This window comes from Salmo trutta, unplaced genomic scaffold (assembly GCF_901001165.1).
Source record: "Salmo trutta unplaced genomic scaffold, fSalTru1.1, whole genome shotgun sequence".
In the NCBI taxonomy this organism is placed as follows: Eukaryota; Metazoa; Chordata; class Actinopteri; order Salmoniformes; family Salmonidae; genus Salmo; species Salmo trutta.
This window is the reverse complement of record NW_021822784.1, coordinates 1-65,000: the sequence shown is the minus strand read 5'-3', so window position 1 is coordinate 65,000 and position 65,000 is coordinate 1. Positions and strand designations below refer to the sequence as shown.

The window sequence follows — 65,000 nt, the reverse complement described above, 5'->3', positions numbered from 1 at the left end:
ACCTTCACAATACACAGAGAAACCCTGTCCATACTGCTACACCTTCACAATACACAGAGAAACCCTGTCCCCATTCTGCTACACCTTCACAATACACAGAGAAACCCTGTCTACTGCTACACCTTCACAATACACACCCTACCTCACAATACACAGAAAACACCCACACCTTCACAATACACAGAGAAACCTGTCCCATACTGCTACCCTTCACAATACAACACAGAGAAACCCTGTCCCATACTGCTACACCTTCACAATACACAGAGAAACCCTGTCTACTGCTACACCTCACAATACACAGAGAAACCCTGTCTACCATACTGCTACACCTTCACAATACACAGAGAAACCCTGTCTACCATACTGCTACACCTTCAGCACAATACACAGAGAAACCCTGTCTACCATACTGCTACACCTTCACAATACACAGAGAAACCCTGTCTACTGCTACACCTTCACAATACACAGAGAAACCCTGTCTACTGCTACACCTTCACAATACACAGAGAAACCCTGTCCCCATACTGCTACACCTTCACAATACACAGAGAAACCCTGTCTACTGCACCCTTCACAATACACAGAGAAAACCCTGTCCCCATACTCTGCTACACCTTCACAAACACAGAGAAACCTGTCTACTGCTACACCTTCACAATACACAGAGAAACCCTGTCCCCATACTGCTACACCTTCACAATACACAGAGAAACCCTGTCTCCATACTGCTACACCTTCACAATACACAGAGAAACCCTGTCTACCATTCTGCTACACCTTCACAATACACAGAGAAACCCTGTCTACCATACTGCTACACCTTCACAATACCTAGAGAAACCCTGTCTACTGCTACACCTTCACAATACACAGAGAAACCCTGTCCCCCATACTGCTACACCTTCACAATACACAGAGAAACCCTGTCTACTGCTACACCTTCACAATACACAGAGAAACCCTGTCTACTGCTACACCTTCACAATACACAGAGAAACCCTGTCTACTGCTACACCTTCACAATACACAGAGAAACCTGTCTACCATACTGCTACACCTTCACAATACACAGAGAAACCCTGTCCCCCATACTGCTACACCTTCACAATACACAGAGAAACCTGTCCCCCATACTGCTACACCTTCACAATACACAGAGAAACCCTGTCTACCATACTGCTACACCTTCACAATACACAGAGAAACCCTGTCCCCATACTGCTACACCTTCACAATACACAGAGAAACCCTGTCTACCATACTGCTACACCTTCACAATACACAGAGAAACCCTGTCTACTGCTACACCTTCACAATACACAGAGAAACCCTGTCTACTGCTACACCTTCACAATACACAGAGAAACCCTGTCCCCCATACTGCTACACCTTCACAATACACAGAGAAACCCTGTCCCCATACTGCTACACCTTCACAATACACAGAGAAACCCTGTCTACCATACTGCTACACCTTCACAATACACAGAGAAACCCTGTCTACCATACTGCTACACCTTCACAATACACAGAGAAACCCTGTCCCCTACTGCTACACCTTCACAATACACAGAGAAACCCTGTCTACCATACTGCTACACCTTCACAATACACAGAGAAACCCTGTCTACCATACTGCTACACCTTCACAATACACAGAGAAACCCTGTCTACTGCTACACCTTCACAATACACAGAGAAACCCTGTCCCCCATACTGCTACACCTTCACAATACACAGAGAAACCCTGTCTACTGCTACACCTTCACAATACACAGAGAAACTCTGTCTACCATACTGCTACACCTTCACAATACACAGAGAAACCCTGTCCCCCATACTGCTACACCTTCACAATACACAGAGAAACCCTGTCTACTGCTACACCTTCACAATACACAGAGAAACCCTGTCCCCCATACTGCTACACCTTCACAATACACAGAGAAACCCTGTCTACTGCTACACCTTCACAATACACAGAGAAACCCTGTCCCCCATACTGCTACACCTTCACAATACACAGAGAAACCCTGTCTACCATACTGCTACACCTTCACAATACACAGAGAAACCCTGTCTACTGCTACACCTTCACAATACACAGAGAAACTCTGTCCCCATACTGCTACACCTTCACAATACACAGAGAAACCCTGTCCCCCATACTGCTACACCTTCACAATACACAGAGAAACCCTGTCCCCCATACTGCTACACCTTCACAATACACAGAGAAACCCTGTCTACTGCTACACCTTCACAATACACAGAGAAACCCTGTCTACTGCTACACCTTCACAATACACAGAGAAACCCTGTCTACTGCTACACCTTCACAATACACAGAGAAACCCTGTCCCCCATACTGCTACACCTTCACAATACACAGAGAAACCCTGTCCCCATACTGCTACACCTTCACAATACACAGAGAACCCTGTCTACATACTGCTACACCTTCACAATACACAGAGAAACCCTGTCTACCATACTGCTACACCTTCACAATACACAGAGAAACCCTGTCTACTGCTACACCTTCACAATACACAGAGAAACCCTGTCCCCCATACTGCTACACCTTCACAATACACAGAGAAACCCTGTCTACCATACTGCTACACCTTCACAATACACAGAGAAACCCTGTCTACCATACTGCTACACCTTCACAATACACAGAGAAACCCTGTCCCCATACTGCTACACCTTCACAATACACAGAGAAACCCTGTCCCCCATACTGCTACACCTTCACAATACACAGAGAAACCCCTGTCCCCCATACTGCTACACCTTCACAATACACAGAGAAACCCTGTCCCCATACTGCTACACCTTCACAATACACAGAGAAACCCTGTCCCCCATACTGCTACACCTTCACAATACACAGAGAAACCCTGTCCCCCATACTGCTACACCTTCACAATACACAGAGAAACCCTGTCCCCATACTGCTACACCTTCACAATACACAGAGAAACCCTGTCCCCATACTGCTACACCTTCACAATACACAGAGAAACCCTGTCCCCCATACTGCTACACCTTCACAATACACAGAGAAACCCTGTCTACTGCTACACCTTCACAATACACAGAGAAACCCTGTCCCCCATACTGCTACACCTTCACAATACACAGAGAAACCCTGTCTACCATACTGCTACACCTTCACAATACACAGAGAAACCCTGTCCCCCATACTGCTACACCTTCACAATACACAGAGAAACCCTGTCCCCCATACTGCTACACCTTCACAATACACAGAGAAACCCTGTCTACCATACTGCTACACCTTCACAATACACAGAGAAACCCTGTCCCCCATACTGCTACACCTTCACAATACACAGAGAAACCCTGTCCCCCATACTGCTACACCTTCACAATACACAGAGAAACCCTGTCCCCCATACTGCTACACCTTCACAATACACAGAGAAACCCTGTCCCCATACTGCTACACCTTCACAATACACAGAGAAACCCTGTCCCCATACTGCTACACCTTCACAATACACAGAGAAACCCTGTCCCCCATACTGCTACACCTTCACAATACACAGAGAAACCCTGTCTACCATACTGCTACACCTTCACAATACACAGAGAAACCCTGTCCCCATACTGCTACACCTTCACAATACACAGAGAAACCCTGTCTACTGCTACACCTTCACAATACACAGAGAAACCCTGTCTACTGCTACACCTTCACAATACACAGAGAAACCCTGTCCCCCATACTGCTACACCTTCACAATACACAGAGAAACCCTGTCCCCATACTGCTACACCTTCACAATACACAGAGAAACCCTGTCCCCTTGCTCCGAGCACGAGGGGGGGGGGGGGGGGGGTCGGTGTATGAGTCCAAATCAAAGTATGTGAAACGCATCATGGAGGCCACTTCTCAAACTCCGTTTGTACATAATTTCACGCGTTGATGCAAGTTTCAGCGGATAGTATGCAAAGAAATATGATGCACCGACGTGAAAAATGATGCAACATTATTTGAGCTGAAGTGAGAGAAAATACACCCCTGATTTCAGAATGAAATGTTGCCTGTTCACATCTTAGAAGTTGCCCGACTACAATATTTTATCTTCTTGCTACGTTGATAAATACATGCTGTGTTAATTTGGGATGTTTACCTGCCTTCGAGCTGTAGATTGCAAGCCCATAATAAGTCATTAGGGCTAACTGGCTAGCTACTAGTACTGCTAGCTAGCTAGATAGCCACTAAGAATTGTTAGCTAGCTACCCATGAAGAATTTACATCTATCTTGCATAATATTAGTTTTATGTCATTTTTGCCTGTTATACTATCTGGTTAGCTACATTATTCCGATTCACATATAGCTAGCTGATAGTTATGAAGTAAAATGGTTGCTTTGTGTATATCCTGTTTCGTCTCTATTGTCACCGTTGTCCAGGCTGGAAGAAGGTTCAGGGAATGGATAAGTCCATAGTAAGTCTATTTATTTTTTTACCTTTATTTAACTAGGCAAGTCAGTTAAGAACAAATTCTTATTTACAATGACGGCCTACAGGGGAACAGTGGGTTAACTGCCTTGTTCAGGGGCAGTACGACAGATTTTTAACTTGTCAGCTCGGGGATTCGATCTTGCAACCTTTCGGTTACTAGTCCAACGCTCTAACCACTAGGCTACACTGCCGCCGTCTGTAGGGCTAGGTGGCTAGCTAGCTACCCACAAAAATGTAAATCTACCTATTTAACCATAACCCTTGCATAACATTAGTTTTAGGTTGTTTTTGCCTGTTTAACTAGCTGGCTAGCCAGATTATTACGGTTCACATTTCCAGCTGATTATTATGCAGTAAAACGTTTACTTTGTATGTCTCTTGTTTGGTCTCTTTTGTTGCCTTTGTCGTTGCGGGAAGAAGGATCAGGGAATGGGGAGATGCAGCGTGAGATAATACCCGAGGTGGAGTGGGGTCAGGGAAGGGTCAGGGAATGGGGAGATGCAGCGTGAGATAATACCCGAGGTGGAGTGGGGTCAGGGAAGGGTCAGGGAATGGGGAGATGCAGCGTGAGATAATACCCGAGGTGGAGTGGGGTCAGGGAAGGATCAGGGAATGGGGAGATGCAGCGTGAGATAATACCCGAGGTGGAGTGGGGTCAGGGAAGGGTCAGGGAATGGGGAGATGCAGCGTGAGATAATACCCGAGGTGGAGTGGGGTCAGGGAAGGATCAGGGAATGGGGAGATGCAGCGTGAGATAATACCCAAGGTGGAGTGGGGTCAGGGAAGGATCAGGGAATGGGAGATGCAGCGTGAGATAATACACGAGGTGGAGTGCGAGAGCTTCTCAAATGTATCGTTTTATACATTCTCCACACTCTCGTCCTGACAAGAACGCACTCAAAAGAATATGGTAGGAGAATGTACTCAGAGCATCAGAATGTGGAGAACGGCAGTATGAATACTGAGAAACAACCAGAGAAACCATGTCTACCATACAGTTAGGATGAGGATACACTCTGCAATTAAAGGTTAGGGTACTCTCTATAACTAAAGGTTAGGGTTAGGGTACTCTGTAACTAAAGGTTAGGGTACTCTGTAACTAAAGGTTAGGGTACTCTCTGTAACTAAAGGTTAGGGTACTCTCTGTAACTAAAGGTTAGGGTTAGGGTACTCTGTAACTAAAGGTTAGGGTACTCTCTGTAACTAAAGGTTAGGGTACTCTCTATAACTAAAGGTTAGGGTTAGGGTACTCTCTGTAACTAAAGGTTAGGGTACTCTCTGTAACTAAAGGTTAGGGTACTCTCTATAACTAAAGGTTAGGGTACTCTCTGTAACTAAAGGTTAGGGTACTCTCTGTAACTAAAGGTTAGGGTACTCTCTGTAACTAAAGGTTAGGGTACTCTCTGTAACTAAAGGTTAGGGTACTCTCTATAACTAAAGGTTAGGGTACTCTCTGTAACTAAAGGTTAGGGTACTCTCTATAACTAAAGGTTAGGGTACTCTCTGTAACTAAAGGTTAGGGTATTCTCTATAACTAAAGGTTAGGGTACTCTCTGTAACTAAAGGTTAGGGTACTCTCTATAACTAAAGGTTAGGGTACTCTCTATAACTAAAGGTTAGGGTTAGGGTACTCTCTGTAACTAAAGGTTAGGGTACTCTCTATAACTAAAGGTTAGGGTACTCTCTATAACTAAAGGTTAGGGTACTCTCTGTAACTAAAGGTTAGGGTACTCTCTATAACTAAAGGTTAGGGTACTCTCTGTAACTAAAGGTTAGGGTTAGGGTACTCTCTGTAACTAAAGGTTAGGGTACTCTCTGTAACTAAAGGTTAGGGTTAGGGTACTCTCTGTAACTAAAGGTTAGGATACTCTCTGTAACTAAACGTTAGGGTACTCTCTATAACTAAAGGTTAGGGTTAGGGTACTCTCTGTAACTAAAGGTTAGGGTACTCTCTATAACTAAAGGTTAGGGTACTCTCTGTAACTAAAGGTTAGGGTTAGGGTACTCTCTGTAACTAAAGGTTAGGGTTCTCTCTGTAACTAAATGTTAGGGTACTCTCTGTAACTAAAGGTTAGGGTTAGGGTACTCTCTGTAACTAAAGGTTAGGGTACTCTCTATAACTAAAGGTTAGGGTACTCTCTGTAACTAAAGGTTAGGGTTAGGGTACTCTCTATAACTAAAGGTTAGGGTACTCTCTGTAACTAAAGGTTAGGGTTAGGGTACTCTCTGTAACTAAAGGTTAGGGTACTCTCTATAACTAAAGGTTAGGGTACTCTCTGTAACTAAAGGTTAGGGTACTCTCTATAACTAAAGGTTAGGGTACTCTCTGTAACTAAAGGTTAGGGTACTCTCTGTAACTAAAGGTTAGGGTTGGGGTACTCTCTGTAACTAAAGGTTAGGGTACTCTCTGTAACTAAAGGTTAGGGTTAGGGTACTCTCTGTAACTAAAGGTTAGGGTACTCTCTGTAACTAAAGGTTAGGGTACTCTCTATAACTAAAGGTTAGGGTACTCTCTGTAACTAAAGGTTAGGGTACTCTCTGTAACTAAAGGTTAGGGTACTCTCTGTAACTAAAGGTTAGGGTACTCTCTGTAACTAAAGGTTAGGGTACTCTCTGTAACTAAAGGTTAGGGTACTCTCTATAACTAAAGGTTAGGGTACTCTCTGTAACTAAAGGTTAGGGTACTCTCTATAACTAAAGGTTAGGGTACTCTCTGTAACTAAAGGTTAGGGTACTCTCTGTAACTAAAGGTTAGGGTACTCTCTGTAACTAAAGGTTAGGGTACTCTCTATAACTAAAGGTTAGGGTTAGGGTACTCTGTAACTAAAGGTTAGGGTACTCTCTATAACTAAAGGTTAGGGTACTCTCTATAACTAAAGGTTAGGGTACTCTCTATAACTAAAGGTTAGGGTACTCTCTGTAACTAAAAGTTAGGGTATTCTCTGTAACTAAAGGTTAGGGTACTCTCTGTAACTAAAGGTTAGGGTTAGGGTACTCTCTGTAACTAAAGGTTAGGGTACTCTCTGTAACTAAAGGTTAGGGTACTCTCTGTAACTAAAGGTTAGGGTTAGGGTATTCTCTATAACTAAAGGTCAGGGTACTCTCTGTAACTAAAGGTTAGGGTACTCTCTATAACTAAAGGTTAGGGTTAGGGTACTCTCTATAACTAAAGGTTAGGGTACTCTCTATAACTAAAGGTTAGGGTACTCTCTATAACTAAAGGTTAGGGTACTCTCTGTAACTAAAGGTTAGGGTTAGGGTACTCTCTGTAACTCAAGGTTAGGGTACTCTCTATAACTAAAGGTCAGGGTACTCTCTATAACTAAAGGTTAGGGTACTCTCTGTAACTAAAGGTTAGGGTACTCTCTGTAACTAAAGGTTAGGGTTAGGGTACTCTCTGTAACTAAAGGTTAGGGTACTCTCTATAACTAAAGGTTAGGGTACTCTCTATAACTAAAGGTTAGGGTACTCTCTGTAACTAAAGGTTAGGGTACTCTCTATAACTAAAGGTTAGGGTACTCTCTGTAACTAAAGGTTAGGGTACTCTCTGTAACTAAAGGTTAGGGTACTCTCTGTAACTAAAGGTTAGGGTACTCTCTGTAACTAAAGGTTAGGGTTAGGGTACTCTCTGTAACTAAAGGTTAGGGTACTCTCTGTAACTAAATGTTAGGGTACTCTGTAACTAAAGGTTAGGGTACTCTCTGTAACTAAAGGTTAGGGTACTCTCTATAACTAAAGGTTAGGGTACTCTCTATAACTAAAGGTTAGGGTACTCTCTGTAACTAAAGGTTAGGGTTAGGGTACTCTCTATAACTAAAGGTTAGGGTACTCTCTATAACTAAAGGTTAGGGTACTCTCTGTAACTAAAGGTTAGGGTACTCTCTGTAACTAAAGGTTAGGGTACTCTCTGTAACTAAAAGTTAGGGTATTCTCTGTAACTAAAAGTTAGGGTATTCTCTGTAACTAAAGGTTAGGGGAAGGAGTAGATAGAATGAGGCTCAGGGTAGGGTACCTGTGACTGGATGATGGCAGCATGACTACCGTTGAAGGGGGACTTGCGGTCCTTGTCCCTGCGGTGACGGCTGCTGCGCTTACTACGCTGGAGTTGCTGTCGTAATTTAGCAATCTGGAGGAGAGAAGAGTTACTGGGTTAGGGGGTATATTGGTAGGATGTTATCTAATTTAGCAATCTGGAGGAGAGAAGAGTTACTGGGTTAGGGAGTATATTGGTAGGATGTTATCTAAGCACGAAGATGTGGAGAGTCACTATGTTGTAACTATGTTGTAACTATGTTGTCATTATGTTGTCATTATGTTGTCACTATGTTGTCATTATGTTGTCACTATGTTGTCATTATGTTGTCATTATGTTGTCACTATGTTGTCACTATGTTGTCACTATGTTGTAACTATGTTGTTATTATGTTGTCATTATGTTGTCACTATGTTGTTATTATGTTGTCAGTATGTTGTCACTATGTTGTCAGTATGTTGTCACTATGTTGTCACTATGTTGTTATTATGTTGTCATTATGTTGTCACTATGTTGTCATTATGTTGTTACTATGTTGTCACTATGTTGTCACTATGTTGTTATTATGTTGTCATTATGTTGTCATTATGTTGTCACTATGTTGTAACTATGTTGTCACTATGTTGTTATTATGTTGTTACTATGTTGTCAGTATGTTGTAACTATGTAGTTATTATGTTGTCACTATGTTGTAACTATGTAGTTATTATGTTGTCAATATGTTGTCACTATGTTGTCACTATGTTGTCACTATGTTGTTATTATGTTGTCACTATGTTGTCACTATGTTGTCATTATGTTGTAACTATGTTGTTATTATGTTGTAACTATGTTGTCAGTATGTTGTAACTATGTTGTCAGTATGTTGTTATTATGTTGTCACTATGTTGTCACTATGTTGTTATTATGTTGTCACTATGTTGTTATTATGTTGTCATTATGTTGTCATTATGTTGTCACTATGTTGTAACTATGTTGTCACTATGTTGTAACTATGTTGTCACTATGTTGTTATTATGTTGTTACTATGTTGTCAGTATGTTGTAACTATGTAGTTATTATGTTGTCACTATGTTGTCAGTATGTTGTAACTATGTAGTTATTATGTTGTCACTATGTTGTAACTATGTAGTTATTATGTTGTCACTATGTTGTAACTATGTAGTTATTATGTTGTCACTATGTTGTCACTATGTTGTTATTATGTTGTCACTATGTTGTCACTATGTTGTCATTATGTTGTAACTATGTTGTTATTATGTTGTAACTATGTTGTCAGTATGTTGTAACTATGTTGTCAATATGTTGTTATTATGTTGTCACTATGTTGTCACTATGTTGTCACTATGTTGTTATTATGTTGTTATTATGTTGTCACTATGTTGTCATTATGTTGTAACTATGTTGTTATTATGTTGTCACTATGTTGTCACTATGTTGTCAGTATGTTGTTATTATGTTGTCACTATGTTGTTATTATGTTGTCATTATGTTGTCATTATGTTGTCACTATGTTGTAACTATGTTGTCACTATGTTGTAACTATGTTGTCACTATGTTGTTATTATGTTGTTACTATGTTGTCAGTATGTTGTAACTATGTAGTTATTATGTTGTCACTATGTTGTCAGTATGTTGTAACTATGTAGTTATTATGTTGTCACTATGTTGTAACTATGTAGTTATTATGTTGTCACTATGTTGTCACTATGTTGTCACTATGTTGTTATTATGTTGTCACTATGTTGTCACTATGTTGTCATTATGTTGTAACTATGTTGTTATTATGTTGTAACTATGTTGTCAGTATGTTGTAACTATGTTGTCAGTATGTTGTTATTATGTTGTCACTATGTTGTCACTATGTTGTCACTATGTTGTTATTATGTTGTCACTATGTTGTCACTATGTTGTCACTATGTTGTTATTATGTTGTAACTATGTTGTTATTATGTTGTCATTATGTTGTTATTATGTTGTCACTATGTTGTCACTATGTTGTCACTATGTTGTTATTATGTTGTCACTATGTTGTCACTATGTTGTCATTATGTTGTCACTATGTTGTTATTATGTTGTTATTATGTTGTCACTATGTTGTCATTATGTTGTCATTATGTTGTCACTATGTTGTCATTATGTTGTTATTATGTTGTCATTATGTTGTTATTATGTTGTCACTATGTTGTTATTATGTTGTCATTATGTTGTCACTATGTTGTCATTATGTTGTCACTATGTTGTCACTATGTTGTCATTATGTTGTCACTATGTTGTCACTATGTTGTAACTATGTTGTAACTATGTTGTCACTATGTTGTTAATATGTTGTCACTACGCTGTCACTACGCTGTCACTATCTAAAGGCAGAGGCTGAACCGTGTGACTGACCTCTTTCAGCTGGTCGGTGCTCCCGCAGGAGGCCGACCTCTTGTGGCTCCCCCGCCTCCTCTCATCCGCCCAGGCCCTGGGGGTCTGACACCACAGAGAGAGACAGGTGAGACGCACGCATACAAACACACACACACTCATACACACACTCACCTGAGTGGCCTTGTCCCTCATGCAGGGAGTGTGGTGGGCGTGGCTTCCGTCCTGAGGCCGGGGACCAATCAGGTAAGAGCCAGGGAGCGTGCCCAGTAGGGGCCACAGCTGGGAGGAGCCAGAGGATGTGGGAGGAGCTGAATCAGCTGCTCTCTGCAGAAAGACAGGAGGAGAAGAAGAGAGGGGGAATATAAGAAATACATTTCATTCTAACAAATTAGCAAAGAGTTGTTTGTAAACAGCCCTTGTGTAAGTAAACAAACATTAGCTATGTCAACAGAAAGCCTATCTACCCAGGGCCCAGAGCGACCCTATGAGCATCTGTTGGCTGGGGATAGGGTCTGGGCCAGATAGACAAATGGTTTGACCCTCTGTCTGTCTGTCCAATCCCTAACCATCCACAGGCCTATGGTAAAGCTCATTCTACTGTGAGATGCTCAGACTGAGGCAGGTGCCCCACTGATGTACACCATCAATACAATACACACTAACCATCAAACCCAGCCATATAAACCCTTAGCCATCATACAGACCATCCAATCCCAGCCATATAAACCCTTACCCATCATACAGACCATCCAGCCCAGCCATATAAACCCTTAGCCATCATACAGACCATCCAACCAGCCATATAAACCCTTAGCCATCATACAGACCATCCAACCAGCCATATAAACCCTAACCCATCATACAGACCATCCAACCCAGCCATATAAACCCTAACCCATCATACAGACCATCAAACCCAGCCATATAAACCCTTAGCCATCATACAGACCATCCAACCCAGCCATATAAACCCTTAGCCATCATACAGACCCTCCAACCCAGCCATATAAACCCTTAGCCATCATACAGACCATCCAACCAGCCATATAAACCCTTAGCCATCATACAGACCATCCAACCAGCCATATAAACCCTTAGCCATCATACAGACCATCCAACCCAGCCATATAAACCCTTAGCCATCATACAGACCATCCAACCCAGCCATATAAACCCTTAGCCATCATACAGACCCTCCAACCCAGCCATATAAACCCTTAGCCATCATACAGACCATCCAACCCAGCCATATAAACCCTTAGCCATCATACAGACCATCCAACCCAGCCATATAAACCCTTAGCCATTATACAGACCATCCAACCCAGCCATATAAACCCTTAGCCATCATACAGACCATCCAACCCAGCCATATAAACCCTTAGCCATCATACAGACCATCCAACCCAGCCATATAAACCCTTACCCATCATACAGACCATCCAACCCAGCCATATAAACCCTTAGCCATCATACAGACCATCCAACCCAGCCATATAAACCCTTAGCCATCATACAGACCATCCAACCCAGACATATAAACCCTTAGCCATCATACAGACCATCTAACCCAGCCGTATAAACCCTAACCCATCATACAGACCATCCAACCAGACATATAAACCCTTAGCCATCATACAGACCATCCAACCAGCCATATAAACCCTTAGCCATCATACAGACCATCCAAACAGCCATATAAACCCTTAGTCATCATACAGACCATCCAACCCAGCCATATAAACCCTTAGCCATCATACAGACCATCCAACCCAGCTATATAAACCCTTAGCCATCATACAGACCATCCAACCCAGCCATATAAACCCTTAGCCATCATACAGACCATCCAACCCAGCCATATAAACCCTTAGCCATCATACAGACCAAATAACCCAGCCGTATAAACCCTAACCCATCATACAGACCATCCAACCAGCCATATAAACCCTTAGCCATCATACAGACCATCCAACCCAGCCATATAAACCCTTAGCCATCATACAGATCATCCAGCCCAGCCATATAAAACCCTTAGCCATCATACAGACCATCCAACCCAGCCATATAAACCCTTAGCCATCATACAGACCATCCAACCCAGCCATATAAACCCTTAGCCATCATACAGACCCTCCAACCCAGCCATATAAACCCTTAGCCATCATACAGACCATCCAACCCAGCCATATAAACCCTTAGCCATCATACAGACCATCCAACCAGCCATATAAACCCTTAGCCATCATACAGACCATCCAACCCAGCCGTATAAACCCTAACCCATCATACAGACCATCCAACCCAGCCATATAAACCCTAACCCATCATACAGACCATCCAACCAGCCATATAAACCCTTAGCCATCATACAGACCATCCAGCCCAGCCATATAAACCCTTACCCATCATACAGACCATCCAACCCAGCCATATAAACCCTAACCCATCATACAGACCATCCAACCAGCCATATAAACCCTTAGCCATCATACAGACCATCCAGCCCAGCCATATAAACCCTTAGCCATCATACAGACCATCCAACCAGCCATATAAACCCTTAGCCATCATACAGACCATCCAACCCAGCCATATAAACCCTAACCCATCATACAGACCATCCAACCCAGCCATATAAACCCTTTGCCATCATACAGACCCTCCAACCCAGCCATATAAACCCTTAGCCATCATACAGACCATCCAACCCAGCCATATAAACCCTTAGCCATCATACAGACCATCCAACCCAGCCATATAAACCCTTAGCCATCATACAGACCATCCAACCAGCCATATAAACCCTTAGCCATCATACAGACCATCCAACCCAGCCATATAAACCCTTAGCCATCATACAGACCATCCAACCAGCCATATAAACCCTAACCCATCATACAGACCATCCAACCAGCCATATAAACCCTTAGCCATCATACAGACCATCCAACCAGCCATATAAACCCTTAGCCATCATACAGACCATCCAACCCAGCCATATTAACCCTTACCCATCATACAGACCATCCAACCCAGCCATATAAACCCTTAGCCATCATACAGACCATCCAACCCAGCCATATAAACCCTTAGCCATCATACAGACCATCCAACCCAGCCATATAAACCCTTAGCCATCATACAGACCATCCAACCCAGCCATATAAACCCTTAGCCATCATACAGACCATCCAACCAGCCATATAAACCCTAACCCATCATACAGACCATCCAACCCAGCCTCTCTACCCCCTGTCCCCAGATATCCTCCTGTCCCCAGATATCCTCCTGTCCCCAGATATCCTCCTGTCCCCAGATATCCCCCTGTCCCCAGATATCCCCCTGTCCCCAGATATCCCCCTGTCCCCAGATATCCTCCTGTCCCCAGATATCCTCCTGTCCCCAGATATCCCCCTGTCCCCAGATATCCTCCTGTCCCCAGATATCCTCCTGTCCCCAGATATCCCCCTGTCCCCAGATATCCTCCTGTCCCCAGATATCCTCCTGTCCCCAGATATCCTCCTGTCCCCAGATATCCTCCTGTCTCCTCTACCCCCTGTCCCCAGATATCCTCCTGTCCCCAGATATCCTCCTGTCCCCAGATATCCCCCTGTCCCCAGATATCTTCCTGTCTCCTCTACCCCCTGTCCCCAGATATCCCCCTGTCCCCAGATATCCTCCTGTCCCCAGATATCCTCCTGTCCCCAGATATCCTCCTGTCCCCAGATATCCCCCTGTCCCCAGATATCCTCCTGTCTCCTCTACCCCCTGTCCCCAGATATCCTCCTGTCCCCAGATATTCTCCTGTCCCCAGACCCCTCTACCCCCTGTCCCTCTACCCCCTGTCCCCTCTACCCCCTGTCTCCTCTACCCCCTGTCTCCTCTACCCCCTGTCCCCAGATATCCTTCTGTCCCTCTACCCCCTGTCCCCTCTACCCCTGTCCCCAGATATCCCCCTGTCCCCTCTACCCCCTGTCCCTCTACCCCCTGTCCCCTCTACCCCCTGTCCCTCTACCCCCTGTCCCCTCTACCCTGTTTAGATGAAGAAACAAGCTGGGTCTGCTATGATTGTCATGCTGCTCAGATGAACCCGAACACAAGAGAGAGAGAGCTGGTCCAGCAGAGAAGCTATATTTGGCAGTAGAGCCCTCCCTTTCCCTCAGAACCAAGCATCACTGTTGCTATGGGACTAGGGCACTTCATACTGCATATCTGGATCCAAACACAAACCAGATGCCAACAATGTGCTCTCTCTTTCTCTCTCTCCCCTCTTTCTCCCCCTCTCTCTCTCTGCAGGACCACACTCTTAAACATGGGACAACAACATGATACAGTAGTCATCACTATTAAGAACACACAGCCATGATCAAGAGAAGATAAATGATAAATGTATGATCAATGCCGAGCCGTGCATTCATTACCGGTAGTATTATCCGGTTGATAATCCGGTCCAGTGATTGGCTCACCTGTGAAGAGGCCTTGTGATGGAGGGTACGTGCCCAGCAGCGAGGCGAGAGATGAGACCTGCCGCTAATCTGGAGACGAGACTGGGGGGGATCAGGGGAGAGGAACCGGGAGAGGAACCGGGAGAGGGACCGGGAGAGGAACCGGGAGAGGGACCGGGAGAGGAACCGGGAGAGGGCGACAGCGGAGCAGAGATGTCGGAGACGGAGACGATAGACACAAACAAGCAGTAATGAACAGATGGCTCGTGGATGCGCATAGAGAGGTTGCTATGGGCGTTGCTGTAGCCTGCCGTCCTGAAACGCGCGGTGTTGTTGATCGATGAGCAGTCCGTTTTTGTCGTGATGGTGAAAATATATCATCCGATGAAAATGATGTAAAATATTTCAGATAGCGAGGATCCACGTTGCAGATTAGCGCGGAGAATATCAGGGAAATAACAGGGCTGGAAGATCCTTTGCTTTGCAGAGCGGAGAGAGACCGTCACAGCGGATCCCGTGCGTGGCTTTTGTCGTAGCGAGTCACCGCGCGGCTCGTGCTGATGCTGCAGTTGCTAGGGCGCGTGGTGCAGATGATCTGCACCGACCAAGGCGCGCGTGTGCGGGGCGAGATTTACCGTATAAATAACAGTGCGGTGGTTTCCATGCGGACTGGGGCTGCGTTTCAGACCGTCTATAAAACCCACCGGTCTATACGGGTTTAACAGTCACGGAAACGGATTATTTTCCGTTACAGAACAAAAACAATGCCTGAAATCAAATAGACTTTGAGGCAGTTGTCAGCAACACACAATATAACGTGTAAAGTCCATGATCCAGGGTCAGGCTCACTTGGGGAGACGATTTCTCATAGTGATGTTTTTGAAGCTCTATGTGCCTTAGAGTTGTGAAGTGTATGACAGCAGTGTAGCGATAGTAGTATGTATGTAATAACGCGTAGTTTTATCCCTCCATCGCATACATCTGTCCCATAGGGATTTCACCAGAGGACAGGAACAAAAGGAAAAACACTGTTACGTTTTAAACCAAGTTTGACGAGAGGTTGTGAAAGGTCATGAAATTACCTTTCAAATGATATATAATATAACCCGACGGTGAAAGCACCAGCTACAACGAGCCTAGTGTTTAAACATCGCCCATATTGTGCCTTTGGCATTAGAAGGTTGGAAGGTTAACCACAGAATTCCATGTAATGTGTTTGGATTGTAACTTCCGCGATAGAGGCACCACGTTAAAACAAGCACAGCTGTGTGTTTGGATTGTAACTTCCGCGATAGAGGCACCACGTTAAAACAAGCACAGCTGTGTGCTGGGATTGTAACTTCCGCGATAGAGGCACCACGTTAAAACAAGCACAGCTGTGTGTTTGGATTGTAACTTCCGCGATAGAGGCACCACGTTAAAACAAGCACAGCTGTGTGTTTGGATTGTAACTTCCGCGATAGAGGCACCACGTTAAAACAAGCACAGCTGTGTGTTTGGATTGTAACTTCCGCGATAGAGGCACCACGTTAAAACAAGCACAGCTGTGTGCTGGGATTGTAACTTCCGCGATAGAGGCACCACGTTAAAACAAGCACAGCTGTGTGTTTGGATTGTAACTTCCGCGATAGAGGCACCACGTTAAAACAAGCACAGCTGTGTGTTTGGATTGTAACTTCCGCGATAGAGGCACCACGTTAAAACAAGCACAGCTGTGTGTTTGGATTGTAACTTCCGCGATAGAGGCACCACGTTAAAACAAGCACAGCTGTGTGCTGGGATTGTAACTTCCGCGATAGAGGCACCACGTTCAAACAAGCACAGCTGTGTGTTTGGATTGTAACTTCCACGATAGAGGCACCACGTTAAAACAAGCACAGCTAGAACAGGGTTTAGATTTGCAGATACAGGGTCATCACGGAATCCACTCGTTAATGCCCAGTTCATGTGCTACTCAGAAACTAGGAACCTCCGAGTTGGAATGAATAGTTATTTGTGTAGAGCTTCCTATTGGTTAACTCTGATACTTCCCAAGTGGGAAACTGGGGATCACACTGGATATCTGTATCTACATTGTTCAGGATATCTGACGTTTGATTAGATATGAGGAATAGACAGACATGCTCCAGATACACACGTCCTTCATTTCATACGGATTACAACCCAGCTACGAGCTGTCCAGTGGCAAGAGCCTACCAGACTAGCTAAATATCAAATCAAATGTATTTATATAGCCCTTCTTACATCAGCTGATATCTCAAAGTGCTGTACAGAAACCCAGCCTAAAACCCCAAACAGCTAGCAATGCAGGTGTAGAAGCACAGTGGCTAGGAAAAACTCCCTAGAAAGGCCAGAACCTAGGAAGAAACCTAGAGAGGAACCAGGCTATGAGGGGTGGCCAGTCCTCTTCTGGCTGTGCCGGGTGGAGATTAGAAACCTAGAGAGGAACCAGGCTATGAGGGGTGGCCAGTCCTCTTCTGGCTGTGCCGGGTGGAGATTATAACAGAACATGGCCAAGATGTTCAAATGTTCATAAATGACCAGCAGGGTCAAATAATAATAATCACAGTGAACAGGTCAGGGTTCCATAGCTGGGGACACGCAGGGCCTGGGTTAGCCTCCACATCACCCGGGGAACAGAGGATGAGGGTACGGCTAAAGGCTAACAAAAGACCTGCCTTGTTGTTTGTGTTGTTAAGGCAGAGCATCGGTTTATTATAGACAGACTTCTCCCCATTTTAGCGACTACTGCATCAACATGTTTTGACCAAGACAGTTTACAATCTAGTGTTACTCCAAGCAGTTTAGTCATCTCCACTTGCTCAATAAATGAAGGAGCTGAGTTGGCTAAGGTGCCCCAAAGCTTTTCATTCTTTATATAATTAATCTTTGTTCCATAGTGGAGTCTTTTTATTTAGTTTAGTCACATGGTTTCTCAATTTGCAGTACGTTTACCAATCGGTTGTGCAGCCAGACCTATATGCCATTCCTTTTGCCTCATCCCTCTCAACCATAAAATGTTTCAATCCCTCATCAATCCACGGGGATTTAACCGTTTTTACAGTCATTTTCTTAATGGGTGCTTATTAGTAACTGGAATCAATTTCATAAATGTGTCCAGTGCAGCGTCTGGTTGCTCCTCATTACACACCACAGACCAGCACATATTCTTCACATCATCAACATATGAACTTATTGTATGACCTCTTATACACTATATTAGGCCCAGCCTTTGGAACTTTGGTTTTCCTAGATATGGCTACTATATTGTGATCACTACATCCTATGGATTTGGATACTGCTTTAAAGCAAATATCTGCAGAGTTAGTAAATATGTGATCAATACATGTTGATGATTTCATTCCTGTGCTTTTTGTAACTACCCTGGTAGGTTGACTGATATCCAGGTTGCAGGCTCTGGTTACAGTTTGAAGTGTTTTCCTGAGTGGGGCAGCTTGATGAGAGCCAGTCAATATTTAAATCACCCAGAAAATATACTTCTCTGTTGATATCACATACATTATCAAGCATTTCCAAGGGTTTAGGGCTAACCCTCCAAGGGGTTAGGATTGGGGCTAACCCTCCAAGGGGTTAGGATTGGGGCTAACCCTCCAAGGGGTTAGGATTGGGGCTAACCCTCCAAGGGGTTAGGATTGGGGCTAACCCTCCAAGGGGTTAGGATTGGGGCTAACGCTCTAAGGGGTTAGGGTTAAGGTTGGGACTAACGCTCCAAGTGGTTAGGATTAGGATTAACCGTCCAAGGGGTTAGGATTAACTCTCCAAGGGGTTAGGGTTAAGGGCTAACCCTCCAAGGGGTTAGGGCTAACCCTCCAAGGTGTTAGGATTGGGGCTAACCCTCCAAGGGGTTAGGGCTAACCTTTCAAGGTGTTAGGTTTGGGGCTAACCCTCCAAGGGGTTAAGGGCTAACCCTCCAAGGGGTTAAGGGCTAACCCTCCAAGGTGTTAGGTTAAGGGCTAACCCTCCAAGGGGTTAGGATTGGGGCTAACCCTCCAAGGGGTTAATATTGGGGCTAACCCTCCAAGGGGTTAAGGTTAAGGGCTAACCCTCCAAGGGGTTAGGGCTAACCTTTCAAGGTGTTAGATTTGGGGCTAACCCTCCAAGGGGTTAGGGCTAACCCTCCAAGGTGTTAAGTTTGGGGCTAACCCTCCAAGGGGTTAAGGTTAAGGGCTAACCCTCCAAGGTGTTAAGTTTGGGGCTAACCCTCCAAGGGGTTAAGGTTGGGGCTAACCCTCCAAGGGGTTAGGATTGGGGCTAACCCTCCAAGGGGTTAGGGCTAACCTTTCAAGGTGTTAGGTTTGGGGCTAACTCTCCAAGGGGTTAGGATTAACTCTCCAAGGAGTTAGGATTAACTCTCCAAGTGGTTAGGGTTAGGATTAACTCTCTAAGGGGTTAGGGTTAGTATTAACTCTCCAAGGGGTTAGGGTTAGGATTAACTCTCCAAGGGGTTAGGGTTAGGATTAACTCTCCAAGGGGTTAGGATTAACTCTCCAAGGAGTTAGGATTAGGATTAACTCTCCAAGGGGTTAGGGTTAGGATTAACTCTCCAAGGGGTTAGGGTTAGGATTAACTCTCCAAGGGGTTAGGATTAACTCTCCAAGGGGTTAGGGTTAGGATTAACCCTCCAAGGGGTTAGGATTAACTCTCCAAGGGGTTAGGGTTAACCTTCCAAGGAGTTAGGGTTAGGATTAACTCTCCAAGGGGTTAGGATTAACTCTCCAAGAGGTTAGGATTAACTCTCCAAGGGGTTAGGATTAACTCTCCAAGGGGTTAGGGTTAACTCTCCAAGGGGTTAGGGTTAACCTTCCAAGGAGTTAGGGTTAGGATTAACTCTCCAAGGGGTTAGGATTAACTCTCCAAGAGGTTAGGATTAACTCTCCAAGGGGTTAGGGTTAACCTTCCAAGGAGTTAGGGTTAGGATTAACTCTCCAAGGGGTTAGGATTAACTCTCCAAGAGGTTAGGATTAACTCTCCAAGGGGTTAGGATTAACTCTCCAAGGGGTTAGGGTTAACCCTCCAAGGGGTTAGGATTAACCCTCCAAGGGGTTAGGATTAACTCTCCAAGGGGTTAGGGTTAACCCTCCAAGAGGTACTATAGACACACACATCAAACGTTCAATGTATAATTTGTCCATTATGTGAGACATTCTAGTTGTGCAAATGTAATGTTCATAATGCTGTAACCGCCCTGGCTAGCTACCACCTTCTAACAGGGGAAGGGAGAGGAGATACCTAATCACCTTCTAACAGGGGAAGGGAGAGGAGATACCTAATCACCTTCTAACAGGGAAATAATTTATTTTATGATCATTTATTACCTATATAACTATAACTATACCACTATAACTATACCACTATAACTATACCACTGTGTTTATACATTTATTACCACTATAACTATACCACTATAACTATACCACTATATCTATACCACTATAACTATACCACTATAACTATACCACTATATCTATACCACTATAACTATACCACTATATCTATACCACTATAACTATATAACTATAACTATACCACTATAACTATACCACTATATCTATACCACTATAACTATACCACTATATCTATACCACTATATCTATACCACTATATCTATACCACTATAACTATACCACTATATCTATACCACTATAACTATAACTATATAACTATAACTATACCACTATAACTATACCACTATATCTATACCACTATATCTATACCACTATAACTATACCACTATATCTATACCACTATATCTATACCACTATAACTATACCACTATAACTATATAACTATAACTATACCACTATAACTATACCACTATATCTATACCACTATAACTATACCACTATAACTATACCACTATATCTATACCACTATATCTATACCACTATAACTATACCACTATAACTATACCACTATAACTATACCACTATATCTATACCACTATAACTATACCACTATAACTATACCACTGTGTTTATACATTTATTACCTATATAACTATACCACTATAACTATACCACTATAACTATACCACTATATCTATACCACTATAACTATACCACTATAACTATACCACTATAACTATACCACTATATCTATACCACTATAACTATACCACTATAACTATACCACTATATCTATACCACTATAACTATACCACTATAACTATACCACTGGGTTTATACATTTATTACCTATATAACTATTCCACTATAACTATTCCACTATAACTATACCACTATAACTATACCACTATAACTATACCACTATAACTATACCACTATTCCACTATATCTATACCACTATAACTATACCACTATATCTATACCACTATATCTATACCACTATAACTATACCACTATAACTATACCACTATAACTATACCACTATATCTATACCACTATAACTATACCACTATAACTATACCACTGTGTTTATACATTTATTACCTATATAACTATACCACTATAACTATACCACTATAACTATACCACTATATCTATACCACTATAACTATACCACTATAACTATACCACTATAACTATACCACTATATCTATACCACTATTACTATACCACTATAACTATACCACTATAACTATACCACTATAACTATACTACTATAACTATACCACTATAACTATACCACTGGGTTTATACATTTATTACCTATATAACTATACCACTATAACTATACCACTGCTATAACTATACCACCATAACTATACCACTATAACTATACCACTGGGTTTATACATTTATTACCTATATAACTATACCACTATAACTATACCACTATAACTATACCACTATAACTATATAACTATAACTATACCACTATATCTATACCACTATAACTATACCACTGTAACTATACCACTACAACTATACCACTATAACTATACCACTATAACTATACCACTATAACTATACCACTATATCTATACCACTATAACTATACCACTATAACTATACCACTATAACTATACCACTATAACTATATAACTATAACTATACCACTATACCTATACCACTATAACTATACCACTGGGTTTATACATTTATCACCTATATAACTATACCACTATAACTATACAGGGTTAGGGTTACCAGGCATTACCACTATAACTATACCACTATAACTATACCACTGGAAGTTAGGGTTACCAGGTATTGTGAGGGTTAGGGTTACCAGGTATTGTGTGGCTTAGGGTTACCAGGTATTAACTGTGAGGGTTAGGGTTACCAGGTAGTGGTTGGTGTGAGGGTTAGGGTTACCAGGTATTACCGAACCCTGAGTTCTTAATAAATACACCATTGTGTTTTGATACATTTATTAAAATGTTTTTGTTTTGTGTCAAACCTGTAGTGTTCATCATATTAACAGAGGTCAGAGTTCACCCTTACAGAGAATAGCAGAGGTCAGAGTTCACCCTTACAGAGGTCAGAGTTCACCCTTACAGAGCATAGCAGAGGTCAGAGTTCAACCTTACAGAGAATAGTAGAGGTCAGAGTTCACCCTTACAGAGAATAGTAGAGGTCAGAGTTCACCCTTACAGAGAATAGCAGAGGTCAGAGTTCACCCTTACAGAGAATAGCAGAGGTCACCCTTACAGAGGTCAGAGTTCACCCTTACAGAACACTGAAACTGACAGTCCCTGACACACACTTCAGGGCCTGCATGGCACACACACACACACACACACATCCACATGGTACAGATTCACAAGACAGGGTAAAAACAGTTCCAGCATGATTCAGAAGGTTTGCTTTAAAAGACAGAGTTGGATTCCGAGCAGACAGAATTGTGGGAATCGGAGTTTCTCTGCTGAAAGAGTGAGGTGTTCGTCCATTTCTGAACAGATCCATCCTGCTTCTTTTGATGTTGTCCCAGAATCCCAGTGTTCTCTGGCGATTAATCCCTCGGTCCTGTCTGGCGATTAATCCCCCGGTCCTGTCTGGCGATTAGTCCCCCGGTCCTGTCTGGCGATTAGTCCCTCGGTCCTGTCTGGCGATTAGTCCCTCGGTCCTGTCTGGCGATTAGTCCCTCGGTCCTGTCTGGCGATTAGTCCCTCGGTCCTGTCTGGCGATTAGTCCCTCGGTCCTGTCTGGCGATTAGTCCCTCTGTCCTGTCTGGCGATTAGTCCCCGTCCTGTCTGGTGATTGTAGTCCCCCCCAGTCCTGTCTGGTGATTGTAGTCCCCCCCAGACCTGTCTGGTGATTGTAGTCCCCCCCAGACCTGTCTGGTGATTGTAGTCCCCCCCAGTCCTGTCTGGTGATTGTAGTCCCCCCCAGTCCTGTCTGGTGATTGTAGTCCCCCCCAGTCCTGTCTGGTGATTGTAGTCCCCCCAGTCCTGTCTGGTGATTGTAGTCCCCCCAGTCCTGTCTGGTGATTGTAGTCCCCCAGTCCTGTCTGGTGATTGTAGTCCCCCCAGTCCTGTCTGGTGATTGTAGTCCCCCCAGTCCTGTCTGGTGATTGTTGTCCCCCCCAGTCCTGTCTGGTGATTGTTGTCCCCCCCAGTCCTGTCTGGTGATTGTAGTCCCCCCAGTGCTGTCTGGTGATTGTAGTCCCAGTCCTGTCTGGTGATTGTAGTCCCAGTCCTGTCTGGTGATTGTAGTCCTCCAGTCCTGTCTGGTGATTGTAGTCCCCCCAGTCCTGTCTGGTGATTGTAGTATCCCCCAGTCCTGTCTGGTGATTGTAGTCCCCCAGTCCTGTCTGGTGATTATAGTCTGTCCTGTCTGGTGATTGTAGTCCCAGTCCTGTCTGGTGATTGTAGTCGTCCCAGTCCTGTCTGGTGATTGTAGTCCCCCCCAGTCCTGTCTGGTGATTGTAGTCTCCCCAGTCCTGTCTGGTGATTGTAGTCCCCCCCAGTCCTGTCTGGTGATTGTAGTCCCCCCAGTCCTGTCTGGTGATTGTAGTCCCAGTCCTGTCTGGTGATTGTAGTCCCCCCAGTCCTGTCTGGTGATTGTAGTCCCAGTCCTGTCTGGTGATTGTAGTCCCCCCAGTCCTGTCTGGTGATTGTAGTCCCCCCAGTCCTGTCTGGTGATTGTAGTCCCCCCAGTCCTGTCTGGTGATTGTAGTCCCAGTCCTGTCTGGTGATTGTAGTATCCCCAGTCTTGTCTGGTGATTGATTTGAGGAGAGGGTTGTTGTCCGATAGATTCCTCTACTAAATAGACTGTTTACAGACTGAATAAAATATTGACTTGGTGTCCATTTATAAGTGCAACACAGAGATTATATTAAAAAATGAAACAAGAAAACAACAGAAGTGTTAAAAACATATGAAAGCACCTAAAAGCTGCATCCTATTGCACAATTTAAATCATGATACAAAAAAGGGGGGGAAACATAATCAAATACACAAACGAACAGAGAATGAAAAAAGTGGATAATTGAGTCTTTAAGACCATAGTTTCATTTCTGAAGCAAACTCCTTCTGTTGCTGAAAGACAGAAAATACAATGATTGTTTAACGTTCCCAGAGCAGCCTCCCTCATGGTCTCAGACTGGGATTAACTGGAGTAGACGACTAAACCCCAATAAACACACAGACTAATGGAACGACTAAACCCCAGTAAACACAGACAAATGGAACGACTAAACCCCAGTAAACACACAGACAAATGGAAACACGACTAAACCCCAGTAAACACACAGACAAATGGAACGACTAAACCCCAGTAAACACACAGACAAATGGAACAACTAAACCCCACTAAACACACAGACAAATGGAACGACTAAACCCCAGTAAACACACAGACAAATGGAAACACGACTAAACCCCAGTAAACACACAGACAAATGGAACGACTAAACCCAGTAAACACACAGACAAATGGAAACACGACTAAACCCCAATAAACACACAGACAAATGGAACGACTAAACCCCTGTAAACACACAGACAAATGGAACGACTAAACCCCAGTAAACACACAGACAAATGGAAACACGACTAAACCCCAGTAAACACAGACAAATGGAACGACTAAACCCCAGTAAACACACAGACAAATGGAAACACGACTAAACCCCAGTAAACACACAGACAAATGGAAACACGACTAAACCCCAGTAAACACACAGACAAATGGAACGACTAAACCCCAGTAAACACACAGACAAATAGAAGGACGACTAAACCCCAGTAAACACACAGACAAATGGAACGACTAAACCCCAGTAAACACACAGACAAATAGAAGGACGACTAAACCCCAGTAAACACACAGACAAATGGAAACACGACTAAACCCCAGTAAACACAGACAAATGGAACAACTAAACCCCAATAAACACACAGACAAATGGAACGACTAAACCCCAGTAAACACACAGACAAATGGAACGACTAAACCCCAATAAACACACAGACAAATAGAACGACTAAACCCCAGTAAACACACAGACAAATGGAACGACTAAACCCAGTAAACACACAGACAAATGGAAACACGACTAAACCCCAATAAACACACAGACAAATGGAACGACTAAACCCCTGTAAACACACAGACAAATGGAACGACTAAACCCCAGTAAACACACAGACAAATGGAAACACGACTAAACCCCAGTAAACACAGACAAATGGAACGACTAAACCCCAGTAAACACACAGACAAATGGAAACACGACTAAACCCCAGTAAACACACAGACAAATGGAAACACGACTAAACCCCAGTAAACACACAGACAAATGGAACGACTAAACCCCAGTAAACACACAGACAAATAGAAGGACGACTAAACCCCAGTAAACACACAGACAAATGGAAACACGACTAAACCCCAGTAAACACAGACAAATGGAACAACTAAACCCCAATAAACACACAGACAAATGGAACGACTAAACCCCAGTAAACACACAGACAAATGGAACGACTAAACCCCAATAAACACACAGACAAATAGAACGACTAAACCCCAGTAAACACACAGACAAATGGAACGACTAAACCCCAGTAAACACACAGACAAATAGAACGACGACTAAACCCCAGTAAACACACAGACAAATAGAACGACGACTAAACCCCAGTAAACACACAGACAAATAGAACGACGACTAAACCCCAGTAAACACACAGACAAATGGAACGAATAAACCCCAGTAAACACACAGACAAATGGAACGACGACTAAACCCCCGTAAACACACAGACAAATGGAACGACGACTAAACCCCAGTAAACACACAGACAAATGGAACGACGACTAAACCCCAGTAAACACACAGACAAATGGAACGACTAAACCCCAGTAAACACACAGACAAATGGAACGGCTAAACCCCAGTAAACACACAGACAAATGGAAACACGACTAAACCCCAGTAAACACACAGACAAATGGAACGACTAAACCCCAGTAAACACACAGACAAATGGAAACACGACTAAACCCCAGTAAACACACAGACAAATGGAACGACTAAACCCCAGTAAACACACAGACTAATGGAACCACGACTAAACACCAGTAAACACACAGACAAATGGAACGACGACTAAACCCCAGTAAACACACAGACAAATGGAACGACTAAACCCCAGTAAACACACAGACAAATGGAACCAGGAGGAAGGGACGGCTGCATAGCTGGATTCAATTTAAAGCGAATGTCATCAAAAGACGCAAAGCGAGAGACAGAAACTGGACTGGACACAACCGACTGCTGTTACAACACTCTGGATCGCTTCCTGCTGCCGTTACCCCGGAAACACTTCGCTTTCTGTTGTCATAACAACACGACTGTCTGTGTTGTCCCTCCGAAAGGTCAGAGTTCAGAGGCGGGTGTCGCTGGGTTCAGAGGTCAGATAGACAGCGGAGCTGGACTTGGGTCGGGCCTGACCTTCTCCCCTGTTGTTGTTCACCTCTGACCCCCTGGTATCCGTGGAGATGACCCAGGTGGCTGGTCGCCAGCGCTTCAGGGAGTACGGAGTCTTCACACGCTTCTTAATCTTCTCCCCTGTTCCCTGGTTCTGGACCAACACCTCCCCTGGAACACAAACACAGGGTTAAGGTCAGGCCGTGAGGGTTAAGGTCAGGCCGTGAGGGTTAGGGTCAAGCCGAGAGGGTTAGGGCGTGAGGGTTAGGGTCAGGCCGAGAGGGTTAGGGTCAGACCGTGAGGGTTAAGGTCAGGCCGTGAGGGTTAAGGTCAGGCCGAGAGGGTTAGGGTCAAGCCGAGAGGGTTAGGGTCAGGCCGTGAGGGTTAAGGTCAGGCCGTGAGGGTTAGGGTCAGGCCGAGAGGGTTAGGGTCAAGCCGAGAGGGTTAGGGTCAGACCGTGAGGGTTAGGGTCAGGCCGTGAGGGTTAGGGTCAGGCCGTGAGGGTTAGGGTCAGGCCGTGAGGGTTAGGGTCAGACCGTGAGGGTTAGGGTCAGGCCGTGAGGGTTAGGGTCAGGCCGTGAGGGTTAGGGTCAGGCCGTGAGGGTTAGGGTCAGACCGTGAGGGTTAGGGTCAGGCCGTGAGGGTTAGGGTCAGACCGTGAGGGTTAGGGTCAGACCGTGAGGGTTAGGGTCAGGCCGTGAGGGTTAGGGTCAGGCCGTGAGGGTTAGGGTCAGACCGTGAGGGTTAGGGTCAGGCCGTGAGGGTTAGGGTCAGGCCGTGAGGGTTAGGGTCAGGCCGTGAGGGTTAGGGTCAGGCCGTGAGGGTTAGGGTCAGGCCGTGAGGGTTAGGGTCAGGCCGTGAGGGTTAGGGTCAGACCGTGAGGGTTAGGGTTAGGCCGTGAGGGTTAGGGTCAGACCGTGAGGGTTAGGGTCAGACCGTGAGGGTTAGGGTCAGACCGTGAGGGTTAGGGTCAGGCCGTGAGGGTTAGGGTCAGGCCGTGAGGGTTAGGGTCAGGCCGAGAGGGTTAGGGTCAGGCCGTGAGGGTTAGGGTCAGACCGTGAGGGTTAGGGTCAGGCCGTGAGGGTTAGGGTCAGGCCGAGAGGGTGCTCTGCTCACCCAGTGAGACCAGGTCTCTGGTGGTGAAGGACAGGTCCAGGGAGTTGGGTCTCTCCGGCCGCCGGCCTCCTTTAGGCTCCCTGAGCAGGGCTTCACCTCTCATGGGGACAGGGTTGGTCTCAGGTCCAGACAAGGAACCAGACACAGAGCTCTCCCCCAGGGAGCAGGGGGTCTCTCCACTGGTACTTCCTCCTGCTCCCTCCTCCTCTTCCTCTCCTCCCCCATCACTCTCCCCCTCTCCCTCCCCCAGCACCAGTCCATTGTTGTTGTTGTTGTTGTTGTTGGGCCGTGCGTTAGAGGAGTGGACATCTGGTTGTCCCGTCTCTCTGCTCAGCAGGGGTTGGTGTTCGTCTGGGCTGGCAGTGATCAGCCCCAGCTGTCCGTCCTCAGAGCTCTGAGTTAGAGCGAGCCCCGCCGCGCCGCTGGCGCCCCCTGCTGGCGAGGACCCGGCCGCGTGCCCGTTCACGGAGAGGTCCCGTAGGACCAGCAGGTTGTTGGTAGCGCTGACCCGGTGGGGCTCGGAGACGGCGTTGGTCTTAGCTCCGCCCTCTACCTGTCGTAGGTTGGACTTGCCGTGGCGACCGAATTTAAACCTCAGAGAGGATGAGTCTTTCTTCGGCGGCTTGGTGCGGAGCAGCAGGCTGGAGGGTCGTTTGGGGAGGTTCTGCTGCTTGGGGAGAGGGAACGCGACGGGGGGAGACGCCTCGGCAGCCATCTTGATGAAGGGGAGGAGCAGGGAGGAGGAGGCGGGGCTCAGCAGGTCCGGACAACAGAACTGTTTCTGGCTGTGTTCCATCAGGTTCTCATCAGAACTCTCCTTCAGGTTCTTATCCACCTCCCTGGGGTCCAGCTTGGTGGTCTCCAGATCCTCCTGGGTCAGGGTCAGGTGGAGGTTGGGGTCATGACCCTGGCTGGACTCTGAGATGAAGGTCATGGTGGTGAGGGCAGAGGAGGTTCCAGCGGAGGGGCTGCTGGGTAGACGGGCGTGAGCCGCCTGCTGCCGCTCGTAGTTTATCGAGTTCCTGTTCTTCTCTCCCGCCACGCCTCCATCTCTCGTCCGGCCAATCAAAGCGGAGGAGGCGTCGCTCTGTGTGTTCTTAGCCGTGCCTGCCTGCTCCTCGATGTAGGACGAGGCGGGGTCAGGGCCGGACTTTGGCCCCATGCGGTTTCTGTTGGGGCCACAGACGCGTTAAAAACACAACATGTACTTACTACCAAGGAGGACTACAAGGTGGGTGTCGTTGTGGAGTGAGGTGCAGCTGGTATTAGTAGGTATGAGTGTAAGGTTAGGGGGTGTGTGTGTTTGTGTGTGTGTGTGTGTGTGTGTGTGTGTGTGTGTGTGTGGGTGTCGTTGTGCAGTGAGGTGCAGCTGGTATTAGTAGGTATGAGTGTAAGGTTAGGGTGTGTGTGTGTGTGTGTGTGTGTGTGAGGGAGTAAACAACAGGTGGAGACTAACCTATCATTATACAGTGAGGTCCAGCTGCTACCAGTAGGGCTGAGTGGAGGGTGTATAGTCTATACCTATCATTATACAGTGAGGTCCAGCTGCTACCAGTAGGGCTGAGTGGAGGGTGTATAGTCTATACCTATCATTATACAGTGAGGTCCAGCTGCTACCAGTAGGGCTGAGTGGAGGGTGTATAGTCTATACCTATCATTATACAGTGAGGTCCAGCTGCTACCAGTGGGGCTGAGTGGAGGGTGTATAGTCTATACCTATCATTATACAGTGAGGTCCAGCTGCTACCAGTGGGGCTGAGTGGAGGGTGTATAGTCTATACCTATCATTATACAGTGAGGTCCAGCTGCTACCAGTAGGGCTGAGTGGAGGGTGTATAGTCTATACCTATCATTATACAGTGAGGTCCAGCTGCTACCAGTAGGGCTGAGTGGAGGGTGTATAGTCTATACCTATCATTATACAGTGAGGTCCAGCTGCTACCAGTGGGGCTGAGTGGAGGGTGTATAGTCTATACCTATCATTATACAGTGAGGTCCAGCTGCTACCAGTAGGGCTGAGTGGAGGGTGTATAGTCTATACCTATCATTATACAGTGAGGTCCAGCTGCTACCAGTGGGGCTGAGTGGAGGGTGTATAGTCTATACCTATCATTATACAGTGAGGTACAGCTGCTACCAGTAGGGTTGACCGTGGGGCTGACGGACTTGGTCTGGTCCCAGATCAGCAGGAGTTCAGCCATTCGCTCCTCTGCACACTGAGCCGTCAGCCTGGCCTCAGCATCCTGGTCCCAACAGTCCTCCATGGTCTCCTTCAGGGAACGAACTGCCTGGGAGGTTACAGAGGTTAATATACACAACACCACAATACACCACACCACACCACAATACACCACACCACAATACACCACAATACACCACACCACAATACACCACACCACAATACACCATACCACAATACACCACAATACACCACACCACATTACACCACACCACAATACACCACACCACACTACACTACACCACACCACAATACACCATACCACAATACACCACACCACACCACAATACACCACACCACAATACACCACACCACACCACAATACACCACACCACAATACACCACACCATAATACACCACACCACAATACACCATACCACAATACACCACACCACACCACAATACACCTCACTACACTACACTACACCACACCACAATACACCACACCACACTACACCACACCATAATACACCACACCACACCACAATACACCACACCACACCTCACCACACCACACCACAATACACACCACAATACACCACACCACACCACAATACACACCACAATACACCACACCACAATACACCACAATACACCACACCACAATACACCACAATACACACCACACCACACCACAATACACACCACACCACAATACACACCACACCACAATACACACCACACCACACCACAATACACCACAACACACACCACAATACACCACACCACACCACAATACACACCACAACACACCACAATACACACCACACCACACACACCATACCACAATACACCACAATACACACCACAACACACACCACAATACACCACACCACAACACACACCACACACACCACAACACACACCATACCACAATACACCACACCACAATACACACCACAATACACCACACCACAATACACCACAATACACCACACCACAATACACCACAATACACACCACACCACAATACACACCACACCACAATACACACCACACCACAATACACCACAATACACACCACAATACACCACACCACAATACACACCACAACACACCACAATACACACCACACCACACACACCATACCACAATACACCACAATACACACCACAACACACACCACACCACAACACACACCACACACACCACACCACAACACACACCACACCACACACACACCACACCACACCACAATACACCACACCACACCACAGGTCTCACCAGGCTGTTCTCCTTCCAGGCCTCGGGGAACTTGGGTCTCTGCTTCTCTCTGGACACCAGGACCTGCATGTCCTCAAAGGAAGGATGGTTCCCTGCCTCGGCCTGGAACGCTACCTGGAAGTCTGGAACTGATTCTCCTGGAGAGGAACGAGGAACCGAAGCAGAGCGAACGTTAAGGTGGACGTTCAATACTGTGATTTGACAACGAGGAACCCAAGCAGAGAGAACATTAAGTTAGATTCCAGGCTGTATCACAGCGGTGTAAGATCGGTCTGTCACTACAGACCCTGGTTAGATTTCAGGCTGTATCACAGCGGTCTAAGATCGGTCCGTCACTACAGACCCTGGTTAGATTCCAGGCTGTATCACAGCGGTCTAAGATCGGTCTGTCACTACAGACCCTGGTTAGATTCCAGGCTGTATCACAGCGGTCTAAGATCGGTCTGTCACTACAGACCCTGGTTAGATTCCAGGCTGTATCACAGCGGTCTAAGGCACTGCATCTCAGTGCTAGAGGCATCACTACAGACCCTGGTTAGATTCCAGGCTGTATCACATCCGGACGTGACTTGGACTCCCATAGGGCGGCGCCCAGCGTCGTCCGGGTTTGGCCGGGGGAGGCCGTCATTGTAAATAAGAATTTGTTCTTAACTGACTTGACCAGTTAAATAAAGGTTCAATTAAAAAAAAAATCCAGGGAAGAGGTCAGTTCAACCTCATCTCCCAGTAGATGAGGCCCAGGGTTATTACCTGGGTTATTACCTGGGTTATTACCTGGGTTATTACCTGGGAAGAGGTCAGTACACCTCATGAAGGTCTCCCAGGATTAGAGATCAGGGTTATTACCTGGGTTATTACCTGGGTTATTACCTGGGTTATTACCTGGGAACAGGTCAGTACACCTCATGAAGGTCTCCCAGTAGATGAGGCCCAGGGAGTACATGTCCACCTGCTTCAGAGCCGACTCACAGTCCCTCAGGTTCACCGCCCCTTCCAGAACCTCTGGGGCCATGTATCGGACCGTACCCACCTGGAGAGAGACAGAACCAGGGTTATAATACTACACTAACCCTCCAGAACCATGTAGTGGACTGGACCCACCTGGAGAGAGACAGAACCAGGGTTATAACACTACACTAACCCTCCAGAACCTCTGGGGCCATGTATCGGACCGTACCCACCTGGAGAGAGACAGAACCAGGGTTACAATACTACACTAACCCTCCAGAACCTCTGGGACCATGTAGTGGACTGGACCCACCTGGAGAGAGACAGAACCAGGGTTATAATACTACACTAACCCTCCAGAACCATGTAGTGGACTGGACCCACCTGGAGAGAGACAGAACCAGTGTTATAATACTACACTAACCCTCCAGAACCATGTAGTGGACCGTACCCACCTGGAGAGAGACAGAACCAGGGTTACAATACTACACTAACCCTCCAGAACCTCTGGGACCATGTAGTGGACTGGACCCACCTGGAGAGAGACAGAACCAGGGTTATAATACTACACTAACCCTCCAGAACCATGTAGTGGGCTGTACCCACCTGGAGAGAGACAGAACCAGGGTTATAATACTACACTAACCCTCCAGAACCATGTAGTGGACTGGACCCACCTGGAGAGAGACAGAACCAGTGTTATAATACTACACTAACCCTCCAGAACCATGTAGTGGACTGGACCTACCTGGAGAGAGACAGAACCAGGGTTATAATACTACACTAACCCTCCAGAACCATGTAGTGGACTGGACCCACCTGGAGAGAGACAGAACCAGGGTTATAATACTACACTAACCCTCCAGAACCATGTAGTGGACTGGACCCACCTGGAGAGAGACAGAACCAGGGTTATAATACTACACTAACCCTCCAGAACCTCTGGGACCATGTAGTGGACTGGACCCACCTGGAGAGAGACAGAACCAGTGTTATAACACTGCACTAACCCTCCAGAACCATGTAGTGGACTGGACCCACCTGGAGAGAGACAGAACCAGGGTTATAACACTACACTAACCCTCCAGAACCATGTAGTGGACTGTACCCACCTGGAGAGAGACAGAACCAGTGTTATAATACTACACAAACCCTCCAGAACCATGTAGTGGACTGGACCCACCTGGAGAGAGACAGAACCAGGGTTATAACACTACACTAACCCTCCAGAACCATGTAGTGGACTGGACCCACCTGGAGAGAGACAGAACCAGGGTTATAATACTACACTAACCCTCCAGAACCATGTAGTGGACTGGACCCACCTGGAGAGAGACAGAACCAGTGTTATAATACTACACTAACCCTCCAGAACCTCTGGGACCATGTAGTGGACTGGACCCACCTGGAGAGAGACAGAACCAGTGTTATAATACTACACTAACCCTCCAGAACCATGTAGTGGACTGGACCCACCTGGAGAGAGACAGAACCAGGGTTATAATACTACACTAACCCTCCAGAACCATGTAGTGGACTGGACCCACCTGGAGAGAGACAGAACCAGGGTTATAATACTACACTAACCCTCCAGAACCTCTGGGACCATGTAGTGGACTGGACCCACCTGGAGAGAGACAGAACCAGGGTTATAATACTACACTAACCCTCCAGAACCATGTAGTGGACTGGACCCACCTGGAGAGAGACAGAACCAGGGTTACAATACTACACTAACCCTCCAGAACCTCTGGGCCCATGTAGTGGACTGTACCCACCTGGAGAGAGACAGAACCAGGGTTATAATACTACACTAACCCTCCAGAACCATGTAGTGGACCGTACCCACCTGGAGAGAGACAGAACCAGGGTTATAATACTACACTAACCCTCCAGAACCATGTAGTGGACTGGACCCACCTGGAGAGAGACAGAACCAGGGTTATAATACTACACTAACCCTCCAGAACCATGTAGTGGACTAGACCCACCTGGAGAGAGACAGAACCAGGGTTATAATACTACACTAACCCTCCAGAACCTCTGGGCCCATGTAGTGGACTGGACCCACCTGGAGAGAGACAGAACCAGTGTTATAATACTACACTAACCCTCCAGAACCATGTAGTGGACTGGACTCACCTGGAGAGAGACAGAACCAGTGTTATAATACTACACTAACCCTCCAGAACCATGTAGTGGACTGGACCCACCTGGAGAGAGACAGAACCAGTGTTATAATACTACACTAACCCTCCAGAACCATGTAGTGGACTGGACCCACCTGGAGAGAGACAGAACCAGGGTTATAATACTATGGTCTCACTGATGACATGGTTTCCAAAGGGTTCTATGGTCTCCCCTCACCTCACTGATGACATGGGTTCCAAAGGGTTCTATGGTCTCACCTCACTGATGACATGGGTTCAAAGGGTTCTATAGTCTCCTCACTGATGACATGGGTTCCAAAGGGTTCTATAGTCTCCCCTCACTGATGACATGAGTTCCAAAGGGTTCTATGGTCTCCCCCTCACTGATGACATGGGTTCCAAAGGGTTCTATAGTCTCCCCTCCCCTCACTGATGACATGGGTTCCAAAGGGTTCTATGGTCTCCCCTCACCTCACTGATGACATGGGTTCCAAAGGGTTCTATGGTCTTCCCTAACTGATGACGTGGGTTCCAAAGGGTTCTATAGTCTCACCTCACTGATGACATGGGTTCCAAAGGCTTCTATGGTCTCCCCTCACTGATGACATGGGTTCCAAAGGGTTCTATGGTCTCCCCTCACCTCACTGATGACATGGGTTCCAAAGGGTTCTATGGTCTCCCCTCACCTCACTGATGACATGGGTTCCAAAGGGTTCTATGGTCTCACCTAACTGATGACATGGGTTCCAAAGGGTTCTATAGTCTCACCTCACTGATGACATGGGTTCCAAAGGGTTCTATGGTCTCCCCTCCCCTCACTGATGACATGGGTTCCAAAGGGTTCTATGGTCTCCCCTCACTGATGACATGGGTTCCAAAGGGTTCTATGGTCTCCCCTCACTGATGACATGGGTTCCAAAGGGTTCTATGGTCTCCCCTCCCTGATGACATGGGTTCCAAAGGGTTCTATAGTCTCCTCACTGATGACATGGGTTCCGAAGGGTTCTATGGTCTCCCCTCACCTCACTGATGACATGGGTTCCAAAGGAATCTATGGTCTCCCCTCACTGATGACATGGGTTCCAAAGGGTTCTATAGTCTCCCCTCACTGATGACATGGGTTCAAAGGGTTCTATAGTCTCCTCACTGATGACATGGGTTCCAAAGGGTTCTATAGTCTCCCCTCACTGATGACATGGGTTCCAAAGGGTTCTATGGTCTCCCCTCACCTCACTGATGACATGGGTTCCAAAGGGTTCTATAGTCTCCGCTCACTGATGACATGGGTTCCAAAGGGTTCTATAGTCTCCGCTCACTGATGACATGGGTTCCAAAGGGTTCTATAGTCTCCTCATTGATGACATGGGTTCCAAAGGGTTCTATAGTCTCCTCACTGATGACATGGGTTCAAAGGGTTCTATGGTCTCCCCTCACTGATGACATGGGTTCCAAAGGGTTCTATAGTCTCCTCACTGATGACATGGGTTCAAAGGGTTCTATGGTCTCCCCTCACTGATGACATGGGTTCCAAAGGGTTCTATAGTCTCCCCTCACCTCACTGATGACATGGGTTCCAAAGGGTTCTATGGTCTCCCCTCACCTCACTGATGACATGGGTTCCAAAGGGTTCTATAGTCTCCCCTCACTGATGACATGGGTTCCAAATGGTTCTATGGTCTCCCCTCACCTCACTGATGACATGGGTTCGAAAGGGTTCTATAGTCTCCCCTCACTGATGACATGGGTTCCAAAGGGTTCTATGGTCTCCCCTCACCTCACTGATGACATGGGTTCCAAAGGGTTCTATAGTCTCACCTCACTGATGACATGGGTTCCAAAGGGTTCTATAGTCTCCCCTCACTGATGACATGGGTTCCAAAGGGTTCTATGGTCTCCCCTCACTGATGACATGGGTTCCAAAGGGTTCTATAGTCTCCCCTCACTGATGACATGGGTTCCAAAGGGTTCTATAGTCTCCCCTCACTGATGATATGGGTTCCAAAGGGTTCTATGGTCTCCCCTCACCTCACTGATGACATGGGTTCCAAAGGGTTCTATAGTCTCACCTCACTGATGACATGGGTTCCAAAGGGTTCTATAGTCTCCCCTCACTGATGACATGGGTTCCAAAGGGTTCTATAGTCTCACCTCACTGATGGCAGCGTTCTCCTCCTCTCCCTGCCGTACCGGCCGGTTCCCCGTCAACTTCATGGAGAGGCCAAAGTCGATGATGACACACGTTCCGTCGTTCTTCACCAGAATGTTCCGACTGTTCAGATCTCTGTGAGACACAGCTGGCTTGTAGAAGTCTGCAGGAGAAAGGGAGAGAGGAGGAGGAGGACGAGGAGGAGGAGGACGAGGAGGAGGAAGAGGAAGGGAGAGAGGAGGAGGAGGAGGAGGAGGAGAAAGGGAGAGAGGAGGAGGAGGAGGGGGGAAAGGAGGAGGAAGAGAGAGAGGAGGACGAGGAGGAGAAAGGGAGAGAGGAGGAGGACGAGGAGGAGGAGGAGGAAGGGAGAGAGGAGGAGGACGAGGAGGGGGGGAAAAGAGGAGGACGAGGAGGGGGGGAAAGAGGAGGAAGGGAGAGAGGAGAGAGGAGGAGGACGAGGAGGAGGAGGAGAAAGGGAGAGAGGAGGAGGACGAGGAGAGGGGAAAGGAGGAGGAAGGGAGAGAGGAGGAGGACAAGGAGGAGGAAGGGAGAGAGGAGGAGGAGGAGGGGGGAAAGGAGGAGGAAGGGAGAAAGAGAAGAGAGGATGATGAGGGAGAAGAGAGGAGGGGGAGGAAGAGAGGAGTGGGAGGAGGGAGAAAGAGGGAGAAAGGAGTTACCAGATAATATTTATAACCGGGGTCGTTCTAATAGATGAGGAGAACTGATCCTCTACCAGTTATTACTGACAACCAGGGCCCAGGCAGACCTCTATTGGCTTGGTGCAGTATCACAGTATCCACCAGAGGGCAGTGAGAGTCCTGGACAACAGAGATAATATTTAGAACTAGGACCAGGGTGTGGAGGTCAGGGTGTGGAGGTCAGGAGGTCAGGGTGTGGAGGTCAGGAGGTCAGCGTGTGGAGGTCAGGGTGTGGAGGTCAGGAGGTCAGCGTGTGGAGGTCAGGGTGTGGAGGACAGGAGGTCAGGGTGTGGAGGTCAGGGTGTGGAGGTCAGGAGGTCAGCGTGTGGAGGTCAGGGTGTGGAGGTCAGGGTGTGGAGGTCAGGAGGTCAGCGTGTGGAGGTCAGGGTGTGGAGGTCAGGAGGTCAGCGTGTGGAGGTCAGGGTGTGGAGGACAGGAGGTCAGGGTGTGGAGGTCAGGGTGTGGAGGTCAGGGTGTGGAGGTCAGGGTGCGGAGGTCAGGGTGTGGAGGACAGGGTGTGGAGGTCAGGGTGTGGAGGTCAGGGTGTGGAGGTCAGGGTGTGGAGGACAGGGTGTGGAGGTCAGGAGGTCAGGGTGTGGAGGTCAGGGTGTGGAGATCAGGGTGTGGAGGACAGGAGGTCAGGGTGTGGAGGTCAGGGTGTGGAGGACAGGGTGTGGAGGTCAGGAGGTCAGGGTGTGGAGGACAGGGTGTGGAGATCAGGGTGTGGAGGTCAGGAGGTCAGGGTGTGGAGGTCAGGGTGTGGAGGACAGGGTGTGGAGGTCAGGGTGTGGAGGTCAGGGTGTGGAGGTCAGGGTGTGGAGGTCAGGGTGTGGAGGTCAGGAGGTCAGGGTGTGGAGGTCAGGGTGTGGAGGTCAGGAGGTCAGGGTGTGGAGGTCAGGAGGTCAGGGTGTGGAGGTCAGGGTGTGGAGGTCAGGAGGTCAGGGTGTGGAGGTCAGGGTGTCAGGGTGTGGAGGTCAGGGTGTGGAGGTCAGGGTGTGGAGGTCAGGAGGTCAGGGTGTGGAGGACAGGTGTATGTCTCACCTCCTTTAAGCAGCTCAGTATGCAGGTAGGCCAGGCCTCTGGTGATGGAATGGGCCAGACGACAGCTACTCATCCAGTCTCCTGTCTGTAGCCCCAGGTAGCGATACAACGAGCCCTGAGAAAGAGAGATACTGTATTAATACACCATAATACACCAGGACACAGAGAAAGAGAGATACTGTATTAATACACCATAATACACCAGGACACAGAGAGAGAGAGATACTGTATTAATACATCATAATACACCAGGACACAGAGAGAGAGATATATACTGTATTAATACACCATAATACACCAGGACACAGAGAGAGAGAGATACTGTACTAATACACCATAATACACCAGGACACAGAGAGAGATACTGTATTAATACATCATAATACACCAGGACACAGAGAGAGAGAGATACTGTATTAATACACCATAATACACCAGGACACAGAGAGAGAGAGATACTGTATTAATACACCATAATACACCAGGACACAGAGAGAGAGAGATACTGTATTAATACATCATAATACACCAGGACACAGAGAGAGAGAGATACTGTATTAATACACCATAATACACCAGGACACAGAGAGAGATACTGTATTAATACATCATAATACACCAGGACACAGAGAGAGAGAGATACTGTATTAATACACCATAATACACCAGGACACAGAGAGCGAGAGATACTGTATTAATACACCATAATACACCAGGACACAGAGAGAGATACTGTATTAATACACCATAATACACCAGAACACAGAGAGAGATACTGTATTAATACATCATAATACACCAGGACACAGAGAGAGAGAGATACTGTATTAATACATCATAATACACCAGGACACAGAGAGAGAGAGATACTGTATTAATACACCATAATACACCAGGACACAGAGAGAGAGAGATACTGTATTAATACATCATAATACACCAGGATACAGAGAGAGATACTGTATTAATACACCATAATACACCAGGACACAGAGAGAGAGAGATACTGTATTAATACATCATAATACACCAGGACACAGAGAGAGATACTGTATTAATACGTCATAATACACCAGGATACAGAGAGAGATACTGTATTAATACACCATAATACACCAGGACACAGAGAGAGAGAGATACTGTATTAATACACCATAATACACCAGGACACAGAGAGAGAGAGAGAGATACTGTATTAATACACCATAATACACCAGGACACAGAGAGAGATACTGTAATAATACACCATAATACACCAGGACACAGAGAGAAAGATACTGTATTAATACATCATAATACACCAGGACACAGAGAGAGAGAAATACTGTATTAATACATCATAATACACCAGGACACAGAGAGAGATACTGTATTAATACATCATAATACACCAGGACACAGAGAGAGAGAGAGATACTGTATTAATACATCATAATACACCAGGACACAGAGAGAGAGAGAGAGAGAGATACTGTATTAATACATCATAATACACATAATACATATTCCACTCAGCCCCCAGCCATCTGGAACCAGCAGAACCCAGTAGAAGGTACTCCACTCGGCCCCCAGCCGTCTGGAACCAGCAGAACCCAGTAGAAGGTACTCCACCCAGCCCCCAGCCGTCTGGAACCAGCAGAACCCAGTAGAAGGTACTCCACTCAGCCCCCAGCCGTCTGGAACCAGCAGAACCCAGTAGAAGGTACTCCACCCAGCCCCCAGCCATCTGGAACCAGCAGAACCCAGTAGAAGGTACTCCACTCGGCCCCCAGCCGTCTGGAACCAGCAGAACCCAGTAGAAGGTACTCCACTCGGCCCCCAGCCGTCTGGAACCAGCAGAACCCAGTAGAAGGTACTCCACCCAGCCCCCAGCCGTCTGGAACCAGCAGAACCCAGTAGAAGGTACTCCACCCAGCCCCCAGCCGTCTGGAACCAGCAGAACCCAGTAGAAGGTACTCCACCCAGCCCCCAGCCGTCTGGAACCAGCAGAACCCAGTAGAAGGTACTCCACTCAGCCCCCAGCCGTCTGGTACCAGCAGAACCCAGTAGAAGGTACTCCACTCGGCCCCCAGCCATCTGGAACCAGCAGAACCCAGTAGAAGGTACTCCACTCGGCCCCCAGCCATCTGGAACCAGCAGAACCCAGTAGAAGGTACTCCACTCGGCCCCCAGCCGTCTGGAACCAGCAGAACCCAGTAGAAGGTACTCCACCCAGCCCCCAGCCGTCTGGAACCAGCAGAAGGTACTCCACTCAGCCCCCAGCCGTCTGGAACCAGCAGAACCCAGTAGAAGGTATTCCACTCGGCCCCCAGCCGTCTGGAACCAGCAGAACCCAGTAGAAGGTACTCCACTCGCACCCCAGCCATCTGGAACCAGCAGAACCCAGTAGAAGGTACTCCACCCAGCCCCCAGCCATCTGGAACCAGCAGAAGGTACTCCACTCAGCCCCCAGCCATCTGGAACCAGCAGAACCCAGTAGAAGGTACTCCACTCGGCCCCCAGCCGTCTGGAACCAGCAGAACCCAGTAGAAGGTACTCCACCCAGCCCCCAGCCGTCTGGAACCAGCAGAAGGTACTCCACCCAGCCCCCAGCCGTCTGGAACCAGCAGAACCCAGTAGAAGGTACTCCACTCAGCCCCCAGCCGTCTGGAACCAGCAGAACCCAGTAGAAGGTACTCCACCCAGCCCCCAGCCGTCTGGAACCAGCAGAACCCAGTAGAAGGTACTCCACCCAGCCCCCAGCCGTCTGGAACCAGCAGAACCCAGTAGAAGGTACTCCACTCGCACCCCAGCCATCTGGAAACAGCAGAACCCATAGAAGGTACTCCACTCAGCCCCCAGCCGTCTGGAACCAGCAGAACCCAGTAGAAGGTACTCCACTCGGCCCCCAGCCGTCTGGAACCAGCAGAACCCAGTAGAAGGTACTCCACTCAGCCCCCAGCCATCTGGAACCAGCAGAACCCATAGAAGGTACTTACGTGGGGGTAGTACTCCATGACCAGAAGGTACTCCACTCGGCCCCCAGCCGTCTGGAACCAGCAGAACCTAGTAGAAGGTACTCCACCCAGCCCCCAGCCGTCTGGAACCAGCAGAACCCAGTAGAAGGTACTTACGTGGGGGTAGTACTCCATGACCAGAAGGTACTCCACTCGGCCCTCTGCCCCCAGCCGTTCGTCGGCAGCGATGAAGTGTGCAATGTTGTCGTGCTCCAGCAGGGGGAGACAATAAATGGAACACTCGTTCAGGAAGTTCTGCCGATTGGCTGAGCTGAACACCTTCACAGCCACCTGTCGCTCGTCCAACGAACCACAGAACACCGAGCCGTACCGGCCTCGACCTATCAGCTGACAGAGAGAAAGAGGGAGAAGAAAGGTTGAGAAAAGACGACTGGATCTCAATTCCATTTTGGTCCGATTCTCTGAAACCGATTCTCTCTATGCTGTAGCAGCTGGGGTAGTTGTAGATGTGTAGTAGGTAGAATAGCCGTAGCAGCTGGGGTAGTTGTAGATGTGTAGTAGGTAGAATAGCTGTAGTAGTTGTAGATGTGTAGTAGGTAGAATAGCTGTAGCAGCTGGGGTAGTTGTAGATGTGTAGTAGGTAGAATAGCTGTAGTAGTTGTAGATGTGTAGTAGGTAGAATAGCCGTAGCAGCTGTAGTAGTTGTAGATGTGTAGTAGGTAGAATAGCTGTAGTAGCTGTAGATGTGTAGTAGGTAGAATAGCTGTAGCAGCTGTAGTAGTTGTAGATGTGTAGTAGGTAGAATAGCAGTAGCAGCTGTAGTAGTTGTAGATGTGTAGTAGGTAGAATAGCTGTAGTAGCTGTAGATGTGTAGTAGGTAGAATAGCTGTAGTAGTTGTAGATGTGTAGTAGGTAGAATAGCTGTAGCAGCTGGGGTAGTTGTAGATGTGTAGTAGGTAGAATAGCTGTAGTAGTTGTAGATGTGTAGTAGGTAGAATAGCTGTAGCAGCTGTAGTAGTTGTAGATGTGTAGTAGGTAGAATAGCTGTAGATGTGTAGTAGGTAGAATAGCTGGGGTAGTTGTAGATGTGTCGTATGTAGAATAGCCGTAGCAGCTGGGGTAGTTGTAGATGTGTAGTAGGTAGAATAGCCGTAGCAGCTGGGGTAGTTGTAGATGTGTAGTAGGTAGAATAGCTGTAGCAGCTGGGGTAGTTGTAATAACTGTAGTAGGTAGAATAGCTGTAGCAGCTGGGGTAATTGTAGATGTGTAGTAGGTAGAAAAGCTGTAGCAGCTGGGGTAGTTGTAGATGTGTAGTAGGTAGAATAACTGTAACAGCTGGGGTAGTTGTAACAGCTGTAATAACTAATAAATGTGGCAGCTGTAATAACTGTAATAGCTGTAATAACTGTAGTAGCTGTAATAACTGTAGTAGCTGTTTTAACTGTAATAGTTGTACAAACTGTAGCAGCTGTAATAACTGTAATAGCTGTAATAACTGTAGCAGCTGTAATAACTGTAATAACTGTAGCAGTTGTAATAACTGTGGTCGCTGTAATAACTGTAATAGATGTAATAACTGTAGTAGCTGTGATAACTGTGGTCGCTGTAATAACTGTAATAACTGTAGTAGCTGTAATAACTGTAGCAGCTATAATAACTATTGTAGCTGTAATAACTGTAATAACTGTAGTAGCTGTAACAGCTGTAATACCTGTAATAAATGTAATAACTGTAGCAGCTGTAATAACTGTAATAACTGTAATAACTGTAGTAGTTGTAACAGCTGTAAAAACTAATAAATGTGGCAGCTGTAATAACTGTAATAGCTGTAATAACTGTAGTAGCTGTAATAACTGTAGTAGCTGTTTTAACTGTAATAGTTGTACAAACTGTAGCAGCTGTAATAACTGTACTAACTGTAGTAGCTGTAATAACTGTAGTAGCTGTAATAACTGTAGCAGCTGTAATAACTGTAGTAGCTGTAATAACTGTAGTAGCTGTAATAATTGTAGTAGCTGCAATAACTGTAATAACTGTAACAGCTGTAATAACTGTAGCAGCTGTAATAACTGTAGCAGCTGTAATAACTGTAGCAGCTGTAATAACTGTAGCAGCTGTAATAACTGTAGTAGCTGTAATAACTGTAGCAGCTGTAATAACTGTAGCAGCTGTAATAACTGTAGCAACTGTAATAACTGTAGTAGCTCTAATAACTGTAGCAGCTGTAATAACTGTAGCAGCTGTAATAACTGTAGCAGCTGTAATAACTGTAGTAGCTGTAATAATTGTAGTAGCTGTAATAACTGTAGCAGCTGTAGCAGCTGTAATAACTGTAGTAGCTGTAATAACTGTAGCAGCTGTAATAACTGTAGTGGCTGTAATAACTGTAGCAGCTGTAATAACTGTAGTAGCTGTAATAATTGTAGTAACTGTAATAACTGTAGCAGCTGTAGCAGCTGTAATAACTGTAGTAGCTGTAATAACTGTAGCAGCTGTAATAACTGTAGCAGCTGTAATAACTGTAGTGGCTGTAATAACTGTAGCAGCTGTAATAATTGTAGTAGCTGTAATAACTTTAGCAGCTGTAATAACTGTAATAACTGTAGTAGCTGTAATAACTGTAGCAGCTGTAATAACTGTAGTGGCTGTAATAACTGTAGCAGCTGTAATAACTGTAGCAGATGTAATAACTGTAATAACTGTAGTAGCTGTAATAACTGTAGTAGTTGTAATAACTGAAATAACTGTAATAGCTGTAAAACTGTAGTAGCTGTAATAACGGTAGTAGCTGTAATAACTGTAGCAGATGAAATAACTGTAATAACTGTAGTAGCTGTAATAACTGTAATAACTGTAATAGCTGTAAAAATGTAGTAGCTGTAATAACTGTAGTAGCTGTAATAACTGTAATAACTGTAATAGCTGTAATAACTGCAACAACTGTAATAACTGTAGTAGCTGTAATAACTGTAGTAGCTGTAATAACTGTAGCAGCTGTAATAACTGTAGTAGCTGTAATAACTGTAGCAGCTGTAATAACTGTAGTAGCTGTAATAACTGTAGTAGCTCTAATAACTGTAGCAGCTGTAATAACTGTAGCAGCTGTAATAACTGTAGCAGCTGTAATAACTGTAGCAGCTGTAATAACTGTAGTAGCTGTAATAATTGTAGTAGCTGTAATAACTGTAGCAGCTGTAGCAGCTGTAATAACTGTAGTAGCTGTAATAACTGTAGCAGCTGTAATAACTGTAGTGGCTGTAATAACTGTAGCAGCTGTAATAACTGTAGTAGCTGTAATAATTGTAGTAACTGTAATAACTGTAGCAGCTGTAATAACTGTAGTAGCTGTAATAACTGTAGCAGCTGTAATAACTGTAGCAGCTGTAATAACTGTAGTGGCTGTAATAACTGTAGCAGCTGTAATAATTGTAGTAGCTGTAATAACTTTAGCAGCTGTAATAACTGTAATAACTGTAGTAGCTGTAATAACTGTAGCAGCTGTAATAACTGTAGTGGCTGTAATAACTGTAGCAGCTGTAATAACTGTAGCAGATGTAATAACTGTAATAACTGTAGTAGCTGTAATAACTGTAGTAGTTGTAATAACTGAAATAACTGTAATAGCTGTAAAACTGTAGTAGCTGTAATAACGGTAGTAGCTGTAATAACTGTAGCAGATGTAATAACTGTAATAACTGTAGTAGCTGTAATAACTGTAATAACTGTAATAGCTGTAAAAATGTAGTAGCTGTAATAACTGTAGTAGCTGTAATAACTGTAATAACTGTAATAGCTGTAATAACTGCAACAACTGTAATAACTGTAGTAGCTGTAATAACTGTAGTAGCTGTAATAACTGTAGCAGCTGTAATAACTGTAGTAGCTGTAATAACTGTAGCAGCTGTAATAACTGTAGTAGCTGTAATAACTGTAGCAGCTGTAATAACTGTAGCAGCTGTAATAACTGTAGCAGCTGTAATAACTGTCGAAGCTGTAATAACTGTAATAACTGTAATAACTGTAGCAGCTGTAATAACTGTAGCAGCTGTAATAACTGTAGTAGCTGTAATAACTGTAGTAGCTGTAATAACTGTAGTAGTTGTAATAGCTGTAATAACTGTAATAACTGTAGTAGCTGTAATAACTGTAGTAGCTGTAATAACTGTAGTAGTTGTAATAACTGTAATAGCTGTAATAACTGTAATAACTGTAGCAGCTGTAATAACTGTAGCAGCTGTAATAACTTTAGTAGATGTAATAGCTGTAATAACTGTAATACCTGTAGTAGCTGTAATAACTGTAATAACTGTAATAACTGTAGTAGCTGTAATAACTGTAATAACTGTAATAACTGTAGTAGTTGTAGCCGTCTGACCTCCAGTTGTTTGAGGTTATCCAGGTCCAGAGAGCTCTCAGAACCAGCTCCCTCCATCATGTTGAGGTTATGAAGGCCCTGTTTACCACCTCCTGAGAACACACACACAGTCAGAGACACAGTCTACAGACAGACAGAGACTTAGGGCACGGGGATAAACAGAGGCTTAGTGCACGGGGATAAACAGAGGCTTAGGGCACGGGGATAAACAGAGGCTTAGTGCACGGGGATAAACAGAGGCTTAGGGCACGGGGATAAACAGAGGCTTAGTGCACGGGGATAAACAGAGGCTTAGGGCACGGGGATAAACAGAGGCTTAGTGCACGGGGATAAACAGAGGCTTAGGGCACGGTGATAAACAGAGGCTTAGGGCACGGGGATAAACAGAGGCTTAGGGCACGAGGATAAACAGAGGCTTAGGGCACGGGGATAAACAGAGGCTTAGGGCACGGGGATAAACAGAGGCTTAGGGCACGGGGATAAACAGAGGCTTAGGGCACGGGGGATAAACATAATTATTAATTATTAATAAATAATAATTATTGTCTAGTCATCGCCATGGTTACTCACTGTGCATCATGCGGTAACCGAAGAAGGCAGCGAAGATGATGACAGCCAGGACAGAGACAACAGCCAAGGAGATGACTACGGTCTCTTCACACTGCAACTGGTGGTCTACAGCGGGACATAAACAACCTGTTAGTCTCTGTCTCTAACCTAGTAGTATTCTGGTGGTCTACAGCAGGACATAAACAACCTGTTAGTCTCTGTCTCTAACCTAGTAGTATTCTGGTGGTCTACAGCAGGACATAAACAACCTGTTAGTCTCTAACCTAGTAGTATTCTGGTGGTCTACAGCAGGACATAAACAACCTGTTAGTCTCTAACCTAGTAGTATTCTGGTGGTCTACAGCGGGACATAAACAACCTGTTAGTCTCTAACCTAGTAGTATTCTGGTGGTCTACAGCAGGACATAAACAACCCTGTTAGTCTCTGTCTCTAACCTAGTAGTATTCTGGTGGTCTACAGCAGGACATAAACAACTTGTTAGTCTCTAACCTAGGTATTCTGGTGGTCTACAGCGGGACATAACAACCTGTTAGTCTCTAACCTAGTAGTATTCTGGTGGTCTACAGCAGGACATAAACAACCTGTTAGTCTCTGTCTCTAACCTAGTACTACTAGGTTAGAGACATAAACAACCTGTTAGTCTCTGTCTCTAACCTAGTAGTATTCTGGTGGTCTACAGCAGGACATAAACAACCTGTTAGTCTCTGTCTCTAACCTAGTAGTATTCTGGTGGTCTACAGCAGGACATAAACAACCTGTTAGTCTCTAACCTAGTAGTATTCTGGTGGTCTACAGCAGGACATAAACAACCTGTTAGTCTCTGTCTCTAACCTAGTAGTATTCTGGTGGTCTACAGCAGGACATAAACAACCTGTTAGTCTCTGTCTCTAACCTAGTAGTATTCTGGTGGTCTACAGCAGGATATAAACAACCTGTTAGTCTCTGTCTCTAACCTAGTAGTATTCTGGTGGTCTACAGCAGGACATAAACAACCTGTTAGTCTCTGTCGCTAACCTAGTAGTATTCTGGTGGTCTACAGCAGGACATAAACAACCTGTTAGTCTCTAACCTAGTAGTATTACTGGTGGTCTACAGCAGGGACATAAACAACCTGTTAGTCTCTGTCTCTAACCTAGTAGTATTCTGGTGTCTACAGCAGGACATAAACAACCTGTTAGTCTCTGTCTCTACACCTAGTAGTATTTGGTGGTCTACAGCAGGACATAAACAACCTGTTAGTCTTGTCTCTCTGTCTCTACTAGTAGTATTCTGGTGGTCTACAGCAGGACATAAACAACCTGTTAGTCTCTAACCTAGTAGTATTCTGGTGGTCTACAGCGGGACATAAACAACCTGTTAGTCTCTGTCTCTAACCTAGTAGTATTCTGGTGGTCTACAGCAGGACATAAACAACCTGTTAGTCTCTAACCTAGTAGTATTCTGGTGGTCTACAGCAGGACATAAACAACCTGTTAGTCTCTGTCTCTAACCTAGTAGTATTCTGGTGGTCTACAGCAGGACATAAACAACCTGTTAGTCTCTGTCTCTAACCTAGTAGTATTCTGGTGGTCTACAGCAGGACATAAACAACCTGTTAGTCTCTGTCTCTAACCTAGTAGTTCTGGTGGTCTACAGCAGGACATAAACAACCTGTAGTCTCTGTCTCTAACCTAGGTATTCTGGTGGTCTACACCAGGACATAAACAACCTGTTAGTCTCTAACCTAGTAGTATTCTGGTGGTCTACAGCGGGACATAAACAACCTGTTAGTCTCTTCTCTAACCTAGTAGTATTCTGGTGGTCTACAGCAGGACATAAACAACCTGTTAGTCTCTGTCTCTAACCTAGTAGTTCTGATGGTCTACAGCAGGACATAAACAACCTGTTAGTCTCTGTCTCTAACCTAGTAGTATTCTGGTGTCTACAGCAGGACATAAACAACCTGTTAGTCTCTAACCTAGTAGTATTCGGTGGTCTACAGCGGGACATAAACAACCTGTTAGTCTCTAACCTAGTAGTATTCTGGTGGTCTACAGCAGGACATAAAAACCTGTTAGTCTCTAACCTAGTAGTATTCTGGTGGTCTACAGCGGGACATAAACAACCTGTTGTCTCTAACCTAGTAGTATTCTGGTGGTCTACAGCAGGACATAAACAACCTGTTAGTCTCTGCTCTAACCTAGTAGTATTCTGGTGGTCTACAGGGGACATAAACAACCTGTTAGTCTCTGTCTCTAACCTAGTAGTATTCTGGTGGTCTACAGCGGGACATAAACAACCTGTTAGTCTCTGTCTTAACCTAGTAGTATTTCGGTGGTCTACAGCAGGGACAAAAACAACCTGTTAGTCTCTGTCTCTAACCTAGTAGTATTCTGGTGGTCTACAGCAGGACTAAACAACCTGTAGTCTCTGTCTCTAACCTAGTAGTATTCTGTATTATATAATATAATGTAATAATGTAATATAATGTAATATAATATAAATATATGTCTGTCGGGGTAATGAAGGAGAGTCTGGAAATAATTGATTATATAGAGACTCACAAAGTGACTGGCTGTAGTGGGACTGGGCTGTAGTGGGACTGGGCTGTAGTGGGATGGCAGGGGGGAATGGTTCGGGTCAGAGGTTAACTTACATAGCGGCTGGGCTGTAGTGGATGGGCAGGGGGGGAACGGTTAGGGTCAGAGGTTAACTTACATAGCGCTGGGCTGTAGTGGGACGGGCAGGGGGGAACGGTTAGGGTCAGAGGTAACTTAACCTAGCGGCTGGGCTGTAGTGGGACTGGGCAGGGGGGAACGGTTAGGGTCAGAGGTTAACTTACATAGCGGCTGGGCTGTAGTGGGACTGGGCTGTAGTGGGACTGGGCTGTAGTGGGACTGGGCAGGGGGGAACGGTTAGGGTCAGAGGTTAACTTACATAGCGGCTGGGCTGTAGTGGGACTGGGCAGGGGGGAACGGTTAGGGTCAGAGGTTTACTTACATAGCGGCTGGGCTGTAGTGGGACTGGGCAGGGGGGGAACGGTTAGGGTCAGAGGTTAACTTACATAGCGGCTGGGCTGTAGTGGGACTGGGCAGGGGGGAACGGTTAGGGTCAGAGGTTAACTTACATAGCGGCTGGGCTGTAGTGGGACTGGGCAGGGGGGGAACGGTTAGGGTCAGAGGTTAACTTACATAGCGGCTGGGCTGTAGTGGGACTGGGCAGGGGGAAGTCCTCTGTGAAGTTGACGTTACACATGTCAGTACTGCAGCAGCAGAAGTGATACGTCCCATTCTGGATCTGAGGAGGCAGGTTGGTTACCACGCAACGGTCGTCACGACACTCCTGCTGGTCGCCAAGGTGAGTCCAACAACCTGGAGGTGACAGGAAGGAGGGAAGATGAAGTGCTGGGGAGAAAGAGAGGCAGTATTTCTGGGCTTCAGCGGACCTTGCTGATCCAGCAGGTAGATGTCCACTACCAGTCAAAAATCTGGACACACCTACTTATTCAAGGGGTTTTCTTTATTTTTACTATTTTCTACATTGTAGACTAGTACTCAAGACATCAGAACTATGAAATAACACATAGAATCATGTAGTAACCACAAAAAGTGTTAAACAAATCAAAATATATGTTATATTTGAGATTCTTTCAAGTAGCCACCCTTTGCCTTGATGACAGCTTTGCACACTCTTGGCATTCTCTCAACCAGCTTCATGAGGTAGTCATCTGGAATGCATTTACCACTTTTTATGGTTACCACATGATTCCATATGTGTTAGTTCGTAGTTTTGATGTCTTCACTATTATTCTACAATGTAGAAAATATAGAAAATAGTAAAAATAAAGAAAACTCTTTGAATGAGTAGGTGTTCTGAAACTTTTGACTGGTAGTGTATGATAATCAGAGTAGCAGCAGCTACATAGGGGACTATATACAGGGTCAGTAGATACAGTATGTATAGGGGTCAGGGGACTATATACAGGGTCAGTAGATACAGTATGTATAGGGGTCAGGGGACTATATACAGGGTCAGTAGATACAGTATGTATAGGGACCAGGGGACTATATACAGGGTCAGTAGATACAGTATGTATAGGGGTCAGGGGACTATATACAGGGTCAGTAGATACAGTATGTATAGGGGTCAGGGGACTATATACAGGGTCAGTAGACACAGTATGTATAGGGGCCAGGGGACTAGACAGTAGATACAGTATGTATAGGGGTAAGGGGACTATATACAGGGTCAGTAGATGCAGATTTATAGGGACCAGGGGACTATATACAGGGTCAGTAGATACAGTATGTATAGGGGTAAGGGGACTATATACAGGGTCAGTAGATGCAGATTTATAGGGACCAGGGGACTATATACAGGGTCAGTAGATACAGTATGTATAGGGACCAGGGGACTATATACAGGGTCAGTAGATACAGTATGTATAGGGACCAGGGGACTATATACAGGGTCAGTAGATACAGTATGTATAGGGACCAGGGGACTAGACAGTAGATACAGTATGTATAGGGGCCAGGGGACTAGACAGTAGATACAGTATGTATAGGGACCAGGGGACTATATACAGGGTCAGTAGATACAGTATGTATAGGGGCCAGGGGACTATATACAGGGTCAGTAGATACAGTACGTATAGGGACCAGGGGACTATATACAGGGTCAGTAGATACAGTATGTATAAGGGTCAGGGGACTATATACAGGGTCAGTAGATACAGTATGTATAGGGGTCAGGGGACTATATACAGGGTCAGTAGATACAGTATGTATAGGGGTCAGGGGACTATATACAGGGTCAGTAGATGCAGATCTATAGGGACCAGGGGACTATATACAGGGTCAGTAGATACAGTATGTATAGGGACCAGGGGACTATATACAGGGTCAGTAGATACAGTATGTATAGGGACCAGGGGACTATATACAGGGTCAGTAGATACAGTATGTATAGGGACCAGGGGACTATATACAGGGTCAGTAGATACAGTATGTATAGGGGTCAGGGGACTATATACAGGGTCAGTAGATACAGTATGTATATGGGTCAGGATACTATATACAGGGTCAGTAGATACAGTATGTATAGGGACCAGGGGACTATATACAGGGTCAGTAGATACAGTATGTATAGGGACCAGGGGACTATATACAGGCTCAGTAAATACAGTATGTATAGGGGCCAGGGGACTAGACAGTAGATACAGTATGTATAGGGACCAGGGGACTATATACAGGGTCAGTAGATACAGTATGTATAGGGGCCAGGGGACTATATACAGGGTCAGTAGATACAGTATGTATATGGGTCAGGGGACTATATACAGGGTCAGTAGATACAGTATGTATAGGGGTCAGGGGACTATATACAGGGCCAGTAGATACAGTATGTATAGGGGTCAGGGGACTATATACAGGGTCAGTAGATACAGATGTATAGGGACCAGGGGACTATATACAGGGTCAGTAGATACAGTATGTATAGGGACCAGGGGACTAGACAGTAGATACAGTATGTATAGGGACCAGGGGACTAGACAGTAGATACAGTATGTATAGGGGTCAGGGGACTATATACAGGGTCAGTAGATACAGTATGTATAGGGGTCAGGGGACTATATACATGGTCAGTAGATACAGTATGTATAGGGGTCAGGGGACTATATACAGGGTCAGTAGATACAGTATGTATAGGGACCAGGGACTATATACAGGAACCAGGGGACTATATACAGGGTCAGTAGATACAGTATGTATAGGGACCAGGGGACTAGACATTTTAGGGTTAGGAGCTAGGGTTAGTTTTAGAATTAGGAGTTAGGAGCTAGGGTTAGGAGCTAGGGTTAGTTTTAGAATTAGGAGTTAGGAGCTAGGGTTAGGAGCTAGGGTTAGGAGCTAGGGTTAGGAGCTAGGGTTAGGAGCTAGGGTTAGTTTTAGAATTAGGAGTTAGGAGCTAGGGTTAGGGTCCCCCCCACAAGGTTGGCTGTACCAGACCGTGTGGTGGTGCCGTCACCTTGTTTGACCAGCCTGACGTCTCCAGGAGGACTCTTCTCCCAGAGGCCGAAGCAGTGAGATCCTTTAGAGCAGTGGATAGTGGTGTTCTCAGGAGAAACCCGTCCTTCTCCCATCGCCACGCGCTCCATCTCCCACTGCTGCTCAGTGAAGGCACATTCCCTCTCCTTCTGCTGGTCAGCTGAGAGGAGGAAGACCAGTGGTCATTCTACATTCAGCAAACAGGGATGGATCTCAAGAAACACCAGACAGTGTGCAATCAGACCGCTACAGCCTCCCCACTACAGCCTCCCCCCTACAGCCCTCCCCGCTACAGCCTCCCCGCTACAGCCTCCCCGCTACAGCCTCCCCGCTACAGCCTCCCCGCTACAGCCTCCCCACTACAGCCGCCCCCCCCTACAGCCTCTCCACTACAGCCCCCCCTACAGCCTCCCCCGCTACAGCCTCCCCACTACAGCCTCTCCACTACAGCCTCCCCCTCTACAGCCTCTCCACTACAGCCTCCCCCCTACAGCCTCCCCCCTGACCTCACCCCTACAGCCTCCACTCTACAGCCTCCACTCTACAGCCTCCCCACTACAGCCTCCCCACTACAGCCTCCCCCCCTACAGCCCCCCCCTACAGCCTCCCCACTACAGCCTCCCACTACAGCCTCCCAGTACAGCCTCCCCACTACAGCCTCCCCACTACAGCCTCCCCACTACAGCCTCCCCCTACAGCCTCCCCACTACAGCCTCCCACTACAACCTCCCCCTACAGCCTCCCCACTACAGCCTCCCCTACAGCCTCCCCACTACAGCCTCCCCCACTACAGCCTCCCCCCCCTACAGCTTCCCCCCTACAGCCTCCCCCCTACAGCCTCCCCCCCTACAGCCTCCCCCCCTACAGCCTCCCCACTACAGCCTCCCCCCTACAGCCTCCCCACTACAGCCTCCCCCCTACAGCCTCCCCACTACAGCCTCCCCTGACCTCCCCACTACAGCCTCCCCCTACAGCCTCCCCCCCTACAGCCTCCCCACTACAGCTCCCCCCTACAGCCTCCCCCCTACAGCCTCCCCCCTACAGCCTCCCCACTACAGCCTCCCCCTACAGCCTCCCCCCTACAGCCTCCCCCCTACAGCCCTACCACCAACCACCAGGTGTTGAACCTGAAAACTGAGCAGAGTTCTCATCTCCATGTAGAGAGCTGAGATAGAGGAACACAAGCAATTAACTAATTACTACATTAACCCTGGTCTACTGTCTGTCTGTCTGTCTGTCTGTCTGTCTGTCTGTCTGTCTGTCAAGCAATTAACAGACGGCCAGACTCTCCCCCCTACAGCCTCCCCCCTACAGCCCCCCTCTACAGCCTCCCCTACAGCCTCCCCACTACAGCCTCCCACTACAACCTCCCCCTACAGCCTCCCCACTACAGGCTCCCCCCTACAGCCTCCCCCCTACAGCCTCCCCACTACAGCCTCCCCCTGACCTCCCCACTACAGCCTCCCCACTACAGCCTCCCCCCTACAGCCTCCCCCCTACAGCCTCCCCCCTACAGCCTCCCCACTACAGCCTCCCCCTGACCTCCCCACTACAGCCTCCCCACTACAGCATCCCGCCTACAGCCTCCCCCCCTACAGCCTCCCCCCCTACAGCTTCCCCACTACAGCCTCCCCCCTACAGCCTCCCCCCTACAGCCTCCCCCCCTACAGCCTCCCCCCATACAGACTCCCCCCCTACAGCCGCCCCTCTACAGCCTCCCCCTACAGCCTCCCCACTACAGCCTCCCCCTACAGCCTCCCCACTACAGCCTCCCCCCTACACCCCCACTACAGCCTCCCCCTACAGCCTCCCCACTACAGCCTCCCCTGACCTCCCACTACAGCCTCCCCACTACAGCCTCCCCCTACAGCCTCCCCTACCACCAACCCACCAGGTGTTGAACCTGAAAACTGAGCACAGAGTCCTCATCTCCATGTAGAGAGCTGAGATAGAGGAACACAAGAAATTAACTACATTAACCCTGGTTACTGTCTGTCTGTCTGTCTGTCTGTCTGTCTGTCTGTCTGTCTGTCTGTCTGTCTGTCTGTCTGTCTGTCTGTCTGCTGTCTGTCTGTCAAGCAATTAACTAACGGCCAGACTCTGTGTGTGTGTGTGTGTGTCTGTGTGTGTTGTGTGTGTGTGTGTGTGTGTGTGTGTGTGTGTCTGTGGTCTACTGTATTCCAGACCCACTACTACATTAACCCTGGTCTACTGTATTCCAGACCCACCACTACATTAACCCTGGTCCTCTATTCAAGACCCACTACTACATTAACCCTGGTCTACTGGTCTACTGGTATACTGTCTACTGTATTCCAGACCCACTACTACATTAAACTGGTCTACTGTAATCCAGACCACTACTACATTAACACTGGTCTACTGTATTTCAGACGCACTACTACATTAACCCTGGTCTACTGTATTCCAGACCCACTACTAATTAACCCTGGTCTACTGTAATCCAGACCATACTACATTAACCTGGTCTACTGTATTCCAGACCCATACTACATTAACCCTGGTCTACTGGTATACTGGTCTACTGTATTCCAGACCCACTACTACATTAACCTGGTCTACTGTATTCCAGACCCACTACTACTTAACCCTGGTCTACTGTAATCCAGACCCACTACACATTAACCCTGGTCTACTGTATTCCAGACCCACTACTACATTAACCCTGGTCTACTGTATTCCAGACGCACTACTACATTAACCCTAGTCTACTGTAATCCAGACCCACTACTACATTAACCCTGGTCTACTGTATTCCAGATCCACTACTACATTAACCCTGGTCTACTGTATCCAGACCCACTACTACATTAACCCTGGTCTACTGTAATCCAGACCCACTACTACATTAACCCTGGTCTACTGTATTCCAGACCCACTACTACATTAACCCTGGTCTACTGTATTCCAGACGCACTACTACATTAACCCTAGTCTACTGTAATCCAGACCCACTACTACATTAACCTGGTCTACTGTATCCAGATCCACTACTACATTAACCCTGGTTACTGTATTCCAGATCCACTACTACATTAACCCTGGTCTACTGTAATCCAGACCCACTACTACATCAACCCTGGTCTACTGTATTCCAGACCCACTACATCAAACCCTGGTCTACTGTATTCCAGACCCACTACTACATTAACCCGGGTCTACTGTATTCCAGACCACCACTACATTAACCCTGGTCTACTGTATTCCAGACCCACTACTACATTAACCCTGGTCTACTGTATTCCAGACCCACTACTACATCAACCCTGGTCTACTGGTCTACTGTAATCCAGACCCACTACTACATCAACCCTGGTCTACTGGTCTACTGTATTCCAGACCCACTACTACATTAACCCTGGTCTACTGGATTCCAGACCCACTACTACATTAACCCTGGTCTACTGGTCTACTGGTCTACTGTAATCCAGACCCACTACTACATTAACCCTGGTCTACTGTATTCCAGACCCACTACTACATTAACCCTGGTCTACTGGTCTACTGTATTCCAGACCCACTACTACATTAACCCTGGTCTACTGGATTCCAGACCCACTACTACATTAACCCTGGTCTACTGGTCTACTGTAATCCAGACCACTACTACATTAACCCTGGTCTACTGTATTCCAGACCCACTACTACATCAACCCTAGTCTACTGTATTCCAGACCCACCACTACATTAACCCTGGTCTACTGTATTCCAGACCCACTACTACATTAACCCTGGTCTACTGTATTCCAGACCCACTACTACATTAACCTGGTCTACTGTATTCCAGACCCACTATACATTAACCCTGGTCTACGGTATTCCAGACCCACTACTACATTAACCCTGGTCTACTGTAATCCAGACCCACTACTACAACCCTGGTCTACTGTATTCCAGACCCACTACTACATTAACCCTGGTCTACTGGTCTACTGTAATCCAGACCCCACTACTACATTAACCCTGGTCTACTGTATTCCAGACCACTACACTTAACCCTGGTCTACTGTAATCCAGACCCACTACTACATTAACCCTGGTCTACTGTATTCCAGACCCACCACTACATTAACCCTGGTCTACTGTATTCCAGACCCACTACTACATTAACCCTGGTCTACTGTATTCCAGACCCACTACTACATTAACCCTGGTCTACTGGTCTACTGTAATCCAGACCCACTACTACATTAACCCTGGTCTACTGTATTCCAGACCCACCACTACATTAACCCTGGTCTATTGTATTCCAGACCCACTACATTAACCCTGGTCTACTGTAATCCAGACCCACTACTACATTAACCCTGGTCTACTGTATTTCAGACCCACTACCACATTAACCCTGGTTTACTGTATTCCAGACCCACTACTACATTAAGGCTAGGTCTACTGTATTCCAGACCCACTACTAAATTAACCTGGTCTACTGTATTCCAGACCACAACTACATTAACCCTGGTTACTGTATTCCAGACCCACTGCTACATTAACCCTGGTCTACTGGTCTACTGTATTCCAGACCCACTACTACATTAACCCTGGTCTACTGTATTCCAGACCCACTACTACATTAACCTGGTTCTACTGGTCTACTGTATTCCAGACCCACTACTACATTAACCCTGGTCTACTGGTTCCAGACCCACTACTACATTAACCCTGGTCTACTGGTCTACTGTAATCCAGACCCACTACTACATTAACCCTGGTCTACTGTATTCCAGACCCACTACTACATCAACCCTGGTCTACTGTATTCCAGACCCACCACTACATTAACCCTGGTCTACTGTATTCCAGACCCATACTACATTAACCCTGGTCTACTGGTCTACTGTATTCCAGACCCAACTACATTAACCCTGGTCTACTCTATTCCAGACCCACTACAATTAACCCTGGTCTACTGTATTCCAGCACTACTACATTAACCTGGTTACTGTATCCAGACCCACCACTACATTAACCCTGGTCTACTGTATTCCAGACCCACTACTACATTAACCCTGGTCTACTGTATTCCAGACCCACCACTACATTAACCCTGGTCTACTGTATTCCAGACCCACTACTACATTAACCCTGGTCTACTGTTTCCAAACCCACTACTACATTAACCCTGGTCTACTGGTCTACTATAATCCAGACCCCTACTACATTAACCTGGTCTACTGTATTCCAGACCCACCAATACATTAACCTGGTCTACTGTATTCCAGACCCACTACATTAACCCTGGTCTACTGTAATCCAGACCACTACCACATAACCCTGGTTTACTGTATTCCAGACCCACTACTACATTAAGGTCTACTGGTCTACTGTATCCAGACCCACTACTACATTAACCCTGGTCTACTGTATTCCAGACCCACAACTACATTAACCCTGGTCTACTGTATTCCAGACCACCACTACATTAACCCTGGTCTACTGTATTCCAGACCCACTGCTACATTAACCCTGGTTACTGGTCTACTGTATTCCAGACCCACTACTACATACCCTGGTCTACTGTATTCCAGACCCACTACTACATTAACCCTGGTCTACTGTATTCCAGACCACTACTACATTAACCCTGGTCTACTGTATTCCAGACCCACTACTACATTAACCCTGGTCACTGTATTCCAGACCCACTACTACATCAACCCTGGTCTACTGTATTCCAGACCCACCACTACCATTAACCCTGGTCTACTGTATTCCGACCACTACTACATTAACCCTGGTCTACTGGTCTACTGTATTCCAGACCCCTACTACATTAACCTGGTCTACTGTATTCCAGACCCACTACTACATTAACCCTGGTCTACTGTATTCCAGACCCACTACTACATTAACCCTGGTCTACTGTATTCCAGACCCACTACTACATTAACCTGGTCTACTGTATTCCAGACCCACCACTACATTAACCCTGGTCTATGTATTCCAGACCCACTACTACATTAACCCTGGTCTACTGTATTCCAGACCCACCACTACATTAACCCTGGTCTACGTATTCCAGACCCACTACTACATTAACCCTGGTCTACTGTATTCCAAACCCACTACTACATTAACCCTGGTCTACTGGTCTACTATAATCCAGACCCACTACTACATTAACCCTGGTCTACTGTATTCCAGACCCACCACTACATTAACCCTGGTCTACTGTATTCCAGACCCACTACATTAACCCTGGTCTACTGTAATCCAGACCCACTACCACATTAACCCTGGTTTACTGTATTCCAGACCCACTACTACATTAAGGTCTACTGGTCTACTGTATTCCAGACCCACTACTACATTAACCCTGGTCTACTGTATTCCAGACCCACAACTACATTAACCTGGTCTACTGTATTCCAGACCCACCACTACATTAACCCTGGTCTACTGTATTCCAGACCCACTGCTACTTAACCCTGGTTACTGGTCTACTGTATTCCAGACCCACTACTACATTAACCCTGGTCTACTGTATTCCAGACCACTACTACATTAACCCTGGTCTACTGTATTCCAGACCCACTACTACATTAACCCTGGTCTACTGTATTCCAGACCCACTACTACATTAACCCTGGTCTACTGTATTCCAGACCCACTACTACATTAACCCTGGTCTACTGTATTCCAGACCCACCACTACATTAACCCTGGTCTACTGTATTCCAGACCCACTACTACATTAACCCTGGTCTACTGGTCTACTGTATTCCAGCCCCTACTACATTAACCCTGGTCTACTGTATTCCAGACCCACTACTACATTAACCTGGTCTACTGTATTCCAGACCCACTACTACATTAACCCTGGTCTACTGTAATCCAGACCCACTACTACATTAACCTGGTCTACTGGATTCCAGACCCACTGCTACATTAACCCTGGTCTACTGGTCTACTGTAATCCAGACCCACTACTACATTAACCCTGGTCTACTGTATTCCAGACCCACATTAACCTGGTCTACTGTTAATCCAGACCACTACTACATTAACCCTGGTCTACTGTATTCCAGACCACACTACATTAACCCTGGTCTACTGTATTCAGACCCACTACTACATTAACCCTGGTCTACTGTATTCCAGACCCACTACTACATTAACCTGGTCTACTGGTCTACTGTAATCCAGACCCACTACTACATTAACCCTGGTCTACTGTATTCCAGACCCACCACTACATTAACCCTGGTCTACTGTATTCCAGACCCACCACTACATTAACCCTGGTCTACTGTATTCCAGACCCACTGCTCACATTAACCTGGTCTATGGTCTACTGTATTCCAGACCCACTACTACATTAACCCTGGTCTACTGTATTCCAGACCCAACTACTACATTAACCCTGGTCTACTGTATTCCAGACCCACTACTACATTAACCCTGGTCTACTGTATTCCGACCCACTATACATTAACCTGGTCTACTGGTCTATGGTATACTGGTCTACTGTATCCAGACCACTACTACATTAACCCTGGTCTACTGTATCCAGACCCACCACTACATTAACCCAGGGTTAGAGACAGGGTCAGGGTTAGAGGACAGGGTCAGGGTTAGAAACAGGGTAGAGACAGGGTTAGGGTTAGAGACAGGGTTAGAGACAGGGTCAGGGTCAGAGACAAAAGAGACAGGGTCAGGGTTAGAGACAGGGTTAGGGTTAGAGACAGGGCCAGGGTTAGAGACAGGGTTAGAGACAGGGTTAGAGACAGGGTCAGGGTCAGAGACAAAAGAGACAGGGTCAGGGTTAGAGACAGGGTTAGGGTTAGGAGACAGGGCCAGGGTTAGAGACAGGGTTAGAGACAGGGTTAGAGACAGGGTCAGGGTTAGAGACAGGGTCAGGGTTAGAGACGGGTTAGAGACAGGGTCAGGGTTAGAGACAGGGTTAGAAACAGGGTTAGAGACAGGGTTAGGGTTAGAGACAGGGTTAGAGACACGGGTCCAGGGTTAGAGACAGGGTCAGGTTTAGAGACAGGGTTAGGGTTAGAGACAGGGTTAAGAGACAGGGTTAGAGACAGGGTTAGAGACAGGGTTAGGGTTAGAGACAGGGTTAGGGTTAGAGACAGGGTTAGAGACAGGGTCAGGGTTAGAGACAGGGTTAGAGACAGGGTTAGGGTTAGAGACAGGGTTAGAGACAGGGTCAGGGTTAGAGACAGGGTTAGAGACAGGGTCAGGGTTAGAAACAGGGTTAGAGACAGGGTTAGAGACAGGGTTAGGGTTAGAGACAGGGTTAGAGACAGGGCCAGGGTTAGAGACAGGGTTAGGGTTAGAGACAGGGTTAGAGACAGGGTCAGGGTCAGAGACAAAAGAGACAGGGTCAGGGTTAGAGACAGGGTTAGGGTTAGAGACAGGGCCAGGGTTAGAGACAGGGTTAGAGACGGGTTAGGACAGGGTCAGGGTTAGGACAGGGTTAGGGTTAGAGACAGGGTTAGAGACAGGGTCAGGGTTAGAAACAGGGTTAGAGACAGGGTTAGCGACAGGGTTAGGGTTAGAGACAGGGGTTAGAGACAGGGTCGGGTTAGAGACAGGGTTAGAGACAGGGTCAGGGTTAGAAACAGGGTTAGAGACAGGGTTAGAGACAGGGTTAGGGTTAGAGACAGGGTTAGAGACAGGGCCAGGGTTAGAGGACAGGGTTAGGGTTAGAGACAGGGTTAGAGGACAGGGTCAGGGTCAGAGACAAAAGAGACAGGGTCAGGGTTAGAGACAGGGTTAGGGTTAGAGACAGGGCCAGGGTTAGAGACAGGGTTAGAGACAGGGTTAGAGACAGGGTCAGGGTCAGAGACAAAAGAGACAGGGTCAGGGTTAGAGACAGGGTTAGGGTAGAGACAGGGTCAGGGTTAGAGACAGGGTTAGAGACAGGGTTAGAGACAGGGTCAGGGTTAGGACAGGGTCAGGGTTAGAGACAGGGTTAGAGACAGGGTCAGGGTTAGAGACAGGGTTAGAAACAGGGTTAGAGACAGGGTTAGGGTTAGAGACAGGGTTAGAGACAGGGTCAGGGTTAGAGACGGGTCAGGTTAGAGACAGGGTTAGGGTTAGAGACGGGTTAGAGACAGGGTTAGAGACAGGGTTAGAGACAGGGTTAGAGACAGGGTTAGGGTTAGAGACAGGGTTAGACAGGGTCAGGGTTAGAAACGGTTAGAGACAGGGTTAGAGACAGGGTTAGGGTTAGAGACAGGGTTAGAGACAGGGTCAGGGTTAGAGACAGGGTAGAGACAGGGTTGGAGACAGGGTCAGGGTTAGAGACAGGGTCAGGGTTAGAGGACAGGGTTAGAGACAGGGTCAGGGTTAGAGACAGGGTCAGGGTTAGGGACAGGGTCTGGGTCAGGGTTAGAGACAGGGTCAGGGTTAGAGACAGGGTTAGAGACAGAGGGGTCAGGGTTAGAGACAGGGTCTGGGTTAGAGACAGAGGGGACAGGGTTAGAGACAGAGGGGACAGGGTTAGAGACAGAGGGGACAGGGTTAGAGACAGAGGGGACAGGGTTAGAGACAGAGGGGACAGGGTTAGAGACAGGGTCAGAGGACAGGGTCAGGGTTAGAGACAGGGTCTGGGTTAGAGACAGGGTTAGAGACAGGGTTAGGGTTAGAGACAGGGTTAGAGACAGGGTTAGGGTTAGAGACAGGGTCAGACACAGGGTCAGAGACAGGGTCAGGGTTAGAGACAGAGTCAGAGACAGGGTCAGGGTTAGAGACAGGGTTAGAGACAGGGTTAGAGACAGGGTCAGAGACAGGGTTAGAGACAGGGTTAGAGACAGGGACAGGGTTAGAGACAGAGGGGACAGGGTTAGAGACAGGACAGGGTTAGAGACAGAGGGGACAGGGTTAGAGACAGGGTTAGAGACAGGGCCAGGGTTAGAGACAGGGTTAGAGACAGGGCCAGGGTTAGAGACAGGGTTAGAGACAGGGTTAGGGTTAGAGGACAGGGTTAGAGACAGGGTTAGAGACAGAGGGGACAGGGTTAGAGACAGAGGGGACAGGGTTAGAGACAGAGGGGACAGGGTTAGAGACAGAGGGGATGGGTTAGAGACAGAGGGGACAGGGTTAGAGACAGAGGGGACAGGGTTAGAGACAGGGTTAGGAGGGTCAGGGTTAGAGACAGGGTTAGAGGACAGGGTTAGAGACAGGGTCAGGGTTAGAGACAGGGTCTGAGTGAGGGGAGGTCCCTCTATGGGTCAGGATGTTCATTGGACCAGAGCAGCGGTGTGTTTACCCATGGCCCAGTTATTGCTAATCTCTCCCCGTCCCCCTCCTCCCCCATCGCTACCCCCCCCCGTCCCGTCCCCTCCCCACCCCGGCTTCACCAGCGAAAAACAAAACAGCCTGGTTTCTGTTGTTTCTCCTCGCTCAGAGATGGACGTCCTGTGTTCTACAGTCAGAAGGAAACAGCGCTCAGCCAGACTCTCCTCTTGCTGCTTCCTCTCCAAGGCTCCACACTGGAAATACATATATAGACCCCTGAAATGTCCTACTGGAAATTCCCATTGTAGACCCCTGAAATGTCCTACTGGAAATACATCCCATTATAGACCCTGAAATGTGCTACTGGAAATACATATCATAGACCCCTGAAATGTCCTACTGGAAATAAATCCATTATAGACCCCTGAAATGTCCTACTTGAAATACATCCCATTATAGACCCTGACATGTCCTACTGGAAATACATATCATAGACCCCTGAAATGTCTACTGGAAAACTCCTATTATAGACCCCTGAAATGTCCTACTGGAAATACATATTATAGACCCTGAAATGTCCTACTGGAAATACATCCCATTATAGACCCCTGAAATGTCCTATGGAATAACATCCCATTATAGACCCCTGAAATGTCCTACTGGAAATACATCACATTATGGACCTCTGAAATGTCCTACTGGAAATACATCCCATTATGGACCCTGAAATGTCCTACTGGAAATACATCACATTATAGACCCCTGAAATGTCCAACTGGAAATACATCCCATTATAGACCCTGAAATGTCCTACTGGAAATACATATATAGACCCTGAAATGTCTACTGGAAATACATATATAGACCCCTGAAAGTCCTACTGGAAATACATCCCATTATAGAGCCCTGAAATGTCCTACTGGAAATACATCCCATTATAGACCCCTGAAATGTCCCTACTGGAAATACATATTATAGACCCCTGAAATGTCCTACGGAAATACATATATAGACCCTGAAATGTCCTGGGATGGTGGGGGAGAGGGGGAGAGGGGATAATGGTAGGGGAGAGGGGGAGAGGGGGAGAGGGGCATAATGTAGGGGAGCGGGGGAGAGGGGGAGAAGGGGAGAGGGGCATAATGGTAGGGGAGAGGGGGAGGGGGGATAGTGGTAGGGGGGAGGGGGAGAGGGGGATAATGGTAGGGGAGAGGGGATAATGGTAGGGGAGGGGATAACGGTAGGGGAGAGGGGGACAGGGGGAGAGGGGGATAATGGTAGGGGGGGGGGGAGAGGGGGATAATGGTAGGGGAGGGGGGAGAGGGGGAGAGGGGGGTAATGGTAGGGGAGAGGGGGATAATGGTAGGGGAGAGGGGGATGGTAGGGGAGAGGAGGAGAGGGGGAGAGGGGGATAATGGTAGGGGAGAGGGGGAGAGGGGGGAGAGGGGGATAATGGAGGGGAGAGGGGGATAATGGTAGGGGAGAGGAGGAGAGGGGGAGAGGGGGATAATGGTAGGGGCGAAGGGCTGGGTGTTTAATTGTCCCTCCCCATCTGGCCCTCTGCTCTGCTCTCTAGGGTCTGTCTGGGTTCAGGCTGTCCTGCAGACACGATAATCCTCCTGATTAAAGCCAGAATCGACCTAAACCAGACTGAGCCTCTCAGAGTTACATTACCAGGGAAAAACTGGGATCCTTCACGTTAACAAAAACCCCAACCAAAAAAATGAAAGAAAAAAAGACGCATTAAGAAATAGCAGAGTGGGTCAATCTGGACACCAACTAAGGCTCCACTTCCTGCTGTTTTGGTTCCCCCACAACCACGGCGTCTCTAACCACCCGGCGTCTCTCACCACGGCGTCTCTAACCCCACGGCGTCTCTAACCCCGACCCCCGGCGTCTCAACCCCAACCCCCACGGCGTCTCTAACCCCACGGCGTCTCTAACCCCGACCCCCACGGCGTCTCTAACCCCACGGCGCCCCCCCCACGTGTGTCTCTAACCCACGGCCCACACGGCGTCTCTAACCCGACCCCCACGGCGTCTAACCCCACCCCACGGAGTCTCTAACCCCCA

At 46.8% G+C, this 65,000-nt stretch overlaps 2 protein-coding genes and 1 long non-coding RNA gene across 3 annotated transcripts in view; all 3 read right to left on the bottom strand.

Moving 5' to 3' along the window:
* Nucleotides 1–18,172, bottom strand: part of LOC115184544 (protein FAM117B-like) — a 29,044-nt gene extending 10,872 nt beyond the window's left edge. Inside the window, exons 1-5 of the mRNA XM_029745396.1 lie at nucleotides 18,155–18,172; nucleotides 15,382–15,648; nucleotides 11,084–11,236; nucleotides 10,931–11,014; nucleotides 8,496–8,632 (exon numbers count right to left, since the gene is read on the bottom strand). Coding sequence (XP_029601256.1) covers nucleotides 8,496–8,632; nucleotides 10,931–11,014; nucleotides 11,084–11,236; nucleotides 15,382–15,648; nucleotides 18,155–18,172 — 659 coding nt within the window. The remainder of the gene's footprint in view (nucleotides 1–8,495; nucleotides 8,633–10,930; nucleotides 11,015–11,083; nucleotides 11,237–15,381; nucleotides 15,649–18,154) is intronic.
* An 8,574-nt stretch (nucleotides 18,173–26,746) lies between these two features.
* Nucleotides 26,747–52,908, bottom strand: LOC115184541 (bone morphogenetic protein receptor type-2). The gene is made up of 12 exons (XM_029745387.1): nucleotides 52,696–52,908; nucleotides 49,857–50,036; nucleotides 46,686–46,790; nucleotides 46,116–46,207; nucleotides 41,897–42,127; nucleotides 38,783–38,897; nucleotides 37,046–37,206; nucleotides 32,682–32,829; nucleotides 31,800–31,936; nucleotides 30,443–30,624; nucleotides 28,337–29,505; nucleotides 26,747–27,391 (listed from the first exon to the last, which is right to left on the bottom strand). The coding sequence occupies exons 1-12, from the start codon at nucleotides 52,823–52,825 to the stop codon at nucleotides 27,177–27,179; spliced, it is 2,865 nt and encodes a 954-aa protein (XP_029601247.1). The 5' UTR covers nucleotides 52,826–52,908; the 3' UTR covers nucleotides 26,747–27,176.
* LOC115184542 (uncharacterized) lies at nucleotides 29,647–30,435 on the bottom strand. Its single transcript, XR_003874400.1, has 2 exons — nucleotides 29,858–30,435; nucleotides 29,647–29,792 (listed from the first exon to the last, which is right to left on the bottom strand). It is a non-coding gene; the product is annotated as an uncharacterized LOC115184542 (long non-coding RNA).
* Nucleotides 52,909–65,000: the final 12,092 nt, after the last annotated feature.

Bases quoted from the DNA above. Each gene is read 5' to 3' on its own strand.
- LOC115184541 (XM_029745387.1), bottom strand. From the start codon at position 52,825: ATGGAGCGCGTGGCGATGGGAGAAGGACGGGTTTCTCCTGAGAACACC. The intron at 50,037-52,695 runs GTGACGGCACCA...TGTCACCTCCAG, and splicing joins CGTCAGGCTGGTCAAACAAG to GTTGTTGGACTCACCTTGGC. The intron at 32,830-37,045 runs GTGAGACTATAG...GTCTCTCTCCAG, and splicing joins AGAACGCTGCCATCAGTGAG to GTGGGTACGGTCCGATACAT.